Below are 69,386 nucleotides of genomic sequence, written 5' to 3'. Positions count from 1 at the left end.
AGTGCAGAAGCCTTGGATATCAGTCGTCTTGTCGATTGGGTGGGACAGAAGATTTTGATTGGGCGCCTGAGCAAAGGCATGTGTTTAGGGCTGAATTGTCAGATAGGGATAGAATCCCTATTCTTTCTACCTCCCTATCTGATGATTCAGCCCTGAACATTAGTGGAGGGTACAAAGAAATGACTAATGGTTGCAGGAAAGATTGTAATTGTATAGCCACCTTTATAGAAGCAGGGGGATGCATGTAGCATTCCAGAGGTATTTTCCAGCCTGTATCTCTGGTTAGTATACTGTATGTGGCAGGACCACTGATAACTTTAAATCAGTGAGAGACAACCTTTATATACATTTTTTTTTTAAATTGGTTGGGAAAATCTCACACCCATTGTTTCACAAAGCACGTAGATAAGAGTTCCTAATATTTGCCCAGGGACGTTTCTTGGGCAGCAGCCTCAAGGCAAGTATTGTTTTGTACATTATATTCTTTAATGACCCCATAATATGCCTTTTATACTAACTTTTTTTTGGCAGAAAGGTCGTTTTTTTTTTTTTCTAACCCACTAGGAATGAGTTGTTAAAATACTACAAGCAATGGCTTGATGTAGAACTTTTACCATAGTGTACCTTTCGCCTCTTCCCCTGGGGTAAAAGAGTGAATATATTAGGTTCATATCAGATTGCAGACAGGACCCAACACTTAGCAAGTATGGGACGTGGAAAGCTCTGTTCCCTCGCTATTTTACAGATGTGCTCACAGCTGGGGGAAAGAAGCTGCTTCCCTCTGGCGGTGAGCACACCTGTAAAATGCCATGGGTACTTAGTATATTGGTGAAGTTACCTATATGTTTGGTTAACCCTTGCACCACCAACACAGCAGCTCTGACTTAAATATGCAGAGCACAAAACCTAGTACTAGTAGTATGTAACTTCAAATACCTATATAATAACTGCACACAGAAACTTGCAACAAACTGCAAGAGTGTTCTAGCTTTTTTTTGAACCCATAAAGACCTTTGGTTTGCAAAAACAAATTTTGGCTCTGGGGCCCAGTAACATTTAACTGTGTCTTGTCATTAGCCTTGGGCTAATTGCTTTAGCTGCTGTCTGTCCTTTAGTGCAATGCAATTGTTTGCAGAGGTTTAACATTGTTTCAAGTAGCAAAAATACATGGCTCTAAAGAGCCCAAAGCTGCCCTATTTATTTGTATGGGATCAGCAATTAGGACCATTCACACTGAAGCCAATGGGGCAGTTTATGGTCTGTTTTGGCTTCTTAAAAACTCAGTAATGAATAAAAGTGGATTGTTTGATCCACAAGCGAAATCACTGGTTGGTTTGGTTGGCTTCCCTTTACATTGGCAATCCTAACCAGAAACCAAAAAAAAATTCTGTGAACCAATTACAGTATAATACAGCCAAGGGGCACTAACTGATCTGTCCATTTTTGCATTATACAAAAAAAAAAAAACATGCATATTTTGGAAAGTTTCGAAAATATAGATTCCTCCCTTTTAAAAATCCACTGCCAGATCTTCTTGCTCTCCAGTTTTTACACTTCAATAAACCTGCCCACATTGTTTGTCTGTTCAAAGTCTGCTGGGAACACTAATCTCAAGATTTACCTCCTACTACAACCCCTTGGCCAATAGCAGCACAGCTTCTACATTACCATAACAATGTGCCGGGATGATTGGGAACTGTTACTAATGGGAGCATGTGCTGATGTTAATTGGAACTGAAATAAAGCTGAAGCAGCCAGAATGGCAGTTTATATCACAACGCACATTACAGGTACCTACTTTAACCCCCTACATTGATTTGGTTTCATAACATACTGCAATGGACATTCGACAACCTCCAGAGAGTCATGCAATAAACATACCAAAATATACATGGGCAATTTTAGAACTTTGAAATGTTTGTTTATCTTTAAAAAAAATCTTAAAGTGCCCAGGCTAAAGCAGTTGTGCAAGTAAAGCAGAGCAGTGCAAATGTAAGGGTATGCTGTTACATGGATGCTACGTGAAACATAAGCCAGATGCAGCGAGTGACCCAAGCAAGTTGCATCTTATGTTTCACTGTTTGAAGTGGATCCTCCATCCCTGGCTGATGCCATAGAAACAGGAGGCTATTGTCAGTGCTCTCAGCAGGAGCACTAGAGCTGCCAGGAAATGCAAAAGGGGAGCGTGATACACATACTGCAAGATACAATGAAACAAAGCACAAGTTATTTAACTGGTAATTATAAATGCTCTTCACTGTTTGATATAACTGACTGACAAAAATAACATGTCCCATACAATAACTGGAATACAAGTTTATAAAAAGGATTGTTATGGATCAATTGATTCCCATCCAGTCATAATGATTCGGGGGTTTATTATGGCTATTATCAAATCCAACTCGATTGGAATAGATACAGGATAAGTCAGAATAACTTGATCTGATACAAATTCAGATTGATGATTTGCCTTTAATCTTTATCTATATTGATCCAATTAACTGGAAAAAGACTTAAAAAAAAAAACACTATTGGTAGCCTATAATGGGATTCAACATCTTAGGCTGATGCCACACGTGGCGTTTTTACGCTGTATATTTTCTAATTCTCTCAGCGGCTGAAAAACGCCTGATATCATCATCCATAGAAATAACTTGAAAAGACTCGAAGCAAACCACACAATGCGGAAATATGCTAGAAAACGCCTTAGCACGGATTTTTCAAGCATTGGCTGAAATACGCCAGTATTTGCAAAGCAAGCTATTCCTATGTATACACAAAGGCAGCTGCCAGACCTAGCTGAAATACACAGCGTTTTTTACTATTTTGCACTATTAGCACCATGGATACGGGATTTGATATGTCACCAGTACTAGGCTGAAAAACACCATAGTCAGGGGCTGTGTGGCTTGTGCGGCGTTTTTAGGCTGAGAAAAAACGCAGCGTAAAAACGCCACGTGTGGCATCAGCCTCAGACCACTTGTTTTGAGATATCAAATGGCTGAAAGCTATGAGCAGTGATGTTGATTTTGATTGAATCAAACTGTTCTGTCAAATAAATGGAGTCAATAGGCCAGTTTCATTGATACTTGTTAAATTTTGAGAATGCCAGTGAAGAATGAATTGAGAGGAATACGGTGAGAGTCCAAACTCTACTTTCAGCAAAGGCTATCCATAAACCAGTTACACATGCCCAGATTTGGTTGAACAATTTTGATCATACTGTCTGACCATCTGGGCAGTGGGGGGACTGACAGATAATCCAGCTGCATGGAGGATTATCTGCCGTGACTGCAAATTTCCATCAGTTGGCCAAAAGGAAGTTTTTCTCCCCTTCTCTTCCTGCAGTCCTGATCATTAAGAAGGTCACCCTAACTAACTAAACAGTACAAAAGTTGCAATACAAATGTATAGTGCCTTGTATTTTATTCATTCATTCAGCTCTCAGGCTGTTTGGCATACCATACAGGTATGGCCACCTATAATCTGTATATCTACTGATGGTTATTTGCTGTGAAATTCCGCTTTTTGGCATTGGTGAATTTTTTTTGTGAAACGAAAATTCACCACAACAAAAAATTTGCTGAGAAAACACCCATAAACAAATGTATCTAGAGTGAGAAAAAAAAGTTGCACAGTAGCCACATTTCTCAAATTTTCCACCGTTTTGCAAATTTTTCAGCAGTTTCGTGAATGTTTTGCCGAAGCAAAACAGGACATATTTACTCATCACTACATCCTATCTCCTCCTGGATGAACCAACGTCAACTCAAACTTTAACCTAGCTAAAACAGAGCTCAAGGTCTTTCCGCCCAAACCCAGCCCTTCTCCTCTTTGCACCATTACTATTAATGGCATGACCATTAACCCTGTTAATTCGGCATACTGCCTGGGGGTTATCTTTGACCAGTCCATTTCCTTCTCTAACTATATTAATAATCCTAAGAGGGAACCTGTTCAGCCCCAAATAATATCTCTAGCATCGCTGCCTGTTAAGCAAAGGATAGCTTAAAAAAAACATTTGCAATTATTTAAAGCCCTTCACTCCTCTGCCCCTCACAACATTTCTTCACTGCACGTTCCTGGCCATCTCCCCCGCTCCCCTCAGAGCCTCTGTCTTTTACACCATTCACACCCACTGCTCTCTCTCATCTTAAAGGAAAAGTAACACAATTTTTAAGTAAAAAATCTATTCTACCCTGCTCCAATAATTGCCCCAAGGGGATACGGCGATGCAGGGAAGAATCCACTATGCGACGATCGATTGATTGATCCTAGCCGAAGGAGTCAGGCTAGGATCGATCAATCGATCGTTGCATAGTGGATTCTGTCCTGCATCGCCGTTTCGCCTTATTTCAAATGACTGAAAGCCAAGTTTTAGCAGGTATTTTCTAATAAAGCATTCAAAATAATAAATGGTGTGCAGGATAGGGCAATTATTGGAGCAGGGTAGAATAGATTTTTTACTTAAAAAATGTTAGTGTTACTTTTCCTTTAAACCTTTCTATCTCTCTGCTCCATACCCCTGGAACTCTATCCCTTAATTTCTCTGTAGGGACCACTCATTCTCTTTAATAAAAAAAACTCAGATGTTACCTTCTGGAGCACTAAAATATTATTTTGTTTAGTCCTGCACTTAAGGGCCTTTACATATACCTTGTGTACTCTTGCCTTCCAATTTGTGCCTGTATGTTACCCAGCCACTTAGACTGTAAGCTCTACGGGGCAGGGGCCTCCTTCCTACTGTGTCTCATACCGCATGGCACTTAATCTTTGTTTGTTGCTAAACGGGCTGCACAAAAAATCCCTTTCATTAAAGGTACTAGCTTTAAAGGCACATCTTACGCTTCCTTATAGTTCTACTCTGCACTGCGGACTTTCTCCTGTTTTGAATTAAGTGCAAGTGGACATATTGTGTGTGCCCAATTATTTGTGCTTGAGTGCACTGCAGTGATGGATGCAGGGAACTGTGGAAGCCCTACTGCCACATTCCAAGGTGCTGTTAACTCCAGGGTTCCCACAGCAGCTTCCATCAATTGCCACAGCACACTCACACTTGCACACTTTAGTGCATTAAGTGACCCCTAAGAGGTTTTCTGCCCCTCCGTAGGATCCAAAATTAAGCCCTGTCAGCTTGCACATTCTCATCTGTTGACCCTCTACATTCAGACTTTCTGATGTTTCCTTCCCTGAAGATATTCCTTTTAGTGGCCGTACGTCAGCTAGAAGAGTGGGGAAACTTCAGGCTCCTATATGGAGATTTTCAGTCTGGGAATGGGCTCACTAAAAAGCTGCCAGGGATAACAGTAAATAGATGAGGATACTGGAACATGCATGTTACCCTGCAAGACACAGGATCCAAGCATCAGTAAAGGCTTTATTATCTACAGATCTAACAGACCATGTTATCCACTATAACATTATATTCACTTTTATATTTGTAAAAGTTTTTAGAAGATGTCACAGAACATTGCCTAAGCTAGAGTAATAATGTGTAACTAGCCTAATGTCACAAAGGCAGTGTTGCATTTGCTACTTGCAGACTGTTGTATGGCTTTTATTATTTACTATGGGACAAAAAGAAAAGGGACATTTTAACAGCCTCCGACAGTGCTTATTACAAGCAACAATGCTTTCCATGCATTTTAAAATGCCCATTGGGAATAAATGCCCACTGTGACTTGAGGCATCTGTGACATCTGTGCTAAAGACGTCAGACAGCAAGGTTGCCACCTGCCTACAAATTAAAAATTAATCTAATGAATTGTGAAATAAATACAAGAAATTGTGAATTGTGTTTATAAAACCACTCTAAAAATATGACGAAAAAAATACCTTTAGGTCATATCTAGTCATTTTAGTATCTGCATTAAAGTAGTTATGGCTTTTTGGTTTGGCTTTTTTATGGCTTTTTTGTTTTACCCTCTTCGTCAAGAGGTGAGTTTCAAGTTTGTAGAGACCTTTTGGTAGAGTACATTATTGCACTTCTGCAACCTCTAAAGCCTGGTTTTGCTCAATGGAAAACAATAGTTAGTAGAGTGTACTTGGGACCTACAGTCTTGGAGGTCCAAGTCGATATAAATGCCATCCAGTTTAGTCTTACATATACTCCAATATAATTCTGAGGCTTGCCTCACATAGACTTAATTTTTGTGGGCTTATATAACACTATAATTGCATCTAACAGAAAAGATTTTCTTAGAGTCCTAGGTAGTGCAACATCTGTACAAACAGAAACATGACACCACAAGGGCATGTATTTCCATAACAGTAGTATAAGAATATAATACATTAGGAATGGGAAAAAAATTAGAAGGTTCCTAAATACAAGCAAACGGAACTGGGTCTTTTTACTGGCATCTTGGTGTCTGAAAGGCTGTAAAATCTGTCACTAGGGGGAGCGCAAATTTTAAATTTAGCAGCAGCCATTTATCCAGGCCAAATTTAGTGTATCTACAACTTGACTGATAATCTCAATGCAGCAGCATTAGCAGCTAAAGAAGGGCTACATTAGTAGTACCCAGTGTCAGTCAGCAGTTTACAGGCAGCCTCTCTCAGTCTTCTGTGCTCACTGCCAGCAGTGTGGCAGTTGTGTGCGTAGATCCCTCTTCAAGGCACCAATAAAGCCTGCATCAATATGCAAGTCTTGTAACAAAAGCCATGCTGTTGTCTGTATATCCAGCACTTACTAGGAAGTGTGGTTCAATTGCTAATATGGTTAATCTGCTGGAATACAAAAGAAGAGCTTTCAAATGCTGATATAAATAGACAGGCAAGCTACAAAAAAAAAGCATAGATAACAGAAATGTGTGAAAACCCAGGTAAAGGACAGGTCCTAATCATTCAGGACAATAGCTCATATACCTATACCTACAAAGGCCGAGAATCAGCCCCTATGTTGGCATCACAAAACTTCACACATTGGCAGTGCACTCCGGGTCCGCATAAAAAGCCTCAACAGTTAATATTAAAATCGATTAACCTTTATTTGCACATCATGACAGCGATTTCTTACACATAGGAAATATATACCCATAACCCCACCCATAAAATTACCATATCAAATGGTTTCTGTTACAAACATATACATATTCCATGAACTAATTAGATGTGCCTATTAAGTAGTTAATTGTTCACACAGCTTTATATCCTGAACTTTTCAGATGAACTTTTTAAAAAAGAAACTACATAACATCATCTTACACCACAGTTACAAACCTTTAGATTGTTGTTGCAGCAAATTGATCAAACTATAACTATTTCCACTGCGTGCTCTGTATATATAATTTTTTCCTACACTGGCATCAGCCTCATATTTTGCCTGCACCCAGGTGTAGGCCAACGTGGCAATATCGGCTGTGAAATTCGTACTCTCAAGTTTTTTTGCTGCGTTTTTCCATAGGCTGAGAATCACCCTGTAGTCAGGGACTGGAAACCTATTTACAACTGACAAAAGACAAAAAGGTAACTGAACCTTTTCCTTTTCTTTTTCAGTGTTTTTATACAGCACAGCTGTCATTTTGGTTACTGCTCAGTAAGCTATAGATAGATGCCTGGGGGGCAGGTGGCAAGCACATTCTGACTGGAGACATATCATTTAAAAACTAGAAAGGGAAGTTTGAGAACAAACTTCATGTTGGGTTGAAAAACATGAAGTCACTGAATGGGCTCTGCCCACTTTCTCTAACCTTGGAGCACAGTAATACAGTAAAAACCACTGTGCAAAGTTTGGAGACCCTGGTTTTAATAGTGTCTGCATGGCAGCAACTTAAATTTCCCCACTGAAAGTCAACGAAATCTGATTGGCGGTTGGTGGCTCCACCCCCTTTTTCTAACCTGGAAATGAAGTTACCCAGTGACTAACTTTGCGAAGTTTAGGGACCCTAGGATTAATAGTTAAAGAACGGCAGCAATTAAAATTTAAACCAATAAAAGTCAATAGGTGAATTGTGATTGGTGGTTCCGCCCACTTTTTCTAGCCTTGAGTCGAAGTTACCCAGTGACAAACAGTGGGCACCCTGGCATAAATAGTGTGAGAATGACAGCATTTTAAATTTAAACCAATAAAATTCAATGGATGAAATCTGATTGGCTGTTAGTGGCCCAACCTACTTTTCCTATTTTTGAACTGCAGTCCCCCAGTGACCAACTTTTGGGGTCTCAGGCATTCATTGTGAGACTGACAGCATTTTACACTTCACCATTGAAAGTAAATAGGTGAAATGTTATTGGCTGTTGGTGGCTCCGCCCACTTTTTTCTAACTTTGAATGGCAAATACCCAGTGACTAACTCTGGAAACTTTAACAACCCTGGAATTAATATTTGAATAATGGCATCAGTTTAAATATAAACCAATGAAATCTAATGGGTGGAAATGGATTGGCTGTTGGTGGCTCCTCCCACTTGTTTGGGAACCCTGACATAAATAGTGTGAGCAAAGCAACATTTTAAATATAAACCAAAAAAATTCAATAGGTGAAGTCTGATTGGCTGTTGGTGGCTCCACCCACTTTTTAAAACCTAAAAATGCCGTTCCCTAGTGACCCTGGTGTTAATACTGTGAGAATGGCAGCAGGTTGAATTTCCCATTGAAAATCAATAGGTAAAATCTGATTGGCTGTTGTTGGCTCCACCCACTTTTTCTAACTCTGAACTGCAGTTACCAGGTGACTAGCTCTGCAAAGTTTGGACACCTTAGTATTAATATTTAAAGAATGGCCGCAGTTTAAATTTAAACATATGAAGTCTATAGGTGAAATCTAATTGGTTGTTGTTGGCCCCACCCACTTTTCTAAACTTGGAACATAGTCACCTAGTGACAAACTGTGCAAAGTTTGGGGACCTTGACATTAAACATGTGAGAATGGCAGCAGTTAAAATTTTCCCACTGAAAACTATGAAAGAAATGTGATTGGCTTTTGGTGGCCCACCCACTTTTTCTAACCTTGAGTACAAAGTCACGCAGTGACTGACTGTGCAAAGTTTGCGAACTTTGGCATCAAACCAATAAAATTCAATAGGTGAAATCTGATTGGCTGTTGGTGGCCCCACCCACTTTTTCAAAACTAAAACTGTAGTCCTCCAGTGACCAACTGTGAAAAGTTTGGGGACCCTGGTAATAATACTGTGAGAATGGCAGCAGGTTGAATTTCCCCATTTAGAATCAATAGGTAAAATCTGATTGGCTGTTGGTGGCTCCACCCACTTACAAAAATACAAAAACCTTAAATGCGTAGCCACCCAGTGTCTGACTATGCAAAGTTTGGGAAGCCTGGCAACAAACCAATAAAAATCAATAGGTGAAATCTGATTGGTTGTTGGTGGCTCCATCCACTTTTCAAAACTAAAATTGCAGTCCCCTAGTGACCAACTGTGAAAAGTTTGGGGACCCTGGTGTTAGTACTGTGAGAATGGCAGCAGGTTGGATTTCCCCATTGAAAGTCAATAGGTAAACTCTGATTGGCTGTTGGTGGCTCCGCCCACTTTTTCTAACCTTGAACCACAGTTACCTGGTGCCTAACCCTGCAAAGTTTGGGGACCCTGGTGTTATTACTGTGAGAATGGCAGCAGGTTGGATTTCTGCCAAGTCAATTGGTAAAATCTGATTGGTCCCCTAGTGACCAAGTGTAAAAAGTTTGGGGACCCCGACGTTATTACTGTGAGAATGGCAGCAGGTTGAATTTCCGCCAAATCAATAGGTAAAATCTGATTGGCGGTTCACAGCTCCGCCCACTTTTAGGCATCCAATAATCATCCTATTTTCATTCAGGCTGACCCCATGACTGTGTGATTCAAGTTTGGGGAGCGTAGCCTCAAAGCTGTAAGATTGGCAGCAGTTTCAATTTCCCTATTAAAGTCAATGATTAAAATTTGATTGGCTGTTGTTGGCCCCTCCCACTTTGGGGTCATCCAACAAATGTTGCTGATTCATTCAGGGTGACCCCATGATTATGTTATTCAAGTTTGGGGGGTGTAGCTTCAAAGCAGTAAGTGTGGCAGCAGTTTGAAAATCTTCCCTGTCAAAGTCAATGGGAAAATTGGGGGGTTCGGAGCAGCGCCACAAAAAGACGGGGGGCAGGATCGCTTAGAAAAGCACAAGCAACCTGCTCCGCTATAGGGCGAAGATGTGTGGGGAGTTTGGGTATTGTACCCCTAAAACTGTAGGAGGAGTAGCGTTTAGAAAATGGGGGGTGCTAAGAAGAAGCGGAAGAAGTAGCTAAAGTCCAAGAACAGTCTGTTGGGGTTTTCAACCCAACATAATTAAGAATGTACCAGTCAATTATACTCCTCTAGATGTAGAAGGATTGTGCTTAAAAAAGTTGTGTTTCAGACTGATTTATTAAGAAATTTGCCCAAAACCCTACTAGTCCCACCCATCTGTTCCACTTCCTGCTGGCTGAATTCTCTGGATGTGCAGGGGAGCCGGCGGCTCTCAGTATAGGCACTGTAGGATAGGAACCAATCAGCAGCTAGGCTGACCTGATAGGGAACTGAAGCCTGTCTTTGCTTGTGTGACTGCAGGGCTGTGATTGGCTCTCCCCCTCCTGCTGTGCTTCTGGCAGGGACTGTTAGGACACGCCCACCCTTCATTTGAAACACGGACAGATCTATAGGGAGCTCAAATAAAGGGGCCATTTTTGCAGACAGTATTCAATTTTAGCCCAAAGTAAAACCAACACCATATGTTATTCGTAATTGCCTACTAAATTAGGTTTATTTCCATTTATCCGATTTGTCTCCTTTAAAGCTCTCCCAGGTGCAAAACTTCAGACTGAGGTGCCTTAAAATGAACTAGGTCTACTGGGAGGATGTTTCAGGTAACACTTGTGTGCCTGGCCTCATCAACTTTTTAATTTGTCAAAACGGCTACCTCACAAATGCATTGGTTATAGTAAGGTATTCCCAAAACAAATCTTGAGCCTGCTTGAAGGCCTTGAAATACATACCTCCCAACATTTGAAAAATGAAAAGAGGGACAGAAAGAATTTTTGACCATGCCCAATTTTGTGGCCACGCCCTAATCGCCACACCTTTTTTTTTTTTCAAAAAATACTCCTTTTATATAGTTGAAATGGTGGGATCAGGCGCAATATGTGCTATACCCTCATACTGTACTACCTAAGGAAAACAATATAGCAACTCCTAAATATGAAATACAAATATAGAGTGAAGGCAGTCAGTTATAAGTGAGTTATAACTATGTACCAGTTTTGACCCCCCCATAGACAGTGCCCCCAATGGCCCAATAGACAGTACCTCAATACACAGTGCCTCCATAGACAGTACCCCCATACACAGTGCACCCAATGGCCCCCATACACAGTACCCCCATGACAGTACCCCCCATAGAAAGTGCCCCCAATTGACCCCATAGACAGTGCCCCCAATTGCACCACAGACAGTAGCCCCCATACACAGTGCCCCGCAGAAAGTGGGACAGTTGAGGGGTATGGAAAAAGCACTTCAAAATGACCATTGTACTATGCCAGCAGTGGAGCAATCAATGTGAACATGCTGTTATATATTCACAGTGTGCTAAGTCCCTTAGTATATAATTTGTTTGAATTTGCAAGCTGGTTAATAAACCTCTCCTAGTTTTGTATTCTATGCTTAGTGCAAGCATCTCCTAGTTTTGTATTATGCATGTTAATATGCTCTAATAGGAACCCCTTCCACTTCATAAAATAAATACTTCAAATTTCAGACTCAAATCTAAATATCAAGAACTACTGCACCATTAAACAATTAGTGTTCTGAAAGCATTAATACCTAATAACATACTAAGTATGATAATAGTTTAGAATAATTCCAATTATCTTTCAGATGTTAATTTAATTAAGGTTTTCATTTTTGCTAGGCCACTTGTGACTAAGCTTCCGTGAGTCATTTTATGACAAATATAATTATTTAGCTCCCTAGCAATTCAATCAAGAAACTACAAGGCACTTCTTAAAAGCTAATTAGCTTAATATAGAAAGATTTGTACTGTAGCGCTCCACCCCAGTATTATCGTACATTGGTTTTTTTTTAACCTAAACCCTCTTGGGTCTTAATGAAAGGTTTCCAGAAGCTTTATCTAACAATAAATAATTCATACCTTTAGCTAAGAAATGCACTTTCTAGTCTGTCTGGAGAAGAAGGAACAAGAGAGTAAACATGAAGAGGTTTGTTATCCGTTTACTAATAGTTACTCTTATTGCTGGCCACACCCTGGCAGATCTGGAATTTCAACTGGACCCGTGACCAATTTGGTCAGACAAAATTGCAAACTAATTTTTAAATGCAAAACTCTAGAGCTTCTAAAGTGAGATATGAATAACCAAGGGCCTCAATTTTCCTTCCCCTGATAACCAGGTATACATATCTTCCTATAATGCTGGATATACACATATTGTCTTGTCTGGTAACAATCATTGCCCAGTTTGGCCACCCAGGTGGTGGGCCACATCAGGCAACTCCAAAAATCTGTTTAAAAAAGGTTTGCACTCAAATAATCACAGGCACAGTGGTAGTATTAAAAAAGTAAATATCTTTTATATAGTATCTATATCCGCTGTAACAATATTGTTACTATAAGTCAATAGGGCTACACTCTCAACCTGCATCTTTTTACTATTAATATACTTAAAAAACTTTTTGGAGTTAGTTTTAGCCTCTGCCGCGATGCGCTCCTCATTTTTTATCTTTGCCTTCCGGATTGCTGTTTTGCAACACTTGTTAGTGTTTATAATTATTAAATCCAGCTTCTGTCCCCTCTGACTTATATTTCTTAAAAGCTTTCCTTTTTTTTTCCCCTATTAACTTCTTTAACACAAAATGAAGCCACATAGGGTGATTCTTAACATTTCTACATTTACTGATTAATGGAATAAATTGAGAACAGTAATGATTCAATATCATTTTAAATGACAACCATTTCTGCTCTGTGTTTTTAGCAGAAAACATAATTATGTCTATATGCCCTGAAGTGCTGCCCTTAAGGAGCTAAAATTTGCTTTTCTAAAATTCAGGGTTTTGTTGCCCCAGTGTAAATTTGTTTCCTGCACCAAACATCAAATAACATTATGGTCACTTTTACCCAGGGGTTCAACCACTTGCACATTTGCTATACGTTCCGGGTCATTAGATTTCACTAGATCCAATATAGCATGGTTCCTGGTTGGCTCCTGAACAACCTGTGACATAAAGTTGTCATGCAACAAGTTTATAAACTTGTTCCCATTTACTGTCGTGGCAGTACTACTGATCCACTTAGCAGATACAACAATTTATTTTTTAATTCATAATTGGCTTTGTTCTTTTTAAAAGTCATAGACGAACACACGGTGCAAAAGACACTTGTGGTTTATATTATATATATACAAATAAATAAATACAGATTTACTTTTTTTTCCAGAAATATGTTATTGATTTAATGAGGCATTTGACCGGTTGTATAATAATTGTACTGAGGTATCTATGTGAAGTGACCCTAAGCCAGTTTTCCTGTTTCCAAAGACCCTTTCCTTTCTTCTGGGCTTCTACTTCAGCTCGTAACAACCTTTTATAAAACTTCCAGTACTGAGCATGCTGAAGCCCTGGAATATGGACTGTTCTACCAAGTCCTTGTCTTAAGATCTCTGTGTTCAAACAGTCACTGAAGAATCCCAACTAGAAAACGAAGAGAGAAACATTACATGAGTTCATTTATAACCGAGTAACATTCAGTCATATATTAAAATAGCAGATGTCCCTTAAGTGGGGCACACATGGGCTGACTGACTGGCTGTAAATGATCTAATTTGCCAGTATTACATGAGCCGACCCCCGGTCATTTAGTAACTTTGTCTAAGTAATGAATCTGGCAATGTACTATGAGTGTATATTAAAAGGTCTGGTTGTATGTAGCTAACTAAACTGTTCCCTAATTATCTGTGTACTTGAAAGTACAAACCAAGTGTACAGTAGTATTGTGCATGTCAAAGAAATTTTCCCTGAAACTACATATTGGTGTAATCATGTCAGACTGGCTATACCTGAACAATTCCGAATCATTTAAAACAATTAGAGACCAAACATTTTTTACCACCACCCCCTCTTACAAGCCAGGTAAATATGCATTAATTTATCCTAGTTCAGTTGTGTCACCTTTGTTATAACACCATATATGGCACGTGTATTAAACAGTCAAAATGTAAGTCCTTAGTGTTGGTTGACCCTTCATTAGAAAATACAGGGTTCATTTACTTATGCCCCAGACATGTTTACATAGCACTCGGGCAATACTATGCTCTACACCTCACATTAAAAATCATGCACAAAGCAGACCTGTACAGCACTGGCGCTCCCTAATCTGTAGGTCTATTCTGAAACACTAAGGGCTCTGGCACACGGGGAGATTTGTCGCGGGTTCGGGCGACTAATCTCCCCGGATTGCCATCCCACCGGCATACGCGGCGGCGCGATTTCAGTCAAATCGCGCAAGTTTCCTCTCGAGGCAACTTGTGCGATTTCACTGAAATCGCGCTGCTGCATATGCCATCCCACCGGCGATTTACATTTTCGCCGGTGGGATGGCAATCCGGGGAGATTATTTGCCCGCAAACAGGGAGTTTTGTTGCGGGCGACTAATCTCCCCGTGTGCCAGAGCCCTAAGGCCTTTGCCTATGGACTCAAAGCATAAGGCAGGATATGAAGTGCAGAAAACATGACAGTAGTTTGAGCTGTTTATTCCCAACCAGCTGCTGCAAAAACTCCCAATATCCCCTGACATTATGTTTAGCAACTGCTTGATAAATGGCCAGGTAGAGCCCAAAACTTCACTGCCATGCTTACTTCTGTAATATGCCACTAACTGGAAATAACATCAGTTTTATAAAAGTAAATATTGCTGCTGTTCAATATCGGAAATTCTCAGCAATTGTTGAGCTAACATCAATGTATTTTCAATGCCCTTGGAGTCCTTTTCAATCTGAGACAAAAATGTCTTTATTGCATTTTTATTTATTTTTTATTAAGGACATGTAAAGCCTAAATTTCTCTGCCATGTGTATAAGTTGGGCACATCTCCCCCACCCCAAACCACATCATTTGTACTGAATCCCAGGTGATTAAGGGGTGCTGCTGCTTTACTATTAACTTAACAACCAGAATGGCAGGTATTTAAAGATTTCAAAGAGGTTTACATTTTTGTAATCAGGCCTTTTAATCTGAGTGTCAGAAAAAAACATTATCTGGTCTTTGTCCTTATATAATTTTGCCTAATTAATTTTGTATTTATTATGTTGGTAAGATTTTTTGCTCCTTACCCGATCAAGCAGAATAAAACAGTCAAGTACTGAATCTTCTCTGTTCAGGAGCTGAAACCACAGCATCTGGGAGGGTTGAAGCCGTCCCTGTAACCAAATTTTGCCGCTTGGAGTCAGTTCTACTCCAGCAAGTCTGATAAACAGAGTGCCTTGTGAGTGAACTGAAGAATTAAGAAGGTCAGTTAGGTAACATTCATGTTGATACTAATTCAAAAATTAATTTTAAGCAGACACTGATGTGATGCATTATCATGTAAAGCACTACAGATTATGTTGGTGCAATGTGAATACAACAAACTAAGATTACTGGTGCAGTGTTAGACATTAGAGGGTCATGCAGTGGTAAAATCCAAAGGTTTATAATAATTCTGTTGCCCTATTTGTCACTCTGAGTTGCCTAAGCTTTTCCATACAGATGTAATAAAATTGTTGTCTTTTTTTAATGATTTGCTAATGCAGTGCCTGTGAGTGCAGACACAGGAGCAAGAGGAGGTCAGCAGATAGACTTAAAATATAACGGCACATGTAGGTCCACAAGTGCAGGGAGCAAAGTGCAATTTGGAGTGCAGTCACCAAGTTCTTCCCACAATGCAGCATTTTTCCAGCCTCACTGCAGTCACAAGAGGGCAATGCACTTGGTGCAAAAGCATTGCTCCTACCGCAACTGCTCCCCATTTGCCAAAACTACCACAACTGCACATGCATTTCATAGCAAATCAAATATAATTGCATGCAAATCTGCCTGGCATCATTTCCAGTGATTGGTGTGCTGTGCTAATTGACTCTGGGTGCAAAGGAAACCCTGAAGTTACCACCGGGTCAGAGAAGGCTGAGAGGAGAAGTGAGAAGGAAGGCCTAAGTCACTTGGGGGTGCCAAAATGTTAGGCACCCCCAAGTGACTTTAATCGCTTACCTTGTACCCCAGGCTGGTGCCCCTGTACGGAGAGGACCGCACCAGCCCGGGGTAGCTGCAACAACAAAGTCGGCTTTTCACTCTATTGCGCATGCGCCGGCCCAGGGATTTCGCTGGCAGAAGAAACGCGGAAGAAGGAAGCGCTCGCTACAGGTACCCCGGGCTGGTGCTGTTTTCACCTAACAGGGGCACAAGCCCAGGGTACAAGGTAAGCGATTAAAGTCACTTGGGGGTGCCTAACATTTTGGCATCCCCAAGTGACTTAGCCTTTCCTTTTCCTTTAATGGAGATGACTGTAATTTACTTACATTTACTTTGAAATGCAGCAACAATAGGAAGACTTATTGGGACATGTTCAACCTCTAATGTGTCTCCAGTGATGCTGAGTAACTTTCCACGAAGTTTCACATTCTTCTTTATGAATTCTAATGGAATGTCTTTTGCACTTGTGAATTTTGATGTCTAAAAAGAGTTCAGTTTGAGAAAAAAAGTTAGAAATGATCAAAGCCCATATATTTGGTTCAGGGTTAAACTGTTTCCACACAGAAGTTGTAGCAAAGATGTGATAAATGATGTGGCTAGCTTAAAATGTGATTTCTAAGTTTCATTCATATTAAAGGAGAAGGAAAGGTAAAAACTAAGTAAGCTTTATCAGAAAGTTCTCTGTAAATACAGCCATAAGCACTCACAGAAATGCTGCACTGAGTTCTCTGAGTTATAATAACAATATGGTTACAGCGGATACAGAAAAGGCAGATGTGCTTAACCAGTTCTTTTCTTCTTTGTATACAGTAGAGGAGCCAGTGGGACAAGTCCCACCCAATAGCTGCACTGTTGCCTCAGCTCCAACTACACAGTGGTTGGCACAGGTTATGGTGCTTAAAGGGTTACACACGATAAATGTAAACAAGGCACCTGGGCCAGATGGAATACACCCTCGGGTACTGAGAGAGCTAGGGGCAGAATTGCAGTGGCCCTTGTTTCTGATATTCTCAGACTCTCTTTCATCAGGTATGGTACCTAGGGATTGGAAGAAGGCGAATGTCATTCCCATATTTAAAAAGGGAGTAAGATCTCAGCCTGGCAATTATAGGCCTGTAAGTTTGACATCCGTGGTGGGCAAGTTATTTGAAGGCTTGTTAAGGGATCACATTCAAAATTATGTAGTGGAGAATGCCATTATGAGCAGTAATCAGCATGGCTTTATGAAGGACAGGTCATGTCAGACCAATTTAATTGCTTTTTATGATGAGGTAAGTAAGAAGCTGGACAGTGGGGATGCAGTAGATATAATCTATTTGGATTTTGCCAAAGCATTTGATACCGTTCCCCACAATCGACTCCTTTCTAAGCTAAGGTCTATTGGTCTTAGTGAAGTCGTTTGCACATGGATAGAAAACTGGCTACAGGATCGGGTACAGAGGGTGGTTGTTAATGGTACATTCTCTACTTGGAGTAAGGTTCTCAGTGGGGTCCCTCAGGGTTCTGTACTGGGTCCACTTTTATTTAATTTGTTCATAAATGACTTAGGGGAGGGTATTATGAGTAATGTATCAGTGTTTGCAGATGACACAAAACTCTGCAGACCAGTCAATTCTATCCAGGATGTGACATTCCTGCAGCAGGATCTTCACCAACTGGCAATCTGGGCAGCTAAGTGGCAGATGAGATTTAATGTGGATAAATGTAAGGTAATGCACCTGGGATGTAAAAATATGCAAGCCCCATATACCCTTAATGGGACTGCACTAGGCAAATCCCTAATGGAGAAGGACCTTGGAGTCCTTGTAGATAATAAACTTGGCTGTAGCAAGCAATGCCAGGCAGCAGCTGCAAGGGCAAACAAGGTTTTGAGCTGTATTAAAAGGGGTATAGATTCACGGGAGGAGGGGGTTATTCTTCCCCTTTACAGAGCGCTGGTAAGGCCCCATCTAGAATATGCTGTTCAGTTTTGGTCTCCAGTGCTCAAACGGGACATTATTGAGTTAGAGAGGGTCCAGAGAAGGGCAACTAAGCTGGTAAAGGGTATGGAAAGTCTCAGTTATGAAGAAAGACTGGCCAAGTTGGGTCTGTTTACACTGGAGAAGAGGCGCTTAAGAGGTGACATGATAACTATGTATAAATATATAAAGGGATCATATAATAACCTTTCTAATGTTTTATTTACCAGTAGGTCCTTCCAACGGACACGAGGGCACCCACTTCGTTTAGAAGAAGGGAGGTTCCACTTAAACATTCGGAAAGGATTTTTTACAGTGAGAGCTGTGAAGTTCTGGAATTCCCTCCCCGAATCAGTCGTGCTGGCTGATACATTATATAACTTTAAGAAGGGGCTGGATGGATTCTTAGCAAGTGAGGGAATACAGGGTTATGGGAGATAGCTCTTAGTACTAGTTGATCCAGGGACTGGTCCGATTGCCATCTTGGAGTCAGGAAGGAATTTTTTCCAATCTGCGGCAAATTAGAGAGGCTTCAGATGGGGGTTCTTGCCTTCCTCTGGATCAACTAGTAGTTAGGCAGGTTATATATAGGCATTATGGTTGAACTTGATGGACGTATGTCTTTTTTCAACCCAACTTACTATGTTACTATGTAAAAGATTAGTTGTGTCTGTTTTCCTCTGCCCTGAGACACGCAGCTCTCTTCCCTCTCCTGCTCCCGCCTCCCTCAAGAATGCTAAGAACTCACTCCCCCCCCTTAGGAATGTCGATCTGAGCCAATCAGCAGGAAGCTTCCTCATAGTCTAACTGAGCATGTACAACAGTCTTGCTCTTGGTGCAGGAGCGAGGCATTATGGGAACTTTCTTTAAACAGTTCAGTGTTTTTTCTTTCTGTTTGGCTTCTGATCATCTGAAGAGGTGAAATATGGGGAGACTTAAGGGCACTATTGAGACAACTGAAGGTATGGCATTATGGTTGAACTTGATGGACGTATGTCTTTTTTCAACCCAACTTACTATGTTACTATGTAAAAGATTAGTTGTGTCTGTTTTCCTCTGCCCTGAGACACGCAGCTCTCTTCCCTCTCCTGCTCCCCCCTCCCTCAAGAATGCTAAGAACTCACTCCCCCCCCTTAGGAATGTGGATCTGAGCCAATCAGCAGGAAGCTTCCTCATAGTCTAACTGAGCATGTACAGCAGTCTTGCTCTTGGTGCAGGAGCGAGGCATTATGGGAACTTTCTTTAAACAGTTCAGTGTTTTTTCTTTCTGTTTGGCTTCTGATCATCTGAAGAGGTGAAATATGGGGAGACTTAAGGGCACTATTGAGACAACTGAAGGTATGTCTGCATCTTGAGATTAACTCTTTATTAGCCTTTCCTTCTCCTTTAAATCGAGATATGCACAAAGATTTAAACCAGCAATACACAGAAGGCGGCCAGTTTACCAAATTATCAGCCTGGTTTAATACCCCAAGTGCTGGCCAAAATGAGTTTATCCAATGCTTTGGCCCTCAATTTTGTTGCACAGTGGCCCTGTGCAGACTTAGTCCACAAACCAGTGAATTTCTTCTTGGGCAATTAGTATCTGACAGGCTGATTGGGAGTGCCCAAATATTCAGTGTGTTTAAGAGGAGACTCATGCGACTGTAGATGCAGCCTTGTGCTTATTATGTGTCCATAATATATTGCTACTGACCCCAAGGCACGCTAATATAGATAATTAGGAAAATCAGTACAGTTTAACACTTACCAATCTTATACTTCTAGCAAACAAAAGAACTCCAGCTACAGCCAATCCAGTGCTGATATTCTGTTAAGAGAAAGAATAATGTTATTTTCTAGTTATTACTGGCTAAACATATGCCCCTGCTCCCTCTTGTACTTGAACCAAATGAACAGTTTTGTAGTAACCTGTGAACCTTTGTAAGCACAAGGCTGCATCTACAGTCGCATGAGTCTCCTGTTAAACACACTGAATATTTGGGCACTCCTGATCAGCCTGTCAGATACTAATTGCCCAAGAAGAAAATAACTGGTTTGTGGACTAAGTCTCTAATTAAAAACATCATGAAAAGTTTTTGTAAATTGGGGGTCAATTGCAAACAGGCAATCTGTCTGCTACACAGATATAGCCCACTTCTCTACAGGTGTTTTTACTGGAACTCTGTTGCAAAAATGAGTTTAACATACACACCTCCATTATCCAACAACTACAACATCCTCCATCCTAACAACTGCAACATACTAATGTTTGTGTGAGATGTCTGCAGACTTTTCGGGGTATATTCCCCTTTATACCACTTGAGGAAATTGTATTAAAAGTTAGCACTTTGCGGTGCCACGTCATTCTTGGTTGATAGGAATTTGCAAGGTGCATGTATGGGGTGGGGCATTATTTTTACTGTGGAGACTGTCTTAATGGAATGCTGTGCATTTGTGTTTATGTTTATGAGATTTATTTCTGGAAAGATCCAAGATATGACAATGCTATTTCCAGTGGTGTCCTATTAAAGAAAATGTTTCTAAAGGGGTAGTTTACCTTTAAAATCTCAACAATATTAATACTGATATTCTGAGCTAAATTTGCATTTGGTCTTCATTTTTTAATATTTGCACGTTTTTTTTAATGGTTTAGGTTTTTGTTCAGAAGCTCTATAGTTTGGAATTTCATCAGGTATCTGTGTAAACTGGACCCTAGGGAAGGAAAGGCAGGAATATGACTAGGGGAGGGCCTAAATACAAAGTAAAAAAATAAAAAGTCAAACGTAAAGGTTTTTGGCTGCTGGGGTAGGTGGCCCCCACCTGAAAGCTGGATGAGGTAGGAAAATAATTAAAAATTTATAAATAATGAAGACTTACTGAAAAGTGACTAAGACTAGAGCATTCTAAAAGCGTAGCGGATATCAACAAAGAAACGCGAGAGTTCACATTTCAGAACTCATATCTGCTGTGTGTGCCTGCAGTTCCAGGTGCTGCCAAGGTAGGAGGCTGATGCCAACAGAGGAGTGGATTCTTTTTCTGTGGACTAAAAAAACCAAACCTGCTCGATATTTAGCCAGATGTCAGTCAGGTAGGGCCATTGGGGGCAAATAAGCTGCCGAAAAAATGGTCTAAAGGATCTGCAGATGAAATCTGCCTACTTATGGCCATCCTCATATACCTCCACGTAAAGCCAGCGTGCACCTCACTCTGCTGTCTCTCCTTCTTATCATTTTGTCCTTGCCCATTGATCTGCACAGGCTATGGAGGTGGAGATGAGGATACAGCTTATGGGTTCCCCTAAACCAGAAACTTTGATATTCTAGCAAATATCAGATTGGCTGTTGTAAACTGCCATAGACCTGGTAAATTATATTGGGCCTGCGGGGACTGTTTGGGCCACAGTGTACTTGAAGGGGAACTATCATGAAACAGAAGTGCAGACCATAAAAAGTTTATGAAAAAACAAATATTTTCTAAAATATGATTTTTTAAAAATTCTGTACTATTGTGAAGTTAATAGATGAAGTTTACTGCGTGATGTACATAATATATACAGCGCTCACTGATGACTTCACGAGAAAACGCAAGCTGTGGATGAAAAAGAAGAGTGGATTTGTCAGTACAAGTGCTCTGTTGGAGGAGTCGGCGACGATAATTTTGGCAGCCTGCCATTAGTTACTAAGGAAAGTTGAGAAAGCTGTGGGTTCAGTGAAGGTCATCTATTGTCTTCATAATAGTACAGAATTTTTTATAAAAAATCATTTACAAAATTTGTTTTTAAATAAACTATTTATGCTCTGCATTTAAATTTCATGATAGTTCCCCTTTCAAAACCAGGAAATATTTTGAATCTAAAGTGTCTGGCAGAGTCCAGCATTGCTTGGCTATTACTGGCTGTCACTGAAAAAGATGACATTAACAGTGACATAGCAGAAACTTACCTATAGCCAGCAAAGACTACAAGCATCGATGTTGATATTAGCAGCAATTACCCTTTATTTGTTAATAAATACAGATGTTTACATGAACAGAGTTGCTGTTAGACAGTGCAGGTGCTACTTATTGTGGCCAAATGTATGTACTTTATGGGCATGGTCAGTGCTGAATATCATGGCAAAAGGTTAGGATCACTGCTACTCCCTGCCCCCAGCAAATGCAGTAAGCCCTACTGTAGCTAGCAGCCTCTGGCAGGGACCCCAAAGAACAGCCTAGTCATCCTGTGGCCCTAAGGTGTTGGATCCCCAGGTGTTGGATCCCCAGGTGTTGGAGCAGGATAACCATAAGCAGCAGTGCAGCTGTGCCAGAGACACAAGAGCAGCGCCCCCATGCTTTAGCACTACAGCTCCCAGCAATTCCACTAAAACCGAATGCACCTACAGGGCTGTGAGCAGCTGCAGTGTAACACTGATGGAAAGAGCCATTTGTAAGATCATACAGTCACTGGCCAAAAGGAGCTCAGCAACATCGCAATGTGCGTACAGTCCTCTTCCCCATGATCTATATAGACCTGTGCCCCACACCCACGCTGACGGCCAGGCACATTATACAGAAATCCCCGCAATGAGATTGGTCCATACCCGGACTAACGTTAAATGATTGTCAGCCAGCTGGGAGACTTTAGAAATTAAATTATCTGCCTGGTCCCGGCCTCGCTCCGCCATATTAACGTCGCGTTGAGATGCGAAAATCCAAATTGCGTTATTAAGCAATAACAGTAGAGGGCGTCAGCGTCGCAACTTCTGTGCCAAAGGCGTCAGTACTGCTGCAACGCCAAGGAAATGATCCCGTTCGCGCATGCGCAGTGACAGGCTGCCCCTGTACGTCAGGGCTAGTGCGCAGGTGCTAATTCCGCAAAGTTTGTGGCAGTCGATGTGTTATAATTTGGGGTTGTTTTGTTGTCATTGTTATAAGGCGGTAATGGGACACAGTATAATTGGTGTCCACCCCACTAAAATCCACGATTATGGTTGCTGATAATAAGTACTGTGATTTATTCAGTATTTTTGGATTTTCTTATTCAGTAGTTCGCCACTTCTGAATTACACCTGCAACATTGAGCCCGCTGTATATCGCTAGTGTTTGTGCCCTGGCCCATAATGCCTTGCGGTTACCTTAATTGGAGACCTGTAGATTCTTGGGGGTAATTTACAAAAGTGACAATTTACAAATGTGGTTTTAAACAGGAGAAAAATATAATAATTGTCGAGCAACGAATTTGCTATCATCTCAACACCACTTTTTAATTTTACATCATCTACATTAAACTATTTTGTGACAAATGAAACCCTATTATTTTGAACTTGATGTTATTAACATAAGCAATACATCATTAATAAAATAAAAATAGGAGTAGGACTACATAAATAAAAAGAAAATAGACGTTTCAGACAATTTTGCTCCAATTTAGTGAATTCCCCCTCTGACCTGGCTGACTCTTATCTGTACTTGCATCAGCCTGAATTCTGTAGATACTGTTTATTCTGAACTTCATGTTATTCTGAACTACCTATGTTATTTGTTAATGTCTCCCCACAAGTGCCTACGGGTTAATGGATGCCCTGCTACCACAGAACTCCTAAGTGATTGGGGACCCAATTTAATTGTGACCCATAAATTGGTTTAAAACTAGTCATGCACGTTATTTAAATTTATGTTTTTGGAGGAACCTTGATGTAGTTTTAGCAAAACCAGCACACTAACAGCTATAGGTTATACAAATCATAAGTGTCTATTGCTTGCAAACCATAAGGTGGGGGAATATATCCTTCAGCCTTACATGGCAAACATATTTCAACATTACTACTTGAAACTTCTGCATTATAAGAAATTTTGTACATGAAATATCCAAAGGACACTGGGAATGAATGCAGACAATATGCTGTAGTGCTATTGGTGAGCTTGTTTTATATCTCTAAAATGTTACACGATCACACTATCTGGCAATTCTGCTAGACAAAACAAAAGTAGAAACTTAGGGGCAGATTTATCAAAACATTAGTTTAGAGATTTATACATAACAACTCACCCAATATGGGATTTTTAAAAGTGTATTTATCAATAGAGTTCACCAATTAATAAATATGCTTCTGAATAGAACTTGGGTGAGTTTTTATGTATAAAGCACTAAACCCACATTTTGATAAATCTGCCCCTTAGTATAGTTATGTTATCGGTGAAAGGTCAGGACCTGTCACAGAGATAGTAATTATCCTTGGTGTATCCCCACACAAATAGCATAATGCACCTCACGTCTTGTTTCCTAGCTTCACAAACACCAATTTATTCTGAAATTAAACAAATACTGTCATGGGAAAACATGTTTTTTTTTTTTTTCAAATCAGTTAATAGAGCTTCTCCAGCAGAATCCTGCATTGAAATCCATTTTTCAAACACACAGATTTTTTTTTTATATTTTATTTAGAAATTTCACATGGGGCTAGCCATATTCTTAGGGGCAGATTTATCAAAATGTGAGATTAGAGTTTACCACAGAAAAACTCACCCACTTTCTACTTATTCCTAAGGGAATTTTATAAGTGTATTAATCAACGGGTGAAATTTAGAACTCACCATTTGACAAATACACTTCTAAAAATATGAATAGAACTGAGTTTTTATGTATTAAGCTGAGTTTTTATGTATTAAGCTCTAAACTCACATTTTGATAAATTTCCCAGGGTACCACAGCCATGTTACCTGTGCTCCAATAAACGTTAGTCACACTTGGGGGCTGATTTACTAACCCACGAACGGGTCGAAATGAGTCCGATTGCGTTTTTTTCGTAAAGATCGGTATTTTGCGATTTTTTCGTATTTTTTGCGATTTTTTCGGAGTCTTTACGAATTTTTCGTTACCAATACGATTTTTGCGTAAAAACGCGAGTTTTTCGTAGCCATTACGAAAGTTGCGTAAAATCTTGCGATTTTTCGTAGCGTTAAAACTTGCGCAAAAAGTTGCGCTTTTTTCGTAGCGTTAAAACTTACGCGAAACTTCGCACCTTTTAAGTTTTAACGCTACGAAAAAGGCGCAACTTTTCGCGTAAGTTTTAACGCTACGGAAAAAGCGCAAGATTTTACGCAACTTTCGTAAAGGCTACGAAAAACTCGCGTTTTTACGCAAAAATCGTATTGGTAACGAAAAATTCGTAAAGACGCCGAAAAAATCGCAAAACATACGAAAAAGTCGCAAAATGTTCGTTTTAATGTCGGAACTTTTCCAATTCGGGTCGAATTCGTGGGTTAGTAAATCAGCCCCTTGGAGTGATATCCTCCCCCTCCTCCCAGCAGCTAATCAGCAGAACAGTGGGAAGGGAGCAAGATAGCAGTTCCCAGTAGGTATCAGAATAGCACTCAATAGTAAGAAATCCAAGTCCGGCTTGGAACTCCTCCAGTTACATGGGAGTAGGAGAAACAATAGGTTACCTAAAAGCAGTTTCATTGTAATTCATTTAAATCACTTTGAGGAGATCTGTTTTCACTTTGACATGAAAGAATTTCTGTAGATCAGTTGAAAAAAAAAATGACACTGCTTACGTCATTCCATGTTCTATAGAATGAATAGTCCAGGACTATATGTTTTACTAAGCATTTACAGGAAAATGGGTAAATGTGAAAAGCAAATTAAAAAGAATATTTTGATTTTTAAGACAGCACCAGGTGTAACATTAAACTCCCTGTGCCCTGTTTATTTGGCTTTACTATTGCAATTCTCTCAAAACCAGAGCTGGTGAATTCAAACAACTCCCAACCCTGTCTCACATATATCAAAGTATGTATAATTTATATATTAACCCCCCATCCTCCAAAACAAATTTCTTGGACCTACCTTATGAAGCCTGTCTACAAATCTGGACTGTCTGACATTATTTTAAGTGAATTATGAAATAAAAAATAAAACTAATAAGTTGATATTTTTCTTTAATATACAATGTAACTGGTAAAACGTTAAGTTTTCATTCAATAAGTGACTGTAAGAAAATAGAACATATCACGAATGATTCTTGTTTTTACAAAATGTTTCATTGGATAGTTAAAGAATCTGTCAATAAACAACTTCAGATATATGTTGTGTTTTCATTTGTAAAAGCTTAGAAAAACACAAAAAAAAAATCCATAGTAAAATCAGCTTTGGAGAACCAGATTTCAGTCAAAAAAATGGATAGCAAGACTCGGAATAAAAACTGTACAATCCTAGGAATGCTGTTTAACATAGGACTATGAAATATTTTCTGAAAGCAATTTAAAAAAAAAAAATGCAAAATATATATATATATCTCGTTCTCTTCTGTGTTCAAATACTATGTACCACATCTGGTAGCAGTCAATGATAGTGCTTCAGAGCTCTGCTCATTACAGCAAATAACCACATAATGATCCAAAGGTTTGGAATAGGTTCTACCTCAACAAACTGAAGTTTGTTTATGCTCTTTTCTGGGACTACATACATTCAAAAAAATTTGCATTTATTGCACAAATTACAGTTTAATGTGTGTAACTATATATTTCTGGAGATGGACCCCAGCATTAGTTTGCTTGCATTCAAGCAAAACTAGGAACCCATCTGTAGGTAAGAGGAAGAGATGACCATTGCCATTGGTATACAGACTGAGATGAAGTGAAAAGGTCACTCACTGCAGTATAAACTAGCATACTGCATGTAAAGAAAAAAAGGATTAAGGAATTGGCGTGGCATTACATCCTGGAAATGGAGGATAATTATAAATGAGCCATACTGTAAATACAAAAGTTAAATCTGGGTGAGTGGAATGTTTTGTATTTGTCAGATCTTCCTTTCCTTTTTTGCTTCAGTTTGCTTTGTATTGAGTAATAGAAAAACCAAACCATTGCACAATATTTAGATCTGAGAATTAGCATTCACAAACTGGCACCTTTTTTTTTTTTTTTTTTTGCAGTTTTACCCCCAACATTTATGATAGCCATATGATCAAATATTTTAATTTCTGATTTTAAAAATAATTCCTTCGTCTGCATTTCCATGAAGACTGTCCTTCATCCTGGAGTTTCTTCAACCTTGGCCCAAAAAAGAACCACCAGCAAAACCCAACAACAACACATACGATGGATTCCACATAATATCCATCAATAAGGGTAACGCAAGTGCCACCAGATTTTATGCAGAGCTGTAATACAAAAGAAATGTAGATAAGAATATAAACCTAATTGAAATTATCACTGCACTGCCTGCACATATATTGAGCCTGTCCATATTCATAAAAATATCTACATCAATTTTTTCCATTGGTTGGAATGATTATACGACAGATTCAGGCTGAAGGGTTCTTAATTGGTTTGTCTAACATAAAGATAAGGTAAAACAGGTAACACACTGGTTCTATTTTATTTATTGTTACTATAAAATGCTTAATTATTCCCTCTGAATTCTGTTATCCAACTTCACTGTCAAATAATCTGCTGGATTAGTTAAAAAAATGCAATAAAAAGAATCTGAAAAGAAAGGATAATTATACACAAAATCACATTAACAGAGGTTGAATTAAAAAACATTATTGCGTCACTCAAAGAAATCAGAGGATCTCTTGGACTAATTTCCAATGTATAGCATTTGAAACTTTCCCAAATGCAACAAGGCTAGAAGAAAATCCCTTTGATTGACAACTTACTTCTGCAACATCATGGTCAACACAACTGTGTCCGTCTGCTCCAACACATTCCTTGCTTGTCAAGGGGTCCACCATCCAAAGGGCCACTGTAGCAGGCCAGTTTCCCCCCAAATTAGACACTGTGTTTAAAAGTGTCATGTATGTTCCTCCAATGAGTGGATCACTGACTTTGGCGTTAAAAGCCATAATTGCCACAAACATGCTATATAAAGCAATCTGGAACATGATGAAAAGAGAGCACCTATTAGCATAAAAAGTAGCTATTCTCTAAATGTAAATCTAAAAGTTCAGCCACAATGTACATTAAAGAGCTTACATAGCAAGAAAGCATTTCTGCTATTTAAAAACAATAAATAATAAATCATATAAATATATTTTAATTTTTTTAACTTCAAAGTCATATGTTACTGCAGCTCGCCTTAATTAAAGATTATGAGCTGAACTAATACCAGGGCTTTTATTGGGCCACAGGGGCAATGTAAGTAAGGAACTGCTAAGCATTTCTTTTCAAATGTTGGACCACCTACCGCACTCATATCATAAGCAATGGTATAGGGTGCAGTTGTGGGGCTGACTGAATTACCCCCCTTTCTTTACAAAGCCTGGCTACTTAGAGACCTAATGAGCAAGAGGGGGTGGTTAGGGAAATTATGTAGGAAAAAGCCCCAAACTAATGATGTCTTGTTCAGTGTGGAGTGTCAAACAAAATGTAGAAATAAAAAATGATGCAGTGGTGGTGTATTACATACATGGGGCATATTTATTTTAATAGTGTAAGCCAACATCACCAGTGATGTTGCCCATAGCAACCAATCAGCAATTTGGTTTAGAAAAGGAAAGATTTGATTGGTTGCTCTTACCTTACACGTTACAATAAATAAGGCCAATGGTGTGTTATTATGATCATATTAGACCAGGCTCAAAAAGGCTGCGTTATGTCATCACACTAGTAAAGCTGCATGTGTTGAAGTACACACAGGAAACCTGCATGTAGTGTTAACAAAAAATTAGTCCATGTGAACACAACTGATCAGTTTGATCCAATGACAATCTGTAGAACTGCAACTGGTATAAAACTGTGGTCCTAGTGAGCTCTTACTGATTATAACAAATCTATGTCTACTTTTCTGTCCATTCTTATGTTTCTAAATACAACATATGACTTTTAAAAGACTAAGGGGCCGATTCACTAAAGGTCGAAAAAACGAGTTCTAGCATGCGTTAAAAATATTATCACCTCTTATTTTTTGCAAGTTAACTATCGATTCACTAAAAGGACACTTGTCTAAATTAAGAAGCGATGTTCTTGGCATTATTTATCTGGCGATGAGCGATTTTAAGCAATATTTTAACGCATGCGCGATATTTTTCGCCGCACGCAATATTAGCGCACGCTATTACGCACGTAGCAGTTACTTTCTGAAAACTACTGTTCTGAAAATTACCATTTTCCTGAAAACACAAGCATGCATCACTCTAGGAAGATCACATACTTGAATATATCTGACTGCAAACTCCATCTTGTCACCACAGACAATCACCAGCTGCAATTCTGTTCTGTAACGCCTACTCCTGGGAGGTGTTAAGTTTCATAGTAATTATCGCCACGATTTAGGGGTTTAACGCTTCATATGTTTTTGTGAATCATGCGTTAGTATTATTTCTATGCGATAATTACCACAATTTTAACGTGCTTTTTAGCGCATGCGATATGAGTGATAACGCATGCAAAATTACATTGATGAATCGGTACTCATTTATCGCGGGCTTTTTAACGCAAAAAAGTATGCGATAATCATTAACGACCTTTAGTGAATCGGCCCCTAAATCTATGTTGGGTTTGAACCAATTACCTGGTGTAAGGCATAGCTCAGCAGAAGCACAAGATAATAATATAGAGGGAATCCACTCTCATGGCTTACTCTTGGAGTCCACCAAACTAAAAGGGCAAAAAATAAGCCCATCAATAACCTGGTAAAAGAAAAAAAAATATTGGTAGATAAATATTACCATAAGTCATAAACACTGGTAAAATCATGATCACATTTCTGTTACCAGCAGAACATACTACAATGGGTTACAGCATACTGCATTACTGTACCTGTAGGGATGTTTATCAGGTGGTTTCGGTCATAATCTTTACTGCAAAATTAGCGGAACTAATATCTTACACATTACTGCAAAATATTAATCCCAGCTGTACCACCCACAGTTCCCTTTCAGTCTTCCTTCCTTATCTCTTTTGTATGTCCTTGCACCTACATTTCCTTCTGTCTCTATTAACACACCCATATCTATCTCACATGACATATAGAAGTACTTTAGTGTGCCCTGATGATATGCTTTAATCCAGAGCTTCTATAGAAGGTTACATCTTTCGCCACACTAACAAATATTGTCTTGCAATGACTGCAGCAATACTATAGGATCAGATATGTTATAAAGAAAAATGCATTTGCCCAAGATGCACAATCTCTATATTGTTCTGCAATAGTTTCATCATTCTGAGTACGAGAAATAATGGCTTATGTTGTCAGCATGATATACACAAGGGAATATTCAGTGAAAAGTTCTTTAGGCTGGTACATTATAAGTAGTATAGAAAGGCATCTGGCACACAAAAGGTAATAATTATATTGATAAAAATACAAGTATCAATTTTCTTGAATGTATCTTAGTCATACAGCAAAAATTAAGAACACCCTGTAACCTAGCCTTGCTTTTGTTTCTTTATAATCAAGCATACATCAGATCACATTTAATAAAATCTGAAACAAGCAATTATGTAAAGCACATAAAAATAGTTATAACCCTGTTTAAGCAGATACAAGACCCACAAGCTATCAGGTTTACCTGTTTTAGAGATTATAGATAAATATTAGCCTTGTGTGCACTTACTAACCTAAAAGGAATGGCTTTGTGGAAGACATTTAGGGGTTTTGGCCCAGCAGTATACTTGCTGATTATCAAAGGCAGGAGAATTTGCAGGGGGACCATAGGCACTGCCAGAAGAGCTAAGTGTTCTTTAGGAACCCCCCTTTCTATAAGTTTAAGGCCTGTGACTGCATCGGCTGCTGAAAACCCAATCTGTAAAAAAAAAAGACAAACAAACAAGAGAGATTAGTGATACAGGAAATACTGCAGGTGCGGAGAATACTAGCTAGCAGCTAATCCATATTATTAGCAATAATGATGATGTGTGTGCAACTATTGGCCAAACTGGCTCTTGGCATGTGTAACTTATTAACAAAAGAAATGGGCCAAATGCAGTATAGGCACAATGCATGAGCCTGAGTAGTTTACTAGCCAGTTCCAAAAATAGCTCATTACTACATGGACCTGTTAGCGAGAGCACTACGCTAACAGCCAAAATACGATAACACCATTTAACCAGTGGGGTTAACCAGATGTGAAGTATTATTTTCCATGCTCCGTTTTGGATATTAAAATGCATGAAGCATTACTCACTAACCTTTGCTGTTAAGAGCAAGATGCAGAACTGGAGAACGGCCGGCATTCTCACTATGCTTAACAGGAGGCTGTAGGCCTCTTTCACACTCTGAGTCTCTTCCTTGCTTGCTCTTTCACGCTTGTTCTCTTTTTTCAGCACCGCTACGAAGGTTGTAGTTACCAGAAATATTGCTCCCCAGTAGAACAGAAAGTCTGAAAACAGACATTATAGCCACGTGTTAGAGACTCCCTGTACAACATAAAGGGGTATATTTATCAAAGAGTAAAGTTAGAGCTCACCGCAGTCCGCAAGAATTAAATTCCGCCACCCTCCATTCATTTCTATGGGATTTTTAAAAGAGTATTTATCAATGAGTGAAAGTGAAAGTTCACCCTTTGATAAATAGGCCTTTAAAAATGCAATAGATATCTATGGAGAGTGGCGGAATTTCACTCTAGCGGACCGTGGCAAGCTCTAACTTCACTCTTTGATAAATATACCCCAAAGTGTCAAATATCCCTGCAAAATGTTTCTTCATTAAGGGTATAAATGGTTTATTGCCATTCATATATATAGGGTCTCATACATGCATCAGGTGGTTCAGTTTTCCAGTGTCCACTTTACTTTTATTTTATGCTCACATGTATACTGGCACCAGCACCATATACCGTATGTTAAAGAGATTTTATGCACTAAACATTAATAGATAAGATAGATGGCAGGATACAAGACATATTCTTTTCCCGAACCTTCTCGCATAGATTCGTTGTTAGTTTACAAAACTCCTCTAGCTTTTTATAGAGCTTATCAATGCACCTCCCTGGTTTAAATATCTAATAAAAAATACTGTTGTAATCAGGACAGAAATCCCAATTAGCCCTCACTGATACTATACGTTTGGTTCATTCATGGGTAGGGATGCGCCAAATCCATTATTTTGTGATTCAGCCGAACCCTGAATCTTTGTGAACGATTCAGCCAAATACTAAATCCAAATACTAATTTGCGTATAAAAATAAGGTCACATGAGGATTAAAAAGAACCACACTCACAATGAAAAATGTTCAACTTCTGTATATATATGTTACAAAAATTCATGTTATTTTAAAAGAAGAAGGAAGGGTATTTTGGCATTTTTACTGCCAATAGATTAGTCACAGTACTGCAAGCTAGAACACTATACTTATTCTGCAGAATGCTTTACCATACCTGAGTAAACAGCCCTAGAAACTCCCTCTGTTTGTTTAAGATAACAGCTGTTCATTTTAGCTTAAGGTGGCCATACAGGGTAAGATCCGCTCACTTAGCGAGGTCACCTACGGGTGGGCAATATTGTGCTAATTCAGTCATTTGGCCCTGGAGCCAAATGATTGAATTAGAATGACAGGTATAGACGTCGTCGGTTCGGGGACAAGCCAACATAGTCCCCATTCTGACGGAAAAAGTCAAATCTACCCAATCAAGATCAGGCCAGATGTCGGTCGGGCAGGCCCATCATTACAGCCCATACATGGGCAGATAAGCTGCCGAATCGGTGTAAATGACGGATATCGGCAGCTAGAATCGGCACGTGTATGGCCACCTTCACTTCCAAGCAGCAGCTTGCAGGCACAGAACAGTTATCAGTTTTGAATGTACACAAGGCAGTGAAACAGTAAAGGACCCACAGTTATAGAATGCACCCAATATGCCTTATCAAAGGCTTTTATATATATCACTTCTACATGTCATTTTGTTTGTTAGGGGGTCAGATGGACACTTGTTTTTAGTTGTACAAATTCCCAAAACATATGTTAGATGTACAAGGAAAGAGGCTTATAATCATCATTTACTTTATATTTATAGAGAGCACTTGCAGCTGGCTAGACATAGGTTTCATTGCTTCCTATGGAATTGCCTACTTGGTGAACAGAAAACAATGAAGGTTATTTCTAGCTATCTCAGGTAGTAGCTACTAATCTCCCTATGTAACTAAGAAAAAACTGTGGCGGTCAAAAACCCTTCCACTCGGAAACTGTTAATTTAGTATTTCCCATTCTTTAGGATGATAAATACTGTATATACTCGAGTATAAGCCTAGTTTTTCAGCACCCAAAATGTGCTGAAAAAGTCACCCTCGGCTTATACTCGAGTCGGGTGCCATTGGTCCCTCTAGACTAGCACCCTCTCTCCTTTGTGTGCAAATTAGGCCACCCACAACCCGACCCGCCAGTGCCCTGGCCTAGGCTCCCACTAGCAATACTTATTTCCCCTTACATCCCTCCGGGATCGGGTCTGCTGCCAGTTTGCCAATGTGCAATGAGCGTGGGGTAGTACTCATATTGTTTTTGTTGACCCTCTTCTCCGCTTACAGAGCTAGTTTACGGTTTTTCTTTAAAATAAATATTGAAAAACATATACCCCACTGATGCCTCATTTAATGTCATTTTATTGGTATTTATTTTGATTATTAAAACTTATGAGTAGCGGCTGCATTTCCCACCCTAGGCTTATACTCGAGTCAATACGTTTTTCCAGTGTTCTTGGGTAAAATGAGGTACCTCGGCTTATATTCGGATCGGCTTATACTCGAGTATATACGGTAGTAACAAATAGGGAAGGTGCTTTAAACCACAGTGCTCAAATCATCTGGTGTGCATAAGCTCTCAGACAGTATTGTGGCACCCCTAAACTATACTTTTATTACTAACTGAATATGATTAAGGGCCATACTTAGCTTTAAAAATGCTTGCTTCTTTACATAAGCACAGTTCAACTCCAATACTTGTTTTGCCTATACTTAAGCCACAAATGTATGAAATACTTGTAAATTTTATAGACCACCTTGTCCCAGCATCAGCTTGTGGGATCAATGCACAACACTGGAATGTTGAAGATTTTGTTCATGGTACATTACCATTAAAGTTATGGTTGCCAACAACTCTCCATTGCACCATACAAATATATATCACAACTGACGGATGTCAGTTAATGTGAGTTCTCTGTGCCCATGCAAGCACTCTTCCCTTTAGAATTTAGATATAAGCTGTTGAGACAATTATACAGATCTGTTTTTTACATGGTTTGTAATTGGAATCTGTTTTCACATGATTTGTCTTAGAAAGGAGTAAGGACTCGGCATACTGCCAGCTGCATGTATAAGAAGTATATACCAAATAAAAGTGAAACTGTTCCCTCTTTAGTGAGAAAGTTAAGAGGTCTAAATAAATTTAAAAATGAACTCTGCAATCCTTTTTCTAAATTAGTTTAAATTAGTTACTTGTTGGCTCACTGAGGGAGCAAAGGGCATGTGTGAAGATGTTCATAAAGAATGATAATCACATGATGGTTTCACAAACTACACACTTGAAATAAAGTTTAAAAGTATTTAGTTACAGTGCAAGTAAATTATCAGTTTGACCTATAATGAATTTAAAGGAGAAGGAAAGGCATTTTACTGCCAATAGATTAGCCACATAAGTACAAGCTAGAACACTATAATTATTCAGCAGAAAACTTTACCATACCCGAGTAAAAATCCCTAGCAGTTCCCTCCATTTGTTTAAGATAGCAGCTGCCATTTTAGCTTGGTGTTCCTAGCTTCCTGCTGCAGCCATTGGTAGCTCAAATCACACATTCCTAAGGGAGGGGGGATTGAGTTCTTATGAATTCATATGGGAAGGGGGAGCAGGAAAAGGGAGAGAGAAGAGAGCTGTGCAGATTCTGGCCCCAGGAACGAAGGATTTTTCTGAGAGAGTCTGATACCAAAGAACATGTTTACTCAGAAGCTTACTTAGTTTTTACCTTTAGTTCTCCTTTAAATCATATGTTCTATGAACAACATACAATTATTGCTAAGCGCACTGTTCACATTTTTAGAATGACGATATCCGTTTGCGGCTTGTTTTCACCAACTGTTTCTTGTATCAAGGTATGGCCACTTAAAGCTCCTATACAAGCTGCCCCCAATACCAAAGCGTAGCCACTTTAAAGCTCCTTTTAAACAGATCACCCCCTGTATGAAAGCATGACTGCTGCACATTACAGCATTTTAAGGTTTGATTTTTACCCTTCAAAGGGGAAAGGGATTCTGTCATGATTTTTGTATGTATGTATGTCTTTATTCAAAAAAGCGCTACTTATGTATGTAGCGCTGTATTTTTACGGTATACTTTTTATTTCTAAATTACACTGTTTACATAGCAAATAATTCACTCTACCATTTAAAATGTTATTCTTGAACCAACAAATGTATTTTTTTAGCTGTAATATTGGTGTGTAGCTGCATTGTGCCAGAGTCTGAGCTTTCAGAAGGAGCCAGCGCTACACATTAGAACTGCTTTCAGGTAACCTATTGTTTCTCCTACTCCCATGTAACTGGAGGAGTTCCAAGCCGGACTTGGATTTCTCACTATTGTATGCTATTCTTACATATATATCTTGCTACTTTCCCATTGTTCTGCTGGGAGGGGGGGATATCGCTCCAACTTGCAGCTCAGCAGTAACATGCGACTGAAGTTTATCAGAGCACAAGTCACATGGCTGTGGCACCCTGGGAAGTGGAGAGCATGGCTAGCCCCATTTGAAAATTCAAAATTAAATATAAGACAATTTGTTTGTGCTTTTGAAAAACAGATTTCTTTGCAGGGTTTTCCTATGACAGTATTCCTTTAAAGCTCTACCACTCACTTTGTTGGAGCATGGATCATTTAAAATCTTATTAAGAGACCTGCAGAATGGCTAAACAAAGCTTTCTTATATAGATATTGTTAACAGAGTTTTCACTTTTACCAAAGTTCATATATATTTCAATAAAAAAAATATATACCTGGAAGAGTAACCAATCCCTTGGGCTGTGGAGTAATCCTTAAGTACTTGTTGCAGAAGTCTGCTGATTCCAGGGCAAGGAAAAGAACATTTCCCATGAAGTATCCAGCAGTCTGTCCTACAGAATTGCACGTTGAAGCATACCCCACATTCTCTCTGGAAAGCATGGTTAGAGCCCAGCCATCCACAGCAATGTCCTGAGTGGCAGCCAAGAATTCAAATAAAAAGAAAGTAGCTGTCAAAGCAAACATATCAGGGCCATGTTCTCCACCGAGGAGATCGTCTACTGTGGCTGCTAAATACATCATAAACAATCCCAAAATATACTGTGTAGGAACCAGCCAGGATTTCCTGCGGCCAAATCGCTTGATGTACAGTGAGTCAACCAAAGGTGCCCAGAGCAATTTAAGGCTAAATGGCCAGAAGACAAAGCTAAAGATTGCTTGGTCTGTGTAACTAACATTTTTACTCTGGAGTATTAAAGGAATGCTTGCAGCAAGTCCCAGGGGAATTCCCTGCAAAATATATAGAAAAAGCAAAAAAAAAATATTCCCTAGCTCTGCTTTATAATTGGCAGTTTCTTTGGGAGCAGGCACTTCACAGTCCTGTAGCAAAGCCTCTCTGCCATCTTCTTCCATATCATCTTGACCACTGTATTCAACACTGTTCACTCCAGGATACAGGTTGTTTTGACGACGTTGCCTGCTCTCTTTCTGCGTTAATGATGGTGACATATCACTTACTCTCTTTGGCTTCAAAGTTGAGGAAATGTTAACTCTATGGAGGGGGAAGAAAATAGCATTCATATAGTATAATCATTTACCTCTGAAAGAAAACAGTTTTAATGTCTGTGTATGAAAAAGGTCATAGGCAAATTAAAGTATTTTGGAATAAAAGAGGTAGTCTTTACCTGTTTACTCATTCTTTGAAGCACAGAAAATATGCTGGGGGAAAAAGAGTACATAGAAAACATAGAAATTAGAGATGGAAATCAGAGAAAAATACTGTGAAACATTTGCAGAAAAGCTAGAAGGGAATAGGCAGAAATGGGTACTAGATATAGAAAAACAGCTCTCCTACAGGCATTTATGAGTGATTAAACCAAGCACAGATAAACTTACACAAGCTTGGCATACATTTCTTGTATAAGACTAAAGAATATGAACTAACTTTATGCATGCCATACACAGGCAGATTTAGACAGTGCTATAGAAAACCCTCTCTATCTACAGGGCCACAATACATTATACATTATGAATATTTAAAATTATGTGATGCACAGCATTTGTGATTTCCTGATGCAAATTCTGCATTTGATTGGTCTCCGTAGTCAGGCTGCATCCTGGATCTCTTCCTACCTCTCTAACCGTTCATTCACTGTCTCCTATGCTAATAAAACCTCATCTCCAGTTCCTCTTAATGTGGGGGTACCCAAAGGCTCTGTACTTGGGCCGTTGTTGTTCTCCCTTTACACGCTGTCTTTGGGAGATCTTATCCGTTCATTTGGCTTTAAATATAATCTGTATGCTGATGATACCCAAATTTACTTTTCGACCCCTTCATTAAAAGTTGAAACTGAGACTCAAATCTCTAACTGCCTACTGGCTATCTCTAATTGGATGAACCAACGCCACCTCAAATTGAACCTAACAAAAACTGAACTAATGATCTTTCCACCTAAGCCTGGTCCTACCCCCCCCCCCCTTTTCTATCTCTATTGAAGGCACCCTCATCAACCCTGTCAATTCCATTCGTTGCTTGGGGGTGATCTTTGACGCCAGTCTCTCCTTCTCTGACCATACTAACACCACTGTCAAAACCTGTCACTTTTTCTTACGCAATATTGCCAAAATCCGTCCCTTTCTTTCTAAGGGCTGCTCATGCACGCGCTCATCCTATCCTGACTTGACTACTGTAACCTGCCTCCCTAACTCCCATCTTTCCCCCCTACAGTCTATATTAAACACTGCTGCCAGAATTCTCCTCCTCTCATCCAGGAGAGTTCAGGCCCTTCCCCTGCTGAAGTCCTTATCGTGGCTTCCTATTAAACAAAGAATAGTGTACAAACTCCTTCTCTTAACCTTCAAAGCCCTCCATTCCTCTGCTCCTCACTACATCTCTTCCCTTGTGTCTCCGTACGTTCCTGGCTGACTCCTTCGTTCCTCACAGAGCAACCGTTTGGTTGCGCCCCCCACTACTACTGCTGTTTCCCGCCTTAAACCTTTCTGCCTGGCTGCCCCCTACATTTGGAATGCCCTCCCCGATTTCCTCCGGAGAGAATCCTCCCTCAGTCTTTTTAAAACTAAACTTAAAGACTACCTTTTGGAGCACTCACCCAGCACCTGATCTGGGAACTGGCACTTATATTGTAGTGTCACCCACTGTGACCTACAGCACTTACATTTGCCCATTTGTGTCTGTTAGTTACCCCTCCCATATAGATTGTAAGCTCTACGGGGCAGGGACCTCCTTCATCTTGTGTTTCTGACTCTTATTGTTGTACTTTGTATTTATCCATTATCTTTAACCCCCTGTTTGTATTAATGTATTCTACTGTACAGCGCTGTGTACATAAGTAGCGCTTTATAAATAAAGATATACATACATATACATACATTTCAAGGGACTCATATTTGACATCTTGCTCCTCCAAAGGGCCACGGATGAAATCTCTTGTAAGAAATACAATACAACTATATCCCCAAATATGTGATTAAAGCTGGCTCAACTCCCTCAGTCCTTAAAGAATTACATATAGGTGTGGGACTAGTTATACAGAATGCTCAGGACCTATAGTTTCCTGTAATTTGGATCACCATACTTTAGGCCAACTAAAAATCATTTAAATACTAAATAGACCCAATAGAATTGTTTTTCCTGATAATGATTAGTTAGGAGCAAGTTTAATGTACTTTTTGTTAATATGGAGACAAAAATAAATGTTTTTTAAACTATATGATTAAAATGGAGTCCATGAGAAATGACCTTAATGGTATTCAGAGCTTTCTGGATAATGTGTTTTCGGATAACAGATCCCATATCTGTAGCCTAAATAATAAGAAAAGCATTCCCTTCATCAAAAGTACTCCCTTAACCCAAAAAAGTCAAAATTGGAATTGGGAGTGGGGGCCTGCAATAACACTGGTCAATCCTGTGTGGCTTGAATATTGCTGGTCATTCACTAACCACATGTTCGCTAAACCTGCTAGACAGGATTTACCAGTGTTTGATTGGAAGGGTCCCTGCATGCAGGCATAGTTTACAGGGAGAAAAACAGAAATTCTGAATAAATATATATATATATATATATATATATATATATATATATATATGATATATTTTAGTGGTTAATTATACCTTATGTTTGACATGTAATATGCAGATTTTTATGTTGTTGGTCTTTAAAATGAATGTGCCACTGTGCAAAGAATTGTTGTAATTCTGCACTATGACAACCCCTTGTGCTACAAATGCACAGACCACACAGAAGTGAAACACTATGCACAACTGCTCAGATCTGACCCTTTATACGTAAGTAAAGCTCATTGTAGAGCCTCACTATGTGAAGTCACTTGCTGCGGTTGAGCAATCTCTCATCTATTTCTCTAATGTATATCACTGGCATTGGGTATCATTTTTCCCATCCAGGGGGCAAACCTAGGTGATCCCAGGGAGTCAACAGCTGATAGTAGTGTGTGCCCCTCATACTCACAGCAAAGGGTGCTCAGTTTGCGGAAGTCAAGTAGTTGAGAGCCACGGTTTGCAGGATAGCAGCTGCTATGAAATCTATACACCAAGCGCTTGCGGCGGTTCCCTGGTGGGAGAGCGGGATGAAATGGCCCAACCTGAACGATTCCCAGGGGACAGTGCAGGCGAGACAGCTCCAGGCATTTACTCCCCTACCTCTCACTGACAACTCAGCATTCCCACCGTTTGCCGGTCAGCATAGAAAAGCAGTGCAGCGCTATTAGGTCCCGGCGTGCAACTCACTGGCTCCCGTCCCAGAACGTCTCTCTGTACCTTGCACGAAATAGGAACTACTAAGAAGGTGCGCGGTTCGCAGGGGAATAATCTATTAGCGCACATGGAACGCACTGCTGTCCAATCCAGAGCGAGCCGAGCTCGGACTAACTAGCTAAGCTAAGGCGGCCATCTTTCTAGAGGGCAAATGATTTAATATCACTCCAACATGTGGTCGTTATACCCAGAGTGACAGCTCTGCAAAAGCCCATCCCTGTGCGTGAGAGCAAAGTAGCAATGGCATAACAGATGATACGGCCCACACATAGGATGAAGACAGTGCATGCTGAATGTTGCCAAACGAAAGTAAGACTATGGTATACCAACACCACAATTCCCAGCGCAACATATTTGTTATCGCCAAATATTTAAAAAAAAAAACTGTGCCAAAATGTATATAACATATTTTGTTAAAAAGTATGGTCCCTAACGCAGTATGGCGGCCGCCGCCTCACCTTATCGTCCCACAGTTATTGCGCCAGGGCACCCCCTGGCGGTGGGACAGGAGGGGGCGGGGAAACTGCGGCTCAAACAGTCAGCAAGGCTCTCCTCCTCAGCGCCTCAAGCTGAGTTCACCCTGTACGAACAGCCTTCTCCTCACCACACTGCCGCCTACACCGCGGCCACCCATGGCTCTGTGTAATGGAGACTCCAAGGTCAGTGCTGGCGCTGTGTTTCACTTGAATGATCCATTCGGCTCGCCCGGGGTAAACCATCCAGAAGGCAGAGAGGGGGGGCAGACTTGCAAAGTCCCTGTGTGAGGCCTTGCCTTGCTATGCATGTATAACCGACATACTCGCACTAGGGCTCCCCTCTAACCCTTAGCACTGCTATTAGGGATGCTGGGAATTGTAAACTGCAGCAGCATATGTTCAACATTCCCTTGCCACAGACAGAGCTGAGTAGCCGGGAAATGTCGGTAAGGCTTCACCTTCCTGTTGCAGTGTGGGTAATGAGGGATGCCCACTAGCTAGGCTTTATTCGCCCTGTGCCGCCTTGTATGGAACAACTGGGAAACATTGGGTGAGTCCAACCTGCGGCCCTCCAGATGTTGTACGGCAACCACCAGTAGCTCCCGGCAGCGTGATAGCAGCGATACACCGCTTGTCCGGCTGCATACTGCTACCCTTGCCTCCCTTGCACAGACTGCCTGTGTGTGTGCCCTGACAAGCCTGGGCCCTTCCCTTGCTGCTTCCCTGCCGGTCTGTCATTCTGCGATAATGACTGGGCTTTGTGTTGCTGCCTGGTGGCGAACACGTGTGTGTGTGTGTGTGTGTGTGGCGCCCCGGAGTGTAAAGTAGCTTTTAGCCTGCTACCCACGTGTTTGCCACCTGTGGCTCCTGAAGTCGCACAGTGCGACTGTCGGCACTGGCATTTGCCCCGGCACAAGGCATATCTATCACAAGCACATACAAGATAATATGGTGCCATGTGTGCTTCCAAGGTTATACATTATTCACAACAATCCCTTCACCCATAGAGCTTACAATCTAAGGTCGCATTTAGACACCTAAGGGTCAATTTTATCAGGTACCAGTTAACTTTCCTGTAAGTTTCTGAAGTGTGGGAGCAACCACATGCAGACATGGGGGGGGGGGGCTACTCCCCAAGCCTCAAACCTCAAACCTTCCACACAAATTTTGCCTGCCTCCTCCAAGCAGTACTTGAATAAGGTAACACCAAGCGCACCGGACAGGGATATTCTCTTAAAAGCTGGTCTTTATTCGTCCATTTAAAAACAACATAAAGCCTGACGCGTTTCGTGTGCATGCGCACTTAATCATAGGCAGGACAAGCATTACCTTACTACTTTTATTATCTAACCGTGATGTTGGCAGCTAGTTATTATCATAAAAATAGCTGTGGGACCCCCCCCCCCCAAATGTATTTTATATGCAGCCTATATCAGTGCAACTGTACTATAATCATGATGTAAACATAAGGTTGAGTGAATATTAATTCTGGAAGTATTTGCTAATAAAATAGCAATGCAAGGCCTGGAAAATGGGTCAGTTGTTTATATAGGGGCAGCAAGTCATGCAGTGTTTTTTTTTTTTTGTTTTTTTTTTTTAACAGACAGGGGTCTTACAATAATTTAACAACCAAGGGTTATAGACTAAAGATAGGATCAAAGGGGCATACAATCTAAAGTTAATTTTTAGTTTCTTCTTTAAAAAGAGTATATACATTAGAAATATCAATCAAATTTGCCCACTTCCTGTTAAGATTTTTTGATGTGCTATGCTCACAGGCAGTGGTATTCCCTTCCATGAGTATGGTGCAGTTGATGATGAGGAGACAACTGTACAGTATAAACCAGACATATTAGGAATAATGTAGCCCCTATTATGAATCATAATATTAAAATTCACTGAGGAGTTGCCAGAACTGTCATTTTGTCTGGTGTGTCTAAAAGCATGAATCCTGCCTGATTAAACCAACTGGCAAAACTCACATGACTTGTATGCTAATATGGAACATCTGGGAAGAGTATGTACTCAGTTAATCAAATTAGGGAATACATCATGCGACCTTTCCATTAATTGTGCAGTAGAAATCACATGTATAGAGGCAAGTGTCGTCTGCTTGAATCTCTTCAATGCGGCTTTTTATAACCACTAATTATTGTATGTTTGAAACTATAATGGTCAAAATTGTATTTTATAGTTTAGTTTCATTGTCCTCGCATGGGAATTAGTCACAAGAGCTGTACTGTAACTCCTGCTTGAAAAATACTCCCCTTTCTTTTATCAGAGGGGTGTAACTTTAACATCAGATCTTGCCAGCCTTTAAACTGGTGGTTTCCTAGTGCATGCCCTACCCAGGCTTCCCTAAGAGTGAACAAGTGTAATTGGGCAACTGATTGCTCGACTGAAGTACAGGAACATGTAGCTCTGATTTGACTGATGAGCCCTAAGGATATTATTGGCCAATATTCTTTAAGGTTTAATTAATTGTAATGTTGTGGGGCCAGGTTGTTCAATGTGGTGTTCATGCATCTATTGATTACGCTGTTACGATATAATTTATGCATTTTATCAGGGATCCCCAACCTTTCTTACTCGTGAGCCGCAGTCAAATGTAAAAAGACTTGGAGAGCAACACAAGCGCCATAAAAGTTCACAGAGGTACCAAATAAGGGCTAAGATTGGCTATTAGGCAGCCTCTATGCACACTTACAGGGGGCTTTATTTGGTAGTAAATCTTGTTTGTATTCACCCAAAACTTGCCACCAAGTCAGGAATTCAAAAATGAACACCTACTTTTGAGATGCTGAGAGCAAGATCCAAAGCCACTGGTTGGGGATCACTTCATTATATTATTCTCCATCGTCTGTAAATAAAATGTTTTCACCTATTTTGTTTATAGATAGTTTTCGTACTATATGTGTGTAGAAAGTTATGAATGAAACCTTACCCCCGTATATCACCAGGAAAGAGTTAAATAGCCGATCTTTTATGGTTTACGTAACATAGCAGCTATAAGGCCTAAGGCACACTAGATATTTCACCCATTTGTTCCAAGGTAAAATTATGGTGGTCAAACCATTCACTTGTTTAAATGCCTGGAAAACATTGTGCTGTTGACAAATGCAGCCGCAGTCAGGCAAGAATTGATCAGAAGAGTACTGTGGCTTGGACGTGATACAGGTGCTAATGCTTATTTGGTCTCTCCTGTCTTCAGTTTTAAACAGCATTTATATTTATTTCCTCTCTGCAGGTAGACAAAGCCGGAACTGATGTAAAGGATGGTCAGCATCAATATGAGGGATCAGTTGTGATTTTAGATGCTGGCGCTCAGTATGGAAAAGTTATCGACCGCCGCATTCGAGAGTTCTTTGTGCAGTCTGAAATTTTTCCATTGGAAACACCAGCTTTTGCAATCAGAGAGCAAGGATTCCGGTAGGAGGGCTGTATGTTTCTTTTCAAGATGTTGGTTTTTTTTTTAAATTACTGTATCTATATTCTTGTAAGGTACAAGCCTGTAAGTAGCACATTTCAGATGACTTCGCAGTTGGCTTCTGGCTATTTGATTTGTTTTGGTTTTTGGTTATAGCTTTCGAACTGTAGCTGCCTCTCTTTAGAAATGAAAAGGTATCTTGGAAGAATATCTTAAAACTCTTCAATTACTGTATATGTAGATATGCCCTTATCTTGCATGGATTCTTTTGTCCCTTCAAGGCTATCTATTAACTTTTCTTCTGAGCATTTTTGCTATTAGCATGAATTATTATTGTCTTTATATTAACTGTTTACACTGCTAATATGATTTTCAACGGCAGTGCTGTGCTGATTGACCATTCAACAGGGGGTTTAATGACGGCTGCAACCTCCAGATGCATCTCTACACAGTTCTAACCTCATCTTTTAAGTATCAATCAGCTGAATGGATGGGAGAGAAGAGCCAAGGGATATACAGTGCTAAAATATGCTGTTCCATAGTATACTTGTGTAATACCTTTCTGAAGGGCTCCTTCATTTGTAGACTTATTATTGTGGTAATCTTTATGCAGGGCTATCATCATATCAGGAGGACCAAATTCTGTGTATGCTGAAGATGCCCCTTGGTTTGATTCTGCTATATTTGCAATTGGCAAACCAGTACTTGGAATCTGCTATGGCATGCAGGTATATACCCAGCTTTATATTTCCTATCCAACTATTGCATGGTAGGCTTACACAATGTTTTTGGGCACCTTAATCATTTTAGAATGATTAAAGGAACAGTAACACCAAAAATTAAAGTGTTTTAAAGTAATTAAAATATAATGTACTGTTGCCCAGCAGTGGTTCAACTGGTGTGTTTGCTTCAGGAACGCTACTATAGTTAATATAAATAAGCTGCTGTGTAGCCAGGGGGCCTCCATTGAAGCTGGAAAAAAGGAGAAAAGGCACAGGTTACATAGCAGATAACTGATAAGCTCTGTAGAATATAATGGGGCTTTATCTGTTATCTTCTAAGTACCCTGTGCCTTTTCTACTTTAAATGGCTGCCCCCGTGGCTACACAGCAGCTTAGTTTATATAATCTATAGTAGTCTGTCTGAGGCAAATACCCCAGTTGTACCAGAACAGGGCATTGCACTATAATTAGTTTTATACCCTTTTATTATTTGTTGTTACTGTTTCTTTAAGGCTAACAAGTTTTGTTTCTTGTTAGCTGTAATATGTGGTTGTGTAATAAAGTACACTAGGGCTCAGTTACTAAGCATAACTGCAGCTGCAGCCACTGTACAAATGCCATTTAGTAAAGATAATAGGCTATTATAAAACTGCTTCTTAATGGCGAAGGAAAGGCTAAATCACTAGGCACCAGCCAGTGATTGTAATCGCTTACCTGCAACCGCTGGCCAATGCTTCTGTTAGGAGAGCAATCCTTTTCCTTTTCATTTTTTGTTTTGTTTTTTACAGTCTTTGAAGGTGGACTGTCCCTACCGTAGATAGAAAGTTATTAATGTGGTGGAATAAAAAAAATTCTATAGCACTCTTGACTAAAAGAAAATTTTTTATTTTTTTTTTAATAGATGATGAACAAAGTATTTGGAGGCACTGTCCATAAGAAAAATGTCAGAGAAGATGGAGTGTTTCCTATAACTATTGATAATACATGTTCTTTGTTCAGGTAAGAGCCTACCTATGTTTAGCAAGAATCGCATCCATGTTCCTTACTTGTGGATGATTTTTGAAGATAATTATGTTCAGTAATCTGCAGCTTTTCTATTGAAAAAGAGTCACTTAAACAAAATTGTGGGTCTGTGCTACAAGAAGCATATAGATTTATTCAGAATACAATTAGTATGTATTACAAATGCTATCCTCCTTGAGGCCACCCCCAGGCTCTCCATACAGCTTAATTAAAATATAAAGACCAGGATAACCTGTTAGCAGAATTAAACTGTAAGTGTTTTAATTGCCGAAACACAGAAGTTGGTGTTGCTCTACTGTTGCTCGTTAGTCATCATTTTGCTGATTATCTGTATTTGGGCTACTGGTCTTGTCAAGGCTGAAACTACATTGTTTTATTCTCTTGTTGTGTCTGTCTTGTAATTGAGATATTATGTTTTCAGGGGCCTGCAGAAAGAGGAGGTAGTGTTGCTGACACATGGAGACAGTGTGGACAAGGTTGCAGACGGCTTTAAAATTGTTGCACAATCTGGAAACATAGTAGCGGGTGTGTATATAGTCATTAAATATTCGCTGTTTGTGGCAGTTTTAAATATAAACCGATTATATTACATTATGTTACAAATCAAATATCATATAATTCTTTGGTATTGGCATATAATTTACTGTATTACCTCCAGCCTTCTCAGGGTAACGCAGCAGCCAGGGGCCTGACCTGGATAAGTACAGCAGCAGAACTAAACCTCATGTACCAGTCAACATTTAGAGTGTCCTCAGAAAGAAACATAGGCCTGCTACTAAAGGGCGGTTCTTATTTCGTTTCTTTTTTTTTTTTTTAATTTGTGTACTTATTCATGAAAAGAAAATGAAAAATTGGGCTGTGGTAGTGTGTGTGTCCTAAAGTACACTGTCTGTCTCATTATTACTGTCAATTATTACAAGGCATAACAGAAATAGAAAACCATTGTTTTTAATTTAATAGTACCTGGTCCTACCAGTGCTGATATAGTTACCAATCTCTAGTATCTCAAGCTGCAGTCCAAGTTGATCCAAAGTATTTTGGGGGATCTAATGCACCTAATGCCTAGAATACACAACAAATTTTCTTTGAGTTCAAATACATTCCACTTGGTATAATTGTATTTAAATTTAAATATACCATGAATTATACCTTTTACTGTGGCATAAATGGATTTAATGTCTCTTATCCAGAATGAAACAAGGCAGTGGAGAGCCCTGATGTAGGAATAATTTTAAGTCCTCCATTCAGCAAACATCCCTGGAAAAGAAATGAATGAACCCAAAAATTAGTTGGCCCAAGTTTTTTGTACTTACTATTTATTTATTTATTTATTTCTTCTCTGCTTATTTCTACATAGATATACAATCTAATCTTTTTTGCGTTCTTTGATTGTTCTTTGTTTGTAGTTTAGTTATATTTTGATAGTTTGTGTAGTTACAGGTTTGGGACCTTTTATCCAGAATTCTCAGGACCTGGGGTTTTCTGGATTCTGTGTTTTGGGCTACCATACTTTACTAAAAAATCATATAAACATTAAACTCAATAGGTTTTGCCCCAATAAGGATTAATTATATCTTAATTAGGATCAAGTACAAGGTACTGTTTTTTATAACCGAGAACAATTAAGACATTTCTAAAAATGTGAGTCTGTGGAAGATGGCTTTCCTGTAATTCAGAGCTTTTTGGATAATGGGTTTCCATTCCAGATAATAGATCCCATACCTGTATAACTAAAAATAACGGTTTGGACAGCCTCCATGCATAAACCACAGCTCTACTGCTTTGAATACACCGACTTCCAAATTTCAGCTTCACTAAAAAAAAGGTTAAATAGTGTACTGACCATTCATTGTTTTCAGGCATTACTTTTGACAATTCTACAAATGAAAGAAATGCAAAGTAGATGGAAGGCTGTATTATTTTTTAATGTGTTCCATTTGTACTTGTAAAGGAATAGCTAATGAGGCCAAGAAGCTGTATGGCGTGCAGTTTCACCCAGAGGTTGGTCTAACTGAGAATGGGAGAGTGATGTTGAAAAACTTCCTGTATGATATTGCTGGATGCAGTGGTACCTTTACTGTACAAAATAGAGAAGTAGAATGCATCCGTGAAATCAAAGAAAAGGTTGGCTCCTCTAAGGTTTTGGTGAGTACATCATAAATTAGCTATAAGCACTGGGTTCTCATCTGTACAAAGAGGCTTTGGGCCACCTATATGCCAATTGAAAAGTTTGTATAAAGCCATGATGTTATGTTTTAAATTGTTCGCTATAATTCTTCCAATTTAGTTTTTTCCCTTTATTTTTCTCATGGGCATGAGTGAGTTTCAAATGTTCAAAGTGCAATGAACATTAGAGTTTAAGCAGAATTGCATATAAAATTGTTAGATTATATCGAATAATACATTGATTTGTGGCAGACATGCCACTCTACTAATCTGTGGTTTGCACTCCTACATTGTGGCCACCAGCCATGTTTTCCTTGATTAATAAAATAAATGTGACTGATTAATATGGATATAAAATACCCTGCAATGTTGTTTTACAGGTTTTACTGAGTGGGGGTGTCGACTCCACAGTATGCACTGCTCTGCTTAATAAGGCCTTAAATCAAGATCAGGTTATTGCAGTTCACATAGACAATGGATTTATGAGGAAACGAGAGAGTCAGTCTGTGGAGGAAGCACTCAAAAAGCTGGGCATCCAAGTCAAAGGTGTGGCAATTCAATTGATTTCTGTTGGGCTCTCACTGTTATTTCCTACAATTTGTTATTGTTGGGCTCTCACTCTTATTTCCTACAATTTGTTATTGAACAGCAAGAAAGTACAATAATTATTACTTTGTCCCCAGTTGTGAATGCAGCCCATTCATTTTACAATGGTACAACAACATTACCAATATCAGATGAGGACAGAACACCACGTAAAAGAATAAGTAAAACACTTAACATGACCACAAACCCCGAGGAGAAAAGGAAGATTATTGGTGATACATTTGTCAAGGTATACAGTGGAGCTTTGTATTTTATGTTACCAAATTGTTTCCCACACTTTTTTATAGTTTTCTGACAATGTATATGTGCATTCTCATGCCTCCGCACACTCATATATATTGTGTATTTAATGGTCAAGAATTTCTTTTCTTATAAAAGTGTTTTACTAATAGATTGCTAATGAAGTTATTGGTGAAATGAACCTGAATCCTGAAGAAGTATTCCTTGCACAAGGGACACTGAGGCCAGATTTGATTGAAAGTGCATCTCTGATTGCCAGTGTTAAAGCTGAGGTTATAAAAACACATCACAATGATACAGAGCTCATCAGAAAGTTGCGGGAAGAGGCAAGTGAACTTTGATTATCCATTATTTCTCTTTTACAAATATTAAAATATAATGGAGTTGGTTTTTGAAAAGTTTTAGAGCATTGGGCTTTTATGGTTTCATAGTTAAAAGAAGCTATGCAAGTAATATGATTTAATTCTAAAGCGATTGAGGGAGAATTCCATACAAGAAAATTCAGGGATAGAATTAGTGGTAAGGAGCAGCAAGAGAAAAAATTTCTAATGGGAGATCATGTCATGGAAGGATTTTTTGTTTGATGTGAAGTCATGACAAAAAAATTTAACTTTTGAGGTGTGTGATTCTAATGATGCAGACAAGGTATCAAAAAACTGTTGGGGATATGGAATAAACAGGTGGGGGGGGGGACACATTAGGGTGCTGTGCTTCCCAGGAGGTAAAGGAGGCTCCAGCAGGTTTACTGGTGCAAACAAATATGTTTTTCTGTAATCAGCTGCTCACAAGCTTAGTACACTAAATTACTTTTAGAACTTGAGTATAGAGACTCGACTTAAGTGATAGAAACAAGTAGGTTTCGACAGAGGGAAAGGAAATGAGAGTAGCCAGAGAAGGAAGTTAACTTCACTTTTGATTAAGGTGTATATTATCTGAGGAGAAGGGTACATCTGCTGTGGTATGAGAGAGACTAGAGATTTAAAGGATAAACAATATAGTTACAGGTGAAAGGCCACATTTTAAGGGGTGTTTTCAAAATTCCCAGTATTGGTTGATCAGTACATAAGTCATTTGCTTTACACAGAGTTGCTGGTGATAGTAAGTGAACTTAAATTAAAATTATACTGATACCTCTAAACACAGTGAATTATTTGATTCCTAAACACAGTGGGGTTTTCCACTAGTAAGTGAGGACAAATTATGATGCCTGTACTCTTTATCCTCAGGGTAAAGTGATTGAGCCATTGAAAGACTTCCACAAAGACGAAGTCAGAGTGCTGGGAAGAGAACTTGGCCTCCCTGAAGAGCTTGTCTGCCGGCATCCATTCCCAGGTACCTTTGCACAGTTTTTTTAGATTAAGATCAAGAAGAACAAATTTTTATTCTGTCTACCGATATGGGATCCATTATCTGGAAACCAATTATCCAGAAAGCTCAATAAGGGAATCTCCCATAGACTCCATTTTTATCAAATAATTCACATTTTTAGAAATTTCCCTTTTTCTCTGTAATAATAAAATAGCACCTTGTACTTGATTCCAACTAAGATATAATTAATCTTTTATTAGAGGCAAAACAATCCTATTATTTTTAATTCAAGTTTAAATGATTTTTTAGTAGACTTTAGGTATGGGGATCCAATTACGGAAATTCCCTTATCTGAAATACCCCAGTGCCCAAGCATTCAGGATAACCGGTCCCATACCTAGGATAGTTTAGGAAGGTAATTTAATAGGTAGCATTTACATATTAAATGTTTTAAAGCATGTATCGAATAGATTGCTAAAACTGGGCAGACTTGTCTGTTACCATATAAATGTTATTAGAACCTGCCATAATTCCTCTTATTATATGTAGACAATGAAATGAAATTAAAATGAATTTATTTTATTTTTCCTGCATTTCTGCACAACTTTTTTTTTTTCTCACCTTTTTGAAATTGCCTTTTTTTTTTTTTATTCAATTCTGCTTTATCCGGATTTCGATTGGTGGAGGGTTTTCTTGATAATTTCTTTTCTTTCCAGGACCTGGGTTAGCCATTCGAGTGATCTGTGCTGAGGAACCTTATGTCTGCAAAGACTTTGCAGAAACCAATAATATTTTGAAAATTGTCGCCGACTATTCAGCAAGTGTTAAAAAGGTACATTATTAAAGATCTTGTATCTAATATTAGTGTATATTAAACTTTGGCAGCAGTAGTAATTTGAGAAGATTATCATGGGGCTATAAAAATTATTTTTTATCTTGCAGCCACATACTCTACTACAGAGAGTCAAAGCCTGTACATCTGAAGAGGACCAGGATAAACTAATGCAAATTACTAGTCTACATTCACTTAATGCCTTCTTGTTGCCTATTAAAACTGTTGGAGTGCAGGTTAGTCTTCATTACTATTACTTGGGAGACCGTTTGAAGTATATCAGTTGCACCAGTGGAATTTAGCTATACGTGTTACCCCGAATGCAAGAGTATTCATTTTAATGACCCAAACACTGCCTTGTGTGTGGCAATTTTTTTTTTTATTTTATTAACTAATTATTACAAAAGTAAAATAGAAGTGGTTGTCCAAACTTTTGCACATGCCACAAATACTATTTTCTTTCTTTCTGTATATTGTTGGTGACATAAAAATATAATTGTGTTTTAAATATGAGTAAATAAGTTGTTTTTGAACACATTGGTGTTCTATTACAAAATTACATAGTTAAATTGTCTAGGGGTACCCAAGCTTCTTGCATTAAACTTTGTGAATCATGGCTTTGTTATTGAAAGAGATACCCACACCTAAAAAGTATAAATGCATAAAAGTATTTGCCTGATGCTTTTACATTGTCTGTCTGATCCCCCATGTTCCTCTATGAGGAGGCTGCAGCAGGAGGCCATTAGCATTAGAAGCTCTAACTGACAGGCTGAGAAGGGACAGTCGGGTTGGCAAAACAGTCAGGTTTAGGACCTTCAAGTAACCATTAGTTACAAATGTAGCCCTATCAGGGAAAAGTGATCAACATGACCTATAGGCAACTTTTAATGTACATTCATATTCTGAAAAGTAGTTTTTTGTGTCAGTATCACTTTAAGGCAGGGATCCCCAACCTTTTATATCCGTGAGCCACATTTAAATGGAAAAAGTGTTGGGGAGCAACACAAGCATGAAAAAGGTTCCTGGGGGTGCCAATAAGAGCTATAATTGGCTACTTAATAGCCTCTATGTAGACTGGCAGCCTATGGAAGGCTCTGTTTGGCATTATACTTGTTTTTTTTGCAACCAAAACTTTCCTCCTTACCAGAAATTCAATAATGAGCACCTGCTTTGTGGCCACTGGGAGCAACATCCAAGGGGTTGGGGAGCAACATGTTTCTCATGAGCCACTGGTTGGGGATCACTGCTTTAAGGGATATAGTATGTCAGTAAAAATTATCCCTATTGTATGTCTCAATGACCAAAGGAAAAACAGGTTTGCGCTTTTTAATCCAGGGGGACTGTCGCTCTTACAGTTATGTGTGTGGAATTTCCTGCAAAGATGCCCCACACTGGGAGTCCCTAATGTACCTGGCCAGGCTAATACCTCGCATGTGTCACAATATCAACAGGTAGGTACTCAGTCTGCTATTCTTGTTCATTTAATAAATACATAATTCTAAAGGTTTTTGGTTGGTGTATAATGAAATTTAGGGCCGCTTCTGCTATGAGGCAAGCTGAGAATCTTGCCTCAGGCAGCAGGGAGTGGCCAGTTATCAGGGGAGGCAAAAAGCCTCCTCTGGTAACTGTAAGAGACAAATTTTTGTTTTTTTAGACCGAGTGCAGTAGAGATGTGGTCACCTCTGGTGCTAAAGCGGAGCGCAAGAGAGGGGGGAAGGTGGCAGCAGCCCCTAATTCGTCACTGATATTATTTAACTTGCTTATTATTGGTATGTGTGTGAGCCAGATGTTTTAACAGGATCTGATTGGACAGTCACAGCTGCCATAATTCATCTCCTTACTGTGACATGCTGACTGCCGCCTGTACATGTAATTTTGGGGGAATTGGCTATGGTAGGCAGGCATGCAGAGGATCTGGAGCATAGAAACCGGCACACCACATCTTCAGGCAAAACACAGGTTTATTTAGGGCAAATTCTTCCCAACATAAAGCTTAAAGGAACACAGTTCATCAACATACAGTTCATGGATATGATTTGTCCCTTCTTCAGGGCTCTCACCTTCCAGGGTAACTCACACTCAGGCTTCACCTTAGGCTGATGCCAGACGTGGCGTAGGGCTGATATTTTCGGCAAGCGGAAAAACTCTTGGCGAATATACAGCCCTACGCCTGCTACTTGTGCCTGTACTCGAATGAATGAGATACTCTCGGGTGCAAGCACATGTAGCCGATATACGCATGAAAACGCAAGACTTTGCATTATCTCGCGTTTTCATGAATATACCGGCCTGCATGTGCCTGCACCCGAGCGTATCTCATTCATTCGGGTGCAGGCACAAGTAGCAGGCGTAGGGCTGTATTTTCGCCAAGCGTTTTTCCGCTTGCCGAAAATATCAGCCCTATGCCACTTCTGGCATCAGCCTTAAGCTTTGCTGACTCTTCTCAGCTCTCATCCGCCTGGTCACTACTCTCTCTGCTCCTTGCAATGGCAGGAGACACCCCCAGCTCCTCTGGGAGTTCCTAACACAGGCAGGCAACCTTCCTGCCCAATGACCTTTACTCAGTCAAGGATCAACCTCCAACTCAAACCCTCTGTGTAAACTCACAGCCCTTTTATTTGCTGCTCGCCTGCAGCTTAATCAGGCAGCTCCCTACAGCTACCCAACTAAAAATACTAATTGGAGTATGGAATGGAAGGTCTGTCCTGCTCTTCCTCCATTCACTCCAGGGACCTATTCATTTGGCATTTCCTAAGCCAGTAACATAAACACAACATCAACACACCAAACAATGATCTTTTTCATTGTATCTCTCACACTACATTAAATGGTTTAGATTTTGGAATCTTTGCGAAATCCAAATTGCTTCCAACCACTCTGGTAATTAGAATTTTTATTGTTGCTGGAAATAGCTGCATTTAAAGGGTCCTTTGTCATAGTGCTTGGTCTGGCTTGGGCTGCTACTTGCCCCTAGATTCTCCAGTACCTAATTAGCCCTTGTACAGTGTTCATTGCCTTGCAAGAAGAAAGCAAGTGGAGGTCTCCGAGCAGGTTAATTTTACCATATCTTCTTTCAGTTGGATATATTTTATAAGCAAGTAAACCATCATTATTTCTCTTAGAATGTTATTTGATAAGAACCGGTACAAATGTCTTTGAATTGATTCTGCATCTTTATCTCTATACATACCCACCTTCGTAGTTATACTGATTATTTTGCTAACTTGGATTGTTTGTCTTTTCTAGAGTGGTGTATGTATTTGGGCCACCAGTCAAAGAGCCCCCTACAGATGTTACCCCTACCTTTTTAACAACAGGTGTGCTAAGTACATTACGGCAAGCAGACTTTGAAGCTCATAATATTCTAAGAGAGTCTGGTAAGCAGATATGTTAACAAAGTAATATCACATTAATTATATATATTTATGTGTTACACAGGAATTATTGAATCCCCTCGGTAATAGTTTATCACTTCCAATTCTTGCTCATCACTATTATCTGCCCTGTCTTTCCATGGCTTTTTGAACTTCCCTAACTCCACGCATTTCCTATATGCTTTCTGCAGCCCTCACATCTCCACAATAATGCACATTAAAATAGTTTCAAATCCTAAGGGTACCTTTTGTTGGGCTATACATGAAGGTAAACTAATTGCCACTCCATGGCTGAAGAGAACCCTACAGGATAAGGATCTGAGTGTGACGTAACTTTATTTGTTCAGTAAATGAATTAGTCTGTTCAGTGGCATCTTCACGTTACAGATACAGTAAATGTCCTATAATAGCAAAAAATTTGTGGGTTCCCTGTTACTTGGGCTTTGTTAGAAGTGTATGGATTTTTTGCCATTCTTACAGGCTGTGCTGTTTTAAACACTGCATATTCTCATTTCTGTTCTTCACACAGGTTTTGCTGGTAAGATCAGTCAAATGCCGATTATATTAACGCCACTGCATTTTGATCGCGATCCTTTGCAAAAGCAACCTTCTTGTCAGAGATCGGTGGTTATCCGTACATTTATCACCAGCGACTTTATGACTGGAATTGCTGCAACTCCAGGCAACGAGATTCCAGAAGAGGTATATTTTTACTACTGTTTTTAATTTATTAAGCCAAACTTACAATGTTTAATGTGATTCCCAGTAAGTATTGATTTTATTTATTTTCATTAACTGTTTCGGCAAATGTGCACCACAAGCTCACGCAAAAGTTAATTCCAGATTCACTATGGAACACAGAAGCATCTCTCAAGCTGTAATTAATTAGTGTAAAGGGCCTTTTTGGCCTTCACCCACACATCAGACTGGATTCACAGTGCATTCTTTGAGTAACGGCTTCTTTCTTGCCAGTTTTATAGAGTGCATGAGTATTGATCATGATTTGGAAGGGTTTACTTGGGGCAGATTTATCAAAATGTGAGCTTAGAACTTAATACATAAAAACTCACCCATGTTCTATCCATTCCTATGGGATTTTTAGAAGCGTTTTTATCAAATGGTGAGTTCTAATTTTCACCAATTGATAAATACATTTCTAAAAATCCCATTGGAATGAATAGAAAATGGGTGAATTTTTATGTATTAAGCTTTAAATGGGGCCCATTCATTAAAGTACAAATTTCGGATTGGTATAAGTACGATTCGAAAAAACTCGTAGTAACCACGATAATTTCTGATGTGCGTAAATTGTGGGAAAATTGTGTGAAAAAGTGTCGTGGACATACGAAAATATTGTGGTTGCAATCCAAAAGTTATGAAATTTTCGTATCCGAATGATCATAAACGGTGCAAAAACTTTTCTGACTTTGAAACTTCAATGCATGATTTTGGAAACCTTCCATAGGACTCAATGGCACTCTGCAGCTCCAACCTGGCCAAAAGATAGTCACGATACCAAAGCTTGAAAAAATAACGAAAGTTTCATATTCGTTGCGAAAAGTACAACTTTTTCGTGGAATAACGAACGTATCACAAGAAAGTTATACTTTTTTTTAACTTTATTATCGTTAATAGTACAAAAAGTTCTAAACTTTAGAGAAATACCATTTTTTTTCTAATCGTGGTCGTCATGCTTTAATGAATGGGCCCCTTAAGATCCGCTCGATTGGCGATATTGCGTACGGGTGGGCAATATCGGGAGAATCCAGGCTAATTCGATCGTTTGGCCCAAGGGTATAGGCAACGAGCCGATGCGGTCCCCAATCCGACTAGATTTTTTAACCTGCCCGATTTCAGGCCAGATATCGGTCGGGCAGGCTAAGGGACCGATATCGGTAGCTAGAATCGGCTCGTGTATGGGGATCTTTAGTATTGGTATGGGATCCTTTGCAAGCTTTGCCCTTGTTATTGACTGCATGACTCCAGTAGGCTCCTTATTGAAGATGGGGTTGATGTTACCTCTGGCCTTTGTATGCCCATTTATCTTGGTCTCCCTGATATAGTTTTATAGTTTGTATGACTGAGCTGCATATTTTTTAAAATAATTTTTGGAATTGTGACTCCCTTTAATACAAATGAATACTATACTATATCTAATTTAGAATTGCTTCTATGTTTACACAGTTAAAGGCAATTCATTTTCAACCATAAGACAGCAAGTGATTCTGCAAGTAGGCAAGTGTTATCGTCTTTGCCAATATAATCTAATTTCATTTAAAATTTCTGTATTTTAGGTTGTATTGAAAATGGTTACAGAAATCAAGAAGATTCCTGGAATTTCTCGAGTAATGTATGACTTGACTTCAAAGCCACCTGGAACTACTGAGTGGGAATAATTCACCTTTTGTATGGTTTAAAAGTACTGTGTGCAGCTTGATTTCTATCATAAACCATTCCCAGTGTTGAAATGCAGTACTGTTTTACAATTGACTGGAGCTGCTACTGTACATGACATCTGATTCCGTTCCCAGAGCTGAAACCTTCGGTAACTGGTGGGGTATATACCTTCATGGGGCAGAATATTTGTACGGGTAATAAATAATGGCAGCATTGCCTCACTGCAGACAGACTCATCTTGCTTTGCCTTTTGTCTTACAGATTCTGCCTGTATTCATGTGTTTTTTTTTTTTTTTTCGTTGTTGCTGTCATTTTAATGTTTTTTTTTTTCTTTTGTAAACTGTATAAATAAAAGCAGTTCATTTATATACATGTATTAAGACCATTGTTATAGCCTAATGTAAAATGATCAACTGATGTGACCAACTGCTTTTGAAAAGATTTATTATAAATAAATATTTTGCCAAATGGAGTTGCCATTGTTAAAGAGATACTGTCTTGATTTTTTATTATTATTATATTGTTTGCTTTGCTAAAATACTCAATTCTCCCACACAAATACTCAATTCTACCACACATTTTATTTTCAAACTCATTTTGTTTTTCAAATAATTTTGTGTTTTATCACTACAGAAACAGCCAGCACATCACAAAGCAAGTCTTTTACTTAAAAGGCACAAGGCCAAAATAACTTTAAGTAACGCTATATTTTAAAGGATGGGGTACAGTATCATCATCATTCATTTATATAGCACCAGCAGGTTACAAAGTGCTTTTACAATAACAATAAATGTAAACAAACAGATCTCAAAAAGTATAACAAACATGGGTATACAGAGTAACAATAGGATTAGAGGGCCCTGCTTGCAAGAGCTTACAATCTACAGGGGTTAAGGGTACATTGAAACAAAAGGAGTGTTGTTACTGTGATTTATGATACATATATAAATGTCTGATCAGTTTAGATACATTTTAAAGGAACAGTAACACCAAAAAATGGAAGTGTATAAAACTAACTAAAATATAATGTGTTGCTGCCCTGCACTGGTAAAAGTTGTGTGTTTACTTCAGAAAGTCTACTATAATTTATATAAATAAGCTGCTATGTAGCCATGGAGGCAGCCATTCAAAGGAGAAAAGGCACAGGCACATAGCAGATAACAGATAAAACACTATTGTATTCTACAGAATTTATCTGTTATCTGCTATGTAACCTGTGCCTTTTCTCCTTTTTTCCAGCTTGAATGGCTGCCCCCATGGCTACACAGCAGCTTATTATATAAATTATAGTAGGGTTACTGTAGCAAACACACCAATTTTACCAGTGCAGGGCAACAGTGCATTATATTTTTATTACTTTAAAGCTCTTTTGTTTTTTGGTGTTACTGTTCCTTTAATATGCTTTCCTAAATAGATGGGCCTTTAGGTAGCATTTGGAAGGAAGAGGAGAGTCTGATGGGTTGAGGCAAAGAGTTCCAGAGAGAGGCAGATGCCTGAGAGAAGTCTTGCAGTTGGGAATGGGATGAAGTGAGGAGTAGAGAGGCGAAGGTCAGAGGCAGAACGTAGGTTGCGCGAAGGAGTGTATTTTGGGATTAGAGCTGAGATATAGGGAGGGGCTTCATTAGTAAGGGTATTCTAGTTAGTGATTTGAATTTGATTCTAGAGGAGATTGGGAGCCAGTGAAGAGATATGCAAAGGGGAGGACAGATTGGCGAAGATAGATCAATAAGTGTGGCAGCAGCGTTTAGAACAGGTTGGAGTTGGGAAGTTTGATCAGCCTATTATAAAGGGCTGCTGTTATTCTTTTCTAGATTTTAAATGGCCTTTTGACTTTATGGCTTGAGTCTCTAGTACAATGCTACTACTAGCTCAGTTTGCAATTTTAGTACCTGCTTTCTTTTATTTATTTATCTATTTTAGCACCTTTTGTCTTTTTAATAGACTCAGGCTCTTCAATCCTTTGATTTTGTTTTTTTTTTTGTTTGTTTTTTTTTTATAGAGTTTTGTTTCATCGGCTGCATTTCGACTCCTAAAACAATTAAAAAATGTTAATAACTTTTCCACAAAAAGAGATTTCCTTCATTAAACCCCTACCAAACAGATGATTGCTTTAAAACAGCAGACTAACCAATGGTACCTGTTTTGGTTACTGTATCTGAAATCACTTTTCATTTATTTTTCCCAGGCTTCTACAATGGTACAAGCTTAGTTTGCAGTTTTATCTTTGCCTAACTTGCCATTGTCTTACGTTGGTTTACCAAAAACAGCTACTCTCAACCTTCACTTCTCTTTTACTAAGTTTGTACTTACTTTATTTAATGTCTTTATCTGTTTCAGCACTTTTGTCTTGAAAGGGCTGTTTTTAGTAGACTCAGGCACTCGGGCTTCTTTTCTTTAATTTTCCCTTTGTTTATTAGGAGTATCTTCCTTTTTCATAGAATCTTCTTTTTTTCTTCTACATTTTTATAAAAAAATGAGTTCTACGGTTCAACTCTTCCAAACGCAGTGATTACTATAATACCAGGTTCAAAATTTGCTCTGTGGCAACCCATAGTAACCAATTAAATGTTTGCGTTCAAACAGCAGACTAATAAATGCTAATTACTTATTGGTTACTAGGAATTTACTAGATCTGTAGAACCATTACATTTGCACAATTCTCTTCATTCCTGTCTAATAGCAATATTAATAATATTATGTAGACTTGCACGCTAGCTTCTATGATAATAATGGTCCATCATCTGTAGTTTTAGTCCTGCTGAAGCTGCCATTGTTTTAGGTTGGCTGACTAAAGCCTTCCTTATTAATCAAGCAGCCCTCATATTTTGCTATAAGTTTCTATATTTTATTATTTTCCCTTTAAAGTTAATTATAAGAGGAGAGAACAATGCTCCTTGTCAGTCCTGGATAATGTTACCCTATAGTATGGTATTTATAGAGTGAAAGAGAATAATAGGAGAAGCGGGAGTGAAATGAAATAAAGAAAGCAAGAATACAAATAAAGGCATTGTAACCCCTTCTGGTTACAATGCTGCTGCTAGTAGTTTGGGTTGGATCTTCTTGGGTGAATCAGTTCATTTCCAGCATTCAAGTAAATCATGTTTCCCAAGTTAATCTCATTAAATAAGCCAATTTCCCACGAATAACAAACAGTTTTATTTTTAAGTATGTCCTCTAAGTAACCCTTTCTGAGCCAGCAGATTTCTGCTGAGTGGCAATAATAAAGGAACCCTGAAATGTAGAATCTGTGATGCTGTTATGTGAGTGTCAATACCCTGGATTTTACCATTGACACCAATAAAGGGTTAAATCCTGCAGTGGTATAAATATTTTTGCCCAAAACAGCTTTATATTGCTAAATGATGCAGGCTGATTTGAGGCACAAATGCAAGTGTTATGCTGTATATTTATGTGACTGAGCTGTAATATAAATTTGGTGAGAAGTTTCTAAGCCAGTCCTTTTCATTTCTAAGAACATACATTGCATGGCCAATTACATCCAAAGACTTCAAGATATTCCCTATGAGAGGTTTGCATTTGGTACGCCAATTTCACATAACTGCAGATTTTCCAGTGTTTTCTGATGAACACATTAGACTTAATCATAACGGACAGTCATCTATTTCCACTCGAAACCAAACATCCCTCAGGGCCAGGGAAAAAGTTTGAGGACAATTAAACATTAAGTGCATTCATCTCAGAGGGTATAAAAGGGGAAACATAAGGGGAATAGACTTTCAAAATATGGATCTGCATAAAGAAGTGCTACACTGTCTCATCTGCTCACTGCTGATTTATTATTTGTGCTTGTGTGAAGGGAATGGCCCTCTGTGCCAGCTACAGAGAAGTGTCATTCCAGGGATATATAAATATGGGGACATGATTATTGGAGGTGTTTTTCCAGTCCAGCGGTCTCGCAGCACCGAAGATCTGAGCTTTACTTCAAATCCAGATTCTACAGTTTGTGATGGAAGGTGAATATTTAAACTGAATATTAGTCAAGATTTTAATATGGGAGAAATCTTGCTAAAATAAATGGATTTAGGAAATATATTTATAATTTTGTATAATACTGTTGTGAAATTATAGAAAAAAAAGGACAAAATAGCCAAAAAATAAATCATATATACTATCTTAAATGTTTATATTTAACCCACACTGTGTTTCATGCAACTTTTCTAGCTAGAACTAGTAGAATTTTAAATAATGTACCCCTATTATAAAATATAAGTATATTAATGGGGGTGTTATGACAATATAAAGGCAACGTTTAGTATTCTTATATTTTAAAGTAGGGGGTACAATATTTATTCTAATATGGACATTTCCATATATCATGTGACGGACGAGATATCACTAAGCATCAGTTATAGATATGGGCATGACCAAGTACCTACCAAGGATGTATTTTATTGGTTATTCTTGGCAATTGTGCATATATAATTAATGGGACTATGACAAATATACTTAAAAATCAAAATAAAAGTTTTATAAGTTTGACCCAAGAGAAAAATAATAATAATGCTGCTTTCCAGGAATATTATACAATACAACCCTGAGCAGATAAGATCCCACACTAAAAGCTGTCCTGTGTATATCCATATTAGGTGCATAGTTACATGTTTATGCTATTTTGGTTGAGTGAAAGTGAATTTGGATGCAATAAGAGTTCTTGTTTTATATTTAGTTTTGATTTTAGAAGCTACCGCTGGATCAGAGGAATGATATATGCTATCAATGAGATAAACAGAAATGAGCATCTGCTTCCTAATTTCACGCTCGGTTATGCCATCCATGATACTTGTGACAATGTGGCAGAATCTGTGGAAAAGACATTCACTTTAGTTACTGGTTCAGTTAAATATACCCCAAATTACCAATGTCAGATCACTCCTTTGCTAACTACGGTCATTGGGGAATCTGCCTCAGGAATATCCATAGCAATGGCAAGAATTCTGGGCACATACCACTACCCTCAGGTACTGTATATAAATGTGCTGCTTAATGTAGTCAAAGCACTTAGAAAGTGAGCTGAAAATTATCCATACCATAGAAGGTCAAATTGCACTGATCTGACCGATCTGCTAAAGGAGTGCAAGTGTGATTCTGTGTACTTATGGATCGTCTGATGGCAACGCACATCCAAAAAGGATCATGCACGTTAACATTTTGGACTGTGCTGCAATTTACAAAGATTTGAGCAGTTAAATACACATACACTACCATACAGTTCAGATGGAAATCAGTCAGTAAATAATTTGGTGCATTTGCCAGCGTTAATTTGGGTGCAGCTATTAAGCCGTGTTTGGTGTGTGCATGTGATTATCTGGTCCCCAGGCCACATTATGGTTTGTTGGAGAATTGGTGCTACCACAGCAGTAATACTGGATTCTCTCCCATATAAACTGGTGCATCATTCATCTAAATGTTCTTCCTGTGCTATTTATGGCTGCAAGAGAGACATAGCATTTGGCACATTTTCATTTAATTTATTAAATGAAACTGCTGTTTGCTGTTTGCTCCTTTTCTTATGATGAGTTATTATTGCTCTTAATTTTACAGGCATTCCTGTTTATGAGTAACACATATCAGAAGAATGTTGCACACAACTGCCTACAAATGTTTACTTGATGGTGTTGCTGGTCCTATTATAATCAAATACTTTTTATTGCACAGAAACAAGGTTGCATGAACCCCATTTTTAAAATGAATTAAATGTATTTGCTTTGTTCTAGGTGAGCTATTATTCCTCCCTTAATGTCCTTAGCAATAAAAAGGAATTTCCCAGCTTTTTTAGGACCATACCAAGTGACACATTTCAAACAACGGCTTTTGCTTTACTGGTTGCACACCTTGGTTGGAAATGGGTGGGTACACTAGCTGAAGACAATGATTATGGACATTTAGGAGTTCAGCTCTTCACAGAAGAGGTACAGAAGCTCGGTACCTGCATTGCCTTTTCTGAGACAATCCCCTTAGCTTTCTCAAAAACAAGGTACGAGGAAATTGCTGCCACTATAAAGCGTTCTTCAGCAACAGTCATTATAGTTTTCTCTGGAGACACCAACTTGCTTCCCTTATTCTGGGAAGTAGCAAAGCAAAATATCACTGGCAGGACATGGTTGGCAAGTGAGGGATGGAGCACGTCTGCTTTTGTGGTAGCCAAAGACCAAGCAGAGTATTTCAGTGGTGCATTAGGCCTTGCTATACCCGTGGGGCACATAGCAGGTTTGCTTGAGTTCCTTTTACAGTTGAACCCAATGGCGGATCCTGAAGATCTTTACATAAAACCTTTTTGGGAGCATGCTTTTGGGTGCTCATGGACTGAAACAAAATTGCAAGATAACATTACACTTTGCACTGGGCATGAGAATCTGCTGACTCTAAATAATGTGTATACTGACGTGTCTCAACTAAGAATCACGTGTAATGTATACAATGCAGTATATGCAATTGCTAATGCCTTAAACAACATACTTTCTTCTGGAAATAAGAAGCCAGCTATAGAGGAAATTAAGCCTTGGCAGGTAACAAGAAAGCTTTAGTATTTCTGTATGTATGTGTATCTTGTAAAGTGCTATTATGTACACAGTGCTGTACAGTAGAACAATGAATGAATACAACAAACGGGGTTATTACAATAATAGATGTGTCTTACTAACTATGTGATATAGTACAGCAGCAACTCCTGGGTAGGCCAGGTAAATTGCCTGATATGCTGGCACAATTCTTAACACTGGTGCATCATAATGAATGGTACAATAATAAACAATCTTCCCCTCTTTTTACTTTTAGCCCTCTTTGATGAAGAAACTGGCAAAGAACTGTTCTCTCTCACTATGTAAACGTATATATAGAGAAAAATTAGCCACATATGGGAGAATATACAATAAGGATATTTAGAAATGAAGAAGATGATTATAAAAAGGCATGACTATTATTTTTTTTAAATTAAATTATACTATACAATAATATCATAATGCTTTACTGATAATTCAACAGCATTCAGATAAAAACATCTTTTAGTTCAATTTTTTTAAAAAGGTGGCACAATAGACTTTTCATTAGGAGAACTTGATGCTACAAATTTGGTTTTTAACCTTCAGATAATACAGTCACTGAAAAAAGTACGCTTCACAGATCAAGCTGGGAAAATACTGTACTTCGATGAAAATGGAGACCCAGTTGCAAAGTATGATATATTGAACTGGTACATTGGGGAAGATGGTAATCTCTTGTATAGAAAGGTTGGAAGCTATGATGCCAGTGCAGCAGAAGATCAGCGCTTAACCCTTGATGAACAAGCTATTATATGGAATGATGCCCTACAGGAGGTGTGTAAGCTTCTACTGGGACTTCAGCGGTGGTTAAACACTTTACATGCTTTGAAATATAGAATCCCTTGTGCTGGTACTGTAACTGGTGCTGTAAATCTTTGTTGTATGTATGTTCCATGTTTCATGAAAAAGCATGGCATGGTTGACAGAGCTGACCACTGCAAAGAAAGGGTTAATGAAAGGAAGAATGAGCAGTGGCTTATGGCAGGGGTCCCCAACCTTTCTTACTTGTGAGCCATAGTCAAATGTAAAAAGACTTGGAGAGCAATATTAGGCACCCTCTATGCACACTATCAGCTTACAGGAGGCTTTATTTGGTAGTAAATCTTTCCTCTAAGCCGGGAATTAAAAAATATCTACCTGGTTTGAGGCCACTGGGAGCAACATCCAAGGGGTTGGTGAGCAACATGTTGCCCCCGAGCCACTGGTTGGGGATCACTGGCTTATGGCCTTCAGTCATCATGCTGACTAGGTTCAGTGGCACATTGGGAGACTTTGGAAAACACTTCCGATGGTGATTTACTGTATCTTATTGCCAGTGGGAAGGCATTTTGGGAAGATTAGTCGCCTGCGGTAGCTGAGATTTAACCAAAGGCAACTGCCCTAAGAGGTGTCATTAGTTTTCAGCATGTACTTCAGGTATATTTAACCTGCAGACCTCCATCCTACAACTTCCCACCCTTCCCACTCACATGGGACCTTTCCTAACTCTGGCCCTTTTTAGCTCTCTGTATAGTTTTTTTCTATTTAATCTTGATGCAAAGAAAACTGTTTAAAAATAATGGCTGAATCCATATTGTTATTGGGCATAGCATGGTGATTCTGTAATGGTCTCATTTTATTCTGTTGCATTGCAGCCTCCTCGCTCCCAATGTAGTAGTAGTTGCAAGCTTGGTTTCAGGAAAAGTATCTTACAAGGACAATCAATGTGCTGTTTTGACTGTATTCCATGTTCTGAAGGGGAGATATCAAATGGCTCAGGTATTTTTTTTTTTAAATCTGATAAACTATGAGCAATTTTCTCATAAAAACAGAGATCAGTATGTGCCATAAAAAAACCCATAGTAATTGAAGATGGTTTATGCAAAGCGTTTATTTTGTATCTAGGCTTGTATTTTTTTTTTTGTAAGGCAATCATTTTTTCTAAAAAAAAAAAAATGTGAATACATTTCTGTTTAAATTAGATTGCCCATGTAGCAGGAGCAGAACAATATGGTTACTTGATTTGGTACAGGTATGGGATCACTTATCCAGAAATGCTGTTTCCAAAAATCTCAAAATATGGTAAAGCAATGTACCATTGAGAGAATTCTTTCTTTCTTTATGGTAATAAAAGAGTATTTTGTACTTGATGGAAATCACTTTCAGCAGCGCTTTATAAATAAAGTTAAAAATGCATACACACATGCATACATACATAATACCATAGTCCTAAACTATTTTGGGTAGGATCAAACCTCTCTAACAATCTGTGTGTGGAAAAAAAACAAATCCTAATTGACTCTGAGGGAAGAAGCATGAATGGCTAGAAACATGTAATATATATATATATTTTAATTTATTTATTTTTTTAATAAATTTAGTACATCCAAAAAATTTCCAAAAGTCTCAAAATATGGTAAAGCAATGTCCCATTGAGAGAATTCTTTCTTTCTTTATGGTAATAAAAGAGTATTTTGGACTTAATGGAAATCACTTACAGCAGCACATTTTATCTTTCAGCAAATTTTCCATATTGACCAGATATTTATGTCTCTCATTGACAATTAGAGTAATAAAGGCTTTATCTTTATACCCAGTTTTGTGTTGGTAATTAATATGTTTTCTATTCTGTTTAGATTTTACAGAATGTATAAAATGCCCAGAAGACTACTGGTCAAATAAGAATAAAGATTCCTGTATCCCTAAAGACATGGACTTCCTTTCATTTGAGGAGCCCCTTGGAATCACCTTCTCAGTACTCGCAGTCATAGGCATCAGTCAGACGCTTGCAGTGGTAGTTGTCTTTATTAAACACATTCACACTCCAATAGTCAGAGCTCACAACATAGAAATGAGTTTCTTTTTGCTGTTTTCCCTTATACTGTGCTTTCTTAGCTCGCTGACATTCATTGGCAAACCATCATCTGGTTTATGTGTGCTTCGACAGACGGTCTTTGGTGTGAGTTTTGCTCTATGTATCTCATGCGTTCTTGTTAAGACCCTAGTGGTCATTCTAGCTTTCACAATGTCAAAACCCAACCAAAACATGATGAAATACTTTAAACCATCCCATCAAAGAGCATTTGTTGGACTGGCCACCTTAATTCAGATTGCCATTTGTGTTGGGTTAATTTCATCTGCTAACTTATCTATTAAAAAGAACAGGGATGCAGTCATAACTAAGATAGTTCTAGAGTGTAATCTAGAATTGGAACTTGTGTTCCTTTTTGCTATTGGATATATTGCTCTTCTGGCTTTGCCTTGTTTTGTCTTGGCCTTTCTTGCTAGGAACTTGCCTGACACCTTTAATGAAACCAAGTTCATTACATTCAGCCTGTTGCTGTTTGTTATGGTTTGGGTCAGTTTCATTCCTGGGTATATAAGCACAAAAGGTAAATATGTTACTGCAGTTGAGATCTTTGCTATTCTTTCTTCTGCTGCTGGGTTATTGGGTTGCATTTTCTTTCCCAAATATTATATTATACTATTAAAACCGGAAAGGAATACTAGGAAGAATGTAACTGGACATTCTAGCTTAGTTAGAATGTAAGCTCTATGGGGCAATGACTTCCTTCCTACTGTGACTAATACCACATGGCATTTAATCTCTGTGTATTTATACTTATCTATTGTATTTATTATAACAATGTGTATATGCATATTGTGTATATTGTAAGATTGTACAGTGCTGCGTATACTTGTAGCCCTTTATAAATAAAGTTAAAAATGCATACACACATGCATACATACATAATACCATAGTCGTAAATTATTTTGGATAGGATCAAACCTCTCTAACAATCTGTGTGCGAAAAAAACCAAATCCTACTTTATATATATATATATATATATATATATATATATATATATATATATATAAAGATTACAGACCCATAAAATAAAAACATAAAACATGAAAATGGTGATCAATTAAATGAACATAAAAACAGTAGTTGGTGCCCACAAACCGAAAAATGGCATAAAACATATTCATTTAATAACTGCTACCTGTACCCTGTGCATAGTAGTAATATGGAAGTTCCCTGCTGTAAGCTTGTAACAAAATAAAGTAATAAAGTATTTCAACATTAGAGGGCAGTATGAGGCCACATTGTTTCCCCATATATCATACTGTTATCCCAAAGTTAACATTTTTCTTTCTGTCTGTATTTTATTGCTGTTAGTATATATTATATTACTTATATAACTCTTGCTGCGATGTTATTTCATTTGAAAACATTTGCATGTTCTTACTCTTATGTTAAGCTCACTCATGCTATACAATTGCTAAAGAGAAGCTCTTACTTGAATACTTTGCCAGTCATAGACATTAAGCCTAAAATATATATTCCTTAATTATGGTTTAATTCACTTCATAACAATTACTTGGGTACTGATATGATTAGTTTGTATGATTTATTAGTTCTGTAGGAAATGTAGCACCTGTTATTACACTACCCCTTTACATGTCATATGAAGAACTTAAAGGAGAAATAAACCCTAAAAATGAATAGGGCTAGACATGCTATATTCTATATAATGAACTTATTGAACCACAATAGCTTTATAATAGTAATGATCCAGTCCTTTGAAGTTGTCACAGGGGGTGACCATACTGAACATAATTGACACTTCTGTTAGAGTGTCTGTGACACTTACATGGTCAGTGCGCTCTGAGCAACTGTTGAGAAGTGATGCTTAGAGGTCATCGGTAATTATCAAGTAAATAAAATTATGTTTGCCTATCATATAAGCTGATTCTAATGGGCTCATGATTAAAGTCTGATGCCAATAGCACTGGATTCAGAGCTGCCATGCAGTAATCATCTGTGTTAATTACTAATCAGCCTTATATTGTGACATTTATATCCTATTTACACAGTATATTGTGAGTCGGTCCCTAAGCTCAGTAAGTGACAGCAGCTCAGAGCGTGTGCAGGGAATCAGCAGAAAAGAAGATGGGGGGCTACTGGGGCATCTTTGGGGGCACATATCTTCCCTGCTAAAGGGCTGTGGTTGCCTTGGGCTGGTACAGAAGACCAAAACATAATTTACAACTTTTCTGGCCTATGTTTTTAGTTAGGCTTTAGTTCTCCTTTAAGGAACTGAACATGGTATGACCTTCCGAGTGATGTTGTAATGGCAGATTCTGTTAATGACTTTATGAGGGGCTTGGATGAGTACTTAATCAAGAATAATATCAAGGGCTATTGTGATACTAAAATCTACCGTTAGTATTTATGTTGTTATATATGGTTTATGTATGTGAGTGTATAGATAGGTCAGTATGGGTCTGTATGTGAGTGTATAGATAGGTCAGTATGGGTCTGTAGGTGAGTGTATAGATAGGTCAGTATGGGTCTGTATGTGAGTGTATAGATAGGTCAGTATGGGTCTGTGTGTGAGTGTATAGATAGGTCAGTATGGGTCTGTATGTGAGTGTATAGATAGGTCAGTATGGGTCTGTATGTGAGTGTATAGATGGGTCAGTATGGGTCTGTATGTGAGTGTATAGATAGGTCAGTATGGGTCTGTATGTGAGTGTATAGATAGGTCAGTATGGGTCTGTATGTGAGTGTATAGATAGGTCAGTATGGGTCTGTATGTGAGTGGATAGATAGGTCAGTATGGGTCTGTAGGTGAGTGTATAGATAGGTCAGTATGGGTCTGTAGGTGAGTGTAAAGATAGGTCAGTATAGGTTTGTATGTGAGTGTATAGATAGGTCAGTATGGGTATGTATGTGAGTGGATAGATAGGTCAGTATGGGTCTGTATGTGAGTGGATAGATAGGTCAGTATGGGTCTGTATGTGAGTGGATAGATAGGTCAGTATGGGTCTGTATGTGAGTGGATAGATAGGTCAGTGTGGGTCTGTATGTGAGTGGATAGATAGGTCAGTGTGGGTCTGTATGTGAGTGTATAGATAGGTCAGAATGGGTCTGTATGTGAGTGTATAGATAGGTCAGTATGGGTCTGTAGGTGAGTGGATAGATAGGTCAGTATGGGTCTGTATGTGAGTGGATAGATAGGTCAGTATGGGTCTGTATGTGAGTGGATAGATAGGTCAGTATGGGTCTGTATGTGAGTGGATAGATAGGTCAGTATGGGTCTGTATGTGAGTGGATAGATAGGTCAGTATGGGTCTGTATGTGAGTGTATAGATAGGTCAGTATGGGTCTGTATGTGAGTGGATAGATAGGTCAGTGTGGGTCTGTATGTGAGTGTATAGATAGGTCAG

General features: G+C 38.8%; 4 protein-coding genes across 7 annotated transcripts; 2 read left to right on the top strand and 2 right to left on the bottom strand.

The window, feature by feature from the left end:
• Positions 1-13,331: 13,331 nt before the first annotated feature.
• On the bottom strand, positions 13,332-22,892 carry c5h3orf33 (chromosome 5 C3orf33 homolog). The gene is made up of 5 exons (XM_004914844.4): positions 22,701-22,892; positions 19,892-19,951; positions 16,510-16,663; positions 15,289-15,449; positions 13,332-13,651 (listed from the first exon to the last, which is right to left on the bottom strand). The coding sequence occupies exons 1-5, from the start codon at positions 22,782-22,784 to the stop codon at positions 13,382-13,384; spliced, it is 729 nt and encodes a 242-aa protein (XP_004914901.1). The 5' UTR covers positions 22,785-22,892; the 3' UTR covers positions 13,332-13,381.
• A 3,131-nt stretch (positions 22,893-26,023) lies between these two features.
• slc33a1 (solute carrier family 33 (acetyl-CoA transporter), member 1) lies at positions 26,024-40,124 on the bottom strand. Of its 2 annotated transcripts, XM_004914443.4 has the most exons (8): positions 39,734-40,124; positions 36,932-36,965; positions 36,023-36,798; positions 31,237-31,427; positions 30,667-30,851; positions 29,618-29,735; positions 27,765-27,980; positions 26,024-27,263 (listed from the first exon to the last, which is right to left on the bottom strand). In XM_004914443.4, exons 3-8 carry the CDS (start codon positions 36,753-36,755, stop codon positions 27,090-27,092), a joined length of 1,617 nt encoding a protein of 538 aa, XP_004914500.1. In that variant the 5' UTR covers positions 36,756-36,798; positions 36,932-36,965; positions 39,734-40,124; the 3' UTR covers positions 26,024-27,089. The 2 variants fall into 2 exon arrangements, with proteins under 2 accessions (XP_004914500.1, XP_002933291.1); XM_002933245.5 differs by lacking the exon at positions 36,932-36,965.
• Positions 40,125-40,227: 103 nt separating this feature from the next.
• gmps (guanine monophosphate synthase) lies at positions 40,228-57,100 on the top strand. Of its 3 annotated transcripts, none has more exons than XM_012963443.3 (16): positions 40,228-40,347; positions 43,762-43,943; positions 44,555-44,669; positions 45,565-45,662; positions 46,108-46,211; positions 47,638-47,831; positions 48,233-48,398; positions 48,536-48,687; positions 48,851-49,024; positions 49,925-50,030; positions 50,723-50,838; positions 50,949-51,074; positions 52,174-52,289; positions 54,085-54,215; positions 54,742-54,914; positions 56,507-57,100. In XM_012963443.3, the coding sequence occupies exons 1-16, from the start codon at positions 40,291-40,293 to the stop codon at positions 56,606-56,608; spliced, it is 2,112 nt and encodes a 703-aa protein (XP_012818897.1). In that variant the 5' UTR covers positions 40,228-40,290; the 3' UTR covers positions 56,609-57,100. The 3 variants fall into 3 exon arrangements, with proteins under 3 accessions (XP_012818897.1, XP_002933290.3, XP_017949869.1); XM_002933244.5 differs by lacking the exon at positions 40,228-40,347 and adding an exon at positions 40,528-40,697; XM_018094380.2 differs by lacking the exon at positions 40,228-40,347 and adding an exon at positions 40,809-40,960.
• A 3,253-nt stretch (positions 57,101-60,353) lies between these two features.
• LOC100496766 (extracellular calcium-sensing receptor-like) lies at positions 60,354-66,698 on the top strand. Its single transcript, XM_002933257.4, has 6 exons — positions 60,354-60,583; positions 61,297-61,588; positions 62,345-63,136; positions 63,716-63,943; positions 64,804-64,927; positions 65,785-66,698. The coding sequence occupies exons 1-6, from the start codon at positions 60,354-60,356 to the stop codon at positions 66,696-66,698; spliced, it is 2,580 nt and encodes an 859-aa protein (XP_002933303.4).
• The last annotated feature ends 2,688 nt before the right edge of the window (positions 66,699-69,386 follow it).

The sequence above is a fragment of the Xenopus tropicalis genome, chromosome 5 (assembly GCF_000004195.4).
Source record: "Xenopus tropicalis strain Nigerian chromosome 5, UCB_Xtro_10.0, whole genome shotgun sequence".
In the NCBI taxonomy this organism is placed as follows: domain Eukaryota; kingdom Metazoa; phylum Chordata; class Amphibia; order Anura; family Pipidae; genus Xenopus; species Xenopus tropicalis.
The sequence above is the reverse complement of the archived record's forward strand: the minus strand, read 5'-3'. Positions and strand labels throughout refer to the sequence as shown.

Bases quoted from the DNA above. Each gene is read 5' to 3' on its own strand.
- gmps (XM_012963443.3), top strand. From the start codon at position 40,291: ATGATACGGCCCACACATAGGATGAAGACAGTGCATGCTGAATGTTGC. The intron at 40,348-43,761 runs GTAAGACTATGG...TCCTCTCTGCAG, and splicing joins CTGAATGTTGCCAAACGAAA to GTAGACAAAGCCGGAACTGA. The intron at 51,075-52,173 runs GTTAGTCTTCAT...TTTTTAATCCAG, and splicing joins TTAAAACTGTTGGAGTGCAG to GGGGACTGTCGCTCTTACAG.
- LOC100496766 (XM_002933257.4), top strand. From the start codon at position 60,354: ATGGATCTGCATAAAGAAGTGCTACACTGTCTCATCTGCTCACTGCTG. The intron at 60,584-61,296 runs GTGAATATTTAA...TTTTATATTTAG, and splicing joins TCTACAGTTTGTGATGGAAG to TTTTGATTTTAGAAGCTACC. The intron at 63,944-64,803 runs GTGTGTAAGCTT...GTTGCATTGCAG, and splicing joins GGAATGATGCCCTACAGGAG to CCTCCTCGCTCCCAATGTAG.
- c5h3orf33 (XM_004914844.4), bottom strand. From the start codon at position 22,784: ATGGCGGAGCGAGGCCGGGACCAGGCAGATAATTTAATTTCTAAAGTC. The intron at 16,664-19,891 runs GTAAGTGTTAAA...AACTCTTTTTAG, and splicing joins TTGCTAGAAGTATAAGATTG to ACATCAAAATTCACAAGTGC. The intron at 15,450-16,509 runs GTAAGTAAATTA...TTAATTCTTCAG, and splicing joins TGCTGCATTTCAAAGTAAAT to TTCACTCACAAGGCACTCTG.
- slc33a1 (XM_004914443.4), bottom strand. From the start codon at position 36,755: ATGTCACCATCATTAACGCAGAAAGAGAGCAGGCAACGTCGTCAAAAC. The intron at 31,428-36,022 runs GTATATATTTTT...GTCTGTTTTCAG, and splicing joins GGGATTGGTTACTCTTCCAG to ACTTTCTGTTCTACTGGGGA. The intron at 29,736-30,666 runs GTTAGTAAGTGC...TTCTTTTACCAG, and splicing joins CACAAAGCCATTCCTTTTAG to GTTATTGATGGGCTTATTTT.